The sequence below is a fragment of the Megalobrama amblycephala genome, linkage group LG11, assembly GCF_018812025.1.
Source record: "Megalobrama amblycephala isolate DHTTF-2021 linkage group LG11, ASM1881202v1, whole genome shotgun sequence".
Taxonomy (NCBI): domain Eukaryota; kingdom Metazoa; phylum Chordata; class Actinopteri; order Cypriniformes; family Xenocyprididae; genus Megalobrama; species Megalobrama amblycephala.
In genome coordinates, this window is record NC_063054.1 from 10,454,532 (window position 1) to 10,526,620 (window position 72,089).

Below are 72,089 nucleotides of genomic sequence, written 5' to 3' on the forward strand. Positions count from 1 at the left end.
CGTCTGAGATAGCAGAGAGTATCCAGTCAAGCAAATGAGGTTTCTTCTTACTTCTAACAAAAAAAACAGTCTCTGCTTCTAATAAACCAGACGACTATTACTACTACTTCTTCTCCATGTGTATTCAATGTAGTGATGATGCAAGCTGCCTCTAAAAACACCAACGAAGAACAACAACAGCGCTCTGTAGAGCAGTTTGTCTGTTTAGGGCTACTGTAGAAACATGGCGGCGCAAAATGGCGACTTAACATGTAAGGGGACCCGCCGTGTATGTAGATAGAAATGGCTCATTCTAAGGTAAAAAAACCCCCCATAATGGTTCATTATGTAAGGTCTTTATACACCACTGAAAACATAGTTATGTTTATTAAATTGCATTTCTGTCAATAGATCCTCCTAAATATTACACACTGCACCTTTAATGCCTGTGGTGAACTTGAAGAGACTTCATGTTTTGTTCTACAACAAATTCCACTTGGTCACTGTTTTTTTTTTTTTTTCTAAAACATGAAGATATTGCTGTCAAACATCTACAAAGCAGATAAACTTAAATCTTTATGGTATTAAAGGGTTAGTTCACCCAAAAATGAAAATTCTGTCATTTATTACTCACCCTCATGCCGTTCCGCACCCGTAAGACCTTCATTCATCTTCGGAATGCAAATTAAGATATTTTTGTTGAAATCCGATGGCTCATTGAGGCCTTCATAGGGAGCAATGACATTTCCTCTCTCAAGATCCATAAAGGTACTAAAAACATATTTAAATCAGTTCATGTGAGTACAGTGGTTCAATATTAATATTATAAAGCGACAAGAATATTTTTGGTGCGCCAAAAACAAAACAAAACAATGAATTATATAGTGATGGCCGTTTTCAAAACACAACTTCAGGAAGCTTTGGAGCATAATGAATCAGTGCGTCGAATCAGCGGTTCGGAGCGCCAAAGTCACGTGATTTCAGCAGTTTGACGATTTGACACGCGATCCAAATCATGAGTCGATACGCTGATTCATAACGTTCCGAATCTTCCTGAAGCAGTGTTTTGAAATCGGCCATCACTAAATAAGTCGTTATTTTGGTTTTTCTGGCCAAAAATATTCTTGCCGTTTTATAATATTAATATTTGTTAATATTTGTTAATATTAATATAACTGATTTAAATATGTTTTTAGTACATTAATGGATCTTGAGAGAGGAAATGTCATTGCTCCCTATGCAGGCCTCACAGAGCCATCGGATTTCAACAAAAATATCTTAATTTGTGTTCCGAAGATCAATGAAGGTCTTATGGGTGTAAGACGGCACGAGGGTGAGTAATAAATGACATTATTTTCATTTTTGGGTGAACTAACCCTTTAAATTCATTTTAGCAGCTTTTCTATTAAGTGAAACAAATGAAGTGTCCTTTAGTTTTTTTTTTTTTTTTTTTTTTTTTTAAATAACCCATTAAAATAATGTTCCCAGCACCTTAAAGTAGCCACAGACATTATTTTACTCATAAATTAGAAACTATCATGGTGAAATTGCCAAAACCACCTTTCTGTTCATTACCTTGGAAAGCATTCGGTATAAATATAAAAATAAAAATATAAAGAGAGGTCAGGTCAGACATGTGCCAATAACTGTATCACAAGTCGCCTCATTTCTCAACTGCTGAATGATAATGAACACATCGCGCTGAGACAATGGTGTGACGGTGATTCTTTCTTGTGATTGGCTGAAGAGACGAACGAAACCACTGACGTCATCTGATTTGACACTCCACTGACCAATCAGCGCAAGCTGGGGGAGGTGCCAAGGCCACCTGGTCAAGTTCCCAAACACCATGCAAAAAAATATAGATGTCAAATCGTGCGCGTGCAAGTGGTGATACTGATCGCATAACGAGTACAAGAAGTCGAAAGAAATGTCAGTTTATTAGACCGCGTGAATCCGTGTTTTTATGTTCGTCCGTTGTAAATACAAATAAAAAGCATTTGCCAAAACAAAGACAAGCAACAAGCTCTATGCGTTTTTAAATTCCTTTGAAATTAGGCGACTCGTGATTTAAGAATGGATCCGTTGTTATATTTGGGTGGGTTAGTAGTTTTGTTTTTGTTATGGATTAAAGTGAAGGGCTTGGAGTACGTGATAATACACCAGAGATGGATCTTCGTTTGCCTCTTTCTCCTCCCCTTATCCGTCATCTTTGATGTGTACTACTACCTGCGCGCGTGGATCATTTTCAAGATGTGCTCAGCGCCAAAGCAGCACGACCAGCGCGTCAGAGACATCCAGAGACAGGTAACATGCTTGATCTTAGTATGAGCGTGGGGTTTTTATACTGTACTTTCATATCCAATGTAATATGTACTGCACTAAAGCAAACTAGGATCTGATTGCATATTTCCGTCAAATATTTATTCAGTACATCAGTGAGGCTGATAATGCATTCTGCATACAAATTAAAAATGCATGCAATACTACTAATGAATATCGATGAAAACATTATTAAAGGGATAGTTCACCCAAAAATAAAACTTCAGTCATGATTTACTCACTCTCAAGTTGTTCCAAACCTGTATGAATTTCTTTCTTCTGCTGAACACAAAAGAAGATATTTTGAAGGATGTCTGTAAGCATGTTGATGGACCCCATTCACTTCCATAGTATTTTTTTTCCCTACTATGGAAGTCAGTGGTGTCGTCAACTGTTTGGTTACTCATATTCTTCAAAATATCTTCTTTTGTGTTCAGCAGAAGAAAGAAATTCATACAGGTTTGGAACAACTTGAGGGTGAGTAAATCATGACTGAAGTTTTATTTTTGGGTGAACTGTCCCTTTAAGGGAGTCAGAGAATTCTGAAAAAATCGTTTAAAAAACGAAGGTACAATAAAAAGTAGCAAGTATGGTCTCTACAGGACACTAGGGGCGTGGTGAAAAGTTATTGACACGCCCCTTACTATTTGACATAATGATAACAGCATTGGTGCACCTGTCATGGTAACTAAAAGGAAAACAATTTAAAATTGTTTGTGGTAATTGAAATGAAGCTATTATTATTATAGGAAAAACTTAAATGAAAATTAGAACTGAAATAAATAAGTTGAAGTACTAAAGTTACTGTAACTGAAAAAAAAAATTAATGCTAAATAGAAATATTAAAACAACAAAAAAAAAAAATGCCTAGCACATAACAAAATTACAGACACTAAAACTTAAACTAAAATTAAAAAGAGAACTGAAAATATGAAACTGAACTAAAAATGAAAGCTAATTCAAATTATTAATAAATACTATAATATTATATAAATAATACTTAAATAACACTGAGGTGCACAAATATGAATATGTCAAACTGATTAAAAAATAGAATAATTACACTTTTGGTCTCTACTGAATCAAAACGAACTTAAAATTACTTGAAACATACTGTTTGTGGAAGTATGTGAAAGATATACAAAATATTGCTACTGTTTTATTGTGGTTAATACTGAATCAATGTAAAAAATGATTAAGAATGCATAAACTTGATGAGACTTTGATGCAATTTAATTTGAATAAAATGCGACAATTTCAATTTTCCAGGTGCGAGAATGGAAAAAAGATGGAAAAAATAAGAAATATATGTGCACGGGTCGTCCAGGATGGCTGACTGTGTCCCTCAGGGTGGGAAAATACAAGAAGACGCACAAGAACATCATGATTAACATGATGGACATCCTGGAGGTGGACACAAAACGGCAGGTGGATGTTGCCAAATATGCTTTTTTAACAGCAAAATTGTTTAGTTATCTTCTCCTCATTTAAAGTTTGGAAAGACAAGGCTTTCAGTGGACAGTAAAAATGTATGTAGATAAAATAATTAGCTGCATCATATGTTATTTTAAAAGTTAATACAATGTAAAGAGAGGAAATTTACAATTGTTACAAGCAACAAATCAAGCATTTACTTTACCAATTTTCCAGGTGGTACGTGTGGAACCTTTAGCTAACATGGGTCAGGTGACCGCTCTGCTCAACTCTATTGGCTGGACACTGCCTGTGTTGCCTGAACTTGATGACCTGACAGTTGGTAGGTTATGAGAGAGAAAACTATAAATAAACAAATGTTTAAAGTGCCCCTATTATACTTTTTCGGATATTATACATTTCATGCAGTGTGTAATATCGCTGTTTGTGAATGTAAAAGGTCTGCAAAGTTTCAAAGATCAAAGTGCGCGATTCGAACCGATTCTGAACTGCCTGAAATGAGTCGTCAGTAATTCCATTCTTACTTCCTGTACAAACCTATGTAGGTTTGTAAACAGGGTTTGACATTAACACCCGCCAAACGCAGGTATATTTCAGCAGTGGCGTGTAATGCAGTCACTCCTACTAGCCACTTTGGCGGGTTGAATTTTACATATATTATATATATTTTTAATTGTCTTTTTAAAAAGGCATCTGAAATAATAAACTAAGTGGAATGTAGTGTTGTCAAAAATATAGATTTTTCGATACATATCAATACTGAAATATCTGAAACTCTTCCAATACTCATTTTCCTCAGAATAGATACATGATACCAGCTGCTCTTTCTCTCTCTCTCATTTCACTCACTCGTTTCATGTGCTCCAGATGAATATTGTTGGTGTTACAGGGCTTTAATTTCGCCGTTGGATTGCCCGTATTGCGCATAATTTTACTCATTCCCACAGATTTTGTGCTCACACTCAAAGTGTGCACACATAAAGCCGCCTCTCAGTACTAAACTTAGTTATTTTTCGCTGTTTATTGCACTTAAACAGTCAAATACACACAAAAAAATGCCGGTCTTGGTGAGTATTCACGTAAACACAGTCAGTATGTTTTAAGTGAACATGAACAGTTGAGAAAGAAAACGCATGTGTATCAGTATAATGGATCGTGCATCAGGTGTTAAAGTTACAGCAGCCTAATATACCTGCTGCTGAATTATGAGATAATATTAAAGGGGACCTATAATGCCCCTTTTACAAGATGTAATATAAGTCTCTGGTGTCTCCAGAATGTGTCTGTGAAGTTTCAGCTCAAAATACCCCACAGATCATTTATTATAGCTTGTCAAATTTGCCCCTATTTGGGTGTGAGCAAAAACACGCCATTTTTGTGTGTGTCCCTTTAAATGCAAATGAGCTGCTGCTCCCGGCCCCCTTTCCAGAAGAGTGTGGTGCTTTATCAGCTCGCGCTTTGGTTGCTCAACAACAGCAAAGCTGAAGAATCTCACGCAGCCAAAATGCTGATTGTCAGTAACGGTGTTCAGCCAACTGTAGTTGTAGCTGAAACCTGGAAGAGTTTGGTTTGTGTTGTCGACACGTCAAGAAGATACTGTTTTCAGCGCTGTGAAAGCAAATCCACTTTGCATGCACTTCCAAAGGAAAATTACGGCATTGTTACTGTTTGTATCACTGTGCTGAGGAAGCCTCCTGAGCTGAATTTCAGTCATTTTAGTAAATTTGCAGGAAAAAGTATGTGAACCCTTGCACATACAACGAATATGTGCATAAATTCAAGAACAAATGCACATAAAGGGTTTACATACATTTCTCATCATCTGTGTGTTACGCCTAGGTATGCTTGTTTTTTTAAAAGACTCAGATTACAGCAAACTCTCATTTATGTGGCATCTAGATGCATTTGGACATTTTCTATTCAGCACACAGTAACACTTCTCTCCATTTAGATGAAGATTGTAAATCATCTCTGACCTGAATAATCTCTCCCTCTCTTTGCTCCACAAGGGATTTGTTTAATGTCTCTGAGCACTTGCAGATATTCGCTTTCTTTAAATGGAGCATAACTTTCTCTCCTGATCAATATTATATGCCATGTGTGGTGCATCAGAGGCCGCTCCTAATTAGGTTATGGATGAGCATAGTCCCTGTTTCAATGAGGTAGATTAGATTAGGGCGGATACGGGTCCTATTGCTGAAAGTGTTTATAGATCCCAGAAAAGAGCGCTCATCGGTGGAGAAATGTTTTATACTGACTCTCCTTCAAATTCATTTGTAATTCTGTTGAGACACAGTGCTTAGTAATAAGACATGGGAAAGGTGTGTTGTGTTTGTAAAGTGTTGGACGATAGGAGGCCACATGTATTGATTCCTGTATCTTTGAAACGGTAAGCACCATATCAAAGCAATAGTTTTATGCAATACCATTTCTAAAAGCAGTTTAGAGCTGTGCATCTGTAATCAAAGGTCAGTTATTTGGACTTTTGATCCTTCCTTTTTAGCTCCCAGTTGGCACTTTTCCCAAATAGGGTATAATTTGATGTCCTGTTACTTTAAAAAAGCTTAGAAGCACAAATGTTTGGGCATTTTGAATCTCAATCCATTTCATGTGACACTGAAGACTGGAGTAATGGCTGCTGAAATTTCAGCTTTGCCATGAATAAAGTACATTTTAAAATAAAAATTACATTTTTTAATAATATTTTATAATATTACTGTATTTTTTTTATCAAATAAACATAAATGTTGAGCATAAGAGACTTATTTCAAAAGCAATAAAAAATCCTACCAACCCCAAAACTTTTGAACAGTAGTGTATGTACTAGTGTATGTAGTGTCCATTTTTTTTTAACCTTTATTTAACCATGAAATAAAACTCTTGAGATTTAAAATGTGCTAAATCATGCTAGCAATGTGCTAAGTTGTGTTGGCAACATGTTAAATCATGTTAACAACATGCTAGCAATGTGTTAAATCAAACTAGCAGCAATGTTAAATAATGCTAGCAACATGTTAAATCACGCTAGCAGTGTGTTAAATCAAACTAGCAGCAATGTTAAAACATGCTAGCAACATGAAAATTGTGCAAGCAACATGTAAAATCATGCTAGCAACATAATTTATGCTAACAACATGCTAAATCAAGCTAACGACATTAAATCATGCATTCAACATTCTAGCAACATGTTAAATCATGCTAGCACTGCGTTAGGAAAATGCTAAATCAAGCTAGCACTGTGTTAGCAACATGTTAAATCATGCATTCAACCAAAGACTATAGAATAACACAAGACGCGTCACTCATATTGTTTTGAATGGGAGAAAGTGCAACGCGCAATATGGCGGAATAAGTCCCGCCTTCTAAATGAGGGCAAATCACCGACTGGTAAAGTCATTGCGTCACTGCAGTGGCCGTTAGAAGCTCCGGTTCCTATAGAAACAGTCAGACGCGCACCTCCAAAATGAGGCACAAGAGACGCGCATTTAGGTCTGCGCATGCGCATTAGCTTTATCCAGCCTAAAAAATACATTTTTTTTGGTCATGATTCGAGCGTTTAGAAACAAAATTTATGAGACAGTTGTTGTCAGATTTCATTGGTGATTACAAATATGAAATTTAATCGAAAGCTTGGCAAACAGCTTTGGAGAATTTGATGTTTCCCCATTCAAAGAGATAGGAGCTGCACTTGCATGCCCGAGAGGTGTTTCAAAGATGGCCGCCGAGTGAAATGACTTCAACATGCTAGCAATGTGCTAAATCATGCTATCTACATGTTAAATCATGCAAGCAATGTTCTAATTGTTAAACCATGTTAGCAACATTTTAGCCATGTGCTAAATAATGCTAACATGTTAAATCACGTTTGCAACATGCTAATATGCACACTATCTATCTATCTATCTATCTATCTATCTATCTATCTATCTATCTATCTATCTATCTATCTATCTATCTATCCATCTGTCTGTTTTTCTAAGAGACTATTTCCTTCAAAATATTCAAAATTTAAACTTTAAATCTACTTTAAAATTCAAACTTCTTCAAACTTAAAACCTTCAAACTTCAAGCTTTTAATTCTTTTCAAACTTTTTCAAGCCAACTTCAAAGTTTGTCATCAAACTTTACTCATCTAGTTTATCTTGTCATTTTATCATTTCATGATCTACGGTATCAAAAGCTTTAGATAAATCGATAAAAAGAGCAACACTATGTTTCTTATTATAATGAAACCATTAGATAATTGAGTACTTTTAAAATCGCTTTTGTTAAACTATATTATTCTAAAATAATATATATTATCAATGTATTTTTTAGGCTATTTATTGTGTCATCCCCATCAATTGTCTCATGCTTCGTTCAGGTGGGCTGGTAATGGGAACAGGCATTGAATCTTCATCTCACATCTACGGCCTGTTCCAGCACATCTGTGTGGCCTTTGAGCTGGTGTTGGCTGATGGTAGTCTGGTCCGCTGCACTGAAGTGAGTCCATTCTTACAGACTATGTAAATACATACAATCACACACACACAGTGGCATATTAAAAATCTTTATTAAATCAAAATTCTTGTGCGCAGAAAGAAAACTCTGACCTGTTCTATGCGGTTCCTTGGTCCTGCGGTACTCTGGGGTTCCTGGTTGCGGCGGAGATCCGGATAATTCCAGCTCGAAAATGGGTGAAGCTTCGTTACGAACCTGTATGTGGTTTGGATGCTATTTGCAAGAGATTTGCAGAGGAATCGGCCAATAAGGAGAACCAATTTGTGGAAGGACTGCAGTACTCTCGGGACGAGGCCGTGATTATGACGGGAACCATGACAGATCATGCAGAGCCTGACAAGGTGATAATGAATATTCTGTAATACAAGTAATCTGATTGGTTTTTCTATGGCTTACTTATGGAAGCTTGTTTCTGCCATGAATAAAAAAATAAAAAAAAGATAATTGCGATTTCTGCAAAAAAAAGTCTGAATTGCAAGTGATAAACTCACAATTCTGAGGAAAAAAAGTCAGAATGGCATGTTAAACTCGCAATTGTGAGAAAAAAGTGAGAATTGCATGTTAAACAATATTTAAAAAAAATGTCTGAATTCTGTTAAGCTTGCAATTGTGAGAAAAAAAGTCAGTGTTTAACTCAAATCTGAGGGAAAAAAAGTCAGAATTGAGTTTTAAACTTGTAATTCTGAGAAAAAAGTCAGAATGCAGTGTTAAACACACAATTGTGATAAGTTCAGATTGGGTGTTAAATTTGCAATTGTGATAAAAAGAAAAAGTCAGAATTGAGTTTTTTTTTAGCAAAATTTGGAGAAAAAGTCAGAATTGAGTGTTACACTTGCTATTCTGAGAAAAAAAGCCAGAATTCCTTGTTAAACTCGCATTTCCGAGGAAAAAAGTCACAGTTGTGAGATATAAACTCTCAGTTGCGGGAAAAAATTTAAAATTCTGAGGAAAGTCCAAAATACGTAAAACTCGCAATTCTGAGAAAAAAAGTTAGAATTGAGTGTTAAATTCACAATATTGAGAAAAAGAGTCCAAATTCCACATTAAACTCGAAAGTCTGAGAAAAAAAAGTCAGAATTGAGTATTAAACTCGCAATATTGAGGGAAAAAAGTCTGAATCTCACAATTCTGAGAAAAAAGATAGAATTGAGTGTTAAAAAAAAAGTTAGAATTTTGTTAAATTCACAAATCTGAGGGAAAAAAGTCAGTATTGAGTTTTAAACTTGTAATTCTGAGAAAGTCAAAATTTAGTGTTAAACTAACAATTCTGAGAAAAAAATGTCAAAATTGAGTTTTTTAAAGGGGGGGGTATCACACACAGTTTCTGCCAATCTCATGTTAATCTTGAGTACATATAGAGTAGTATAGCATCCTTCATCTCCAAAAAGTCTTTAGTTTAATCATATTTATAAAAGATACATACGCTGTACCAAGTATTTCTGAAAACAGCCGAGCACCTGGAGGCGTGTCCTGTGAGCGGAGCTAGAGTGACTCGCAGCTTTTGTGTAGAGATCTTCTACAAGCTATCAATGGTCAGCTAAACAACTGTATTTAAACACACAATACACCATCGCATTATCCCTGGATAACTTTAGAATCACTATAATGAATGATGAATAATGAATTTATTAATTCACTACGTTCGTATTGTTTACATTATATGCACTTAGGCACCTATTGCCAACAAAACAGACATCTGAAGCAGTTTTACTCACCACCTGCGGTTCTGACCGGAATCATTATCGCTGTGACCGCTCCATCTTTCAGTTTCAAACGATCTGTAAATCTAGTGTAGAACTGGGCCTTGTTTATGAAACCATAAGCGCCGATCCTGAGGGCTCGAGCAGCCATGGAAAAACACAAGATATTCTCCATTCATATTAACCAATAAAAAATTGATTGAAACTATCAGTTTCTGTGGTTATTTTAATAACAAATATCGAGAGCGCATCAATGTAATGCGTGAGCACAAATCTCTCAGATCCACTGAACACTGGGTTCTTTGGGAAACAAGGTTATCTTTCCCTCACAACCAAAAACACACTTCTTTGGTGACTTTGTTGATTTTGTGAAGTCCTGTGACCTGTGCAGCGCTGCCGACGACTTCCGTAAACCCGAACGCGCGTTGATGGGCGTGCTCTTGCTCTCTCGCTCAGGTCCACGTGTGCGTGCGCGCCCTTCCGGGAGAAATGCCCATACAAGGAATTCTGACCATGTTGACATCACTCAGGCCGATACTCGAAAAAAAAAAGTCAGAATCCTGTGAGGATTTGGAAGAGAATTTTTGGCACAGAAATACTCCGTCATTCGTCCAACTCATGTTTTGAAACTTTGGCCATGTTTAGCATGAGAATCCAACTCTTTAACAGTGTAAATAAGTCAGAATACATGAAATAGCATTACACCCCCCCTTTTAAGGTGCCCTAGAATTAAAAAAGTGAATTTTATCTTGGTATTGGTAAATAACAAGAGTTCAGTACATGGAAATGACATACAGTGAGTCTCAAACTCCATTGTTTCCTCCTTCTTATATAAATCTCATTTGTTTAAAAGACCTCTGAAGAACAGGCGAATCTCAACATAACACCGACTGTTATGTAACAGTCAGGATCATTAATATGTACGCCCCCAATATTTGCATATGCCAGCCCATGTTCAAGGCATTAGACAAGGGCAGCCAGTATTAACATCTGGATCTGTGCACAGCTGAATCATCAGACTAGGTAAGCAAGCAAGGACAATAGCGAAAAATGGCAGATGGAGCAATAATAACTGACATGATTCATGATAACATATTTTTAGTGATATTTGTAAATTGTCTTTCTAAATGTTTCGTTAGCATGTTGCTAATGTACTGTTAAATGTGGTTAAAGTTACCATCGTTTCTTACTGTATTCACGGAGACAAGAGCCGTCGCTATTTTCATTATTAAACACTTGCGGTCTATATAATTCATAAACACAACTTCATTCTTTATAAATCTCTCCAACAGTGTAGCATTAGCCGTTAGCCACGGAGCAAACTATCAAACTCATTCAGAATCAAATGTAAACATCCAAATAAATACTATACTCACATAATCTGATGTATGCATGCAGTATGCATGACGAACACTTTGTAAAGATCCATTTTGAGGGTTATATTAGCTGTGCGAGAAAAAGTCCAAATTGCATGTTAAACTTGCAATTGCAAGAAAAAGTCCAAATTTCTTGTTTAACGCGGAATTCTGGTAAAAAAAAAAAAAATGTCATAATTGAGTGTTAAACACAATATTGAGAAAAGTTTGAACTCAGTGTTAAATTTGGAATTCTAAGGAAAAAAATTCAGAATTGAGTGTTGAACTCGAAATTCTGAGGAAAAAAGTCAAAATTGAGTGTTAAACAATTCTGATTAAAAAAAAGTTAGAATAGTGTTAAACTCACAATTTAGAGGAACAAAAAGTCAGAATTGCCTGTTAAACATTATTCTGGGGGGATGGGGGCTATTCACAATTACCTTTTTAATTTTTTTTATTCTGTGGCAGAAATTAGCTTCCATACCCACTTGCCTGTTCTCTACATATTGGCAACTTTCTCAATGTGTTTATTATGAAAACTTAAACACCATTGTATTGTCATACAGATTTTTTTTCTCTCTGTCTTTCCCTTTGTCTGATCAGACTAACTGTATAGGTTACTATTACAAGCCGTGGTTCTTTAGGCATGTGGAGGGTTTCCTGAAGCAGAACTGTGTTGCAGTGGAGTACATTCCTCTCCGGCACTACTACCACAGACACACCCGCAGCATCTTCTGGGAATTACAAGTAAATCACTCCGGAAAACTGCACTCACCAACAAACTTACCCAATTATATGCTGCTTTTCGTATTTGTTTTTTAAGAAATAATAAGAATAACAGAGCTCGGTTATTAAATCATTTAAACTCAGACAAGTAAGTAAATAGCTAAATAAATAAGTACAGTGCCCACATGCATTACAGTCACTTTTCTAAGCCATTTTTGCACTTGCTGTCACAGTGATTTTGGCTGTGTGAAGTCACACAGGTGTCCTAGAACAGTATATATCTTTATATCTATCTGTACATATGTTATAATTCATCTACATTGTGTCTCAACGAGTATCCCATTATACAATCATTTTTTTGTATTCTGGTCCAGTTTAACACAAGGAGTTAAGTATACGAGTATGGTTCTCCACAGTTATGCCAACATTGTGTGTTTTGTGCTATATTATGATTGGATCACTAGGGATTATATCTTCCAGGAACTGTCATCATCTTGCTTTGCATTTGGGATATTAATAATATTAGACTCTTATTGAGACAATTTTTAACTTTCAGTGTGGCTTTTTTGGTTTGTGGTGTACTGTAGTACACTTAAAGTGTATCAAGAGTTTGAAACACTTAGTCAGTCACGTACTTCCTCCCCTATGGGTTGCATTAGCATTTGCATTTTTCACTTGTCCCATAAGGCATAGTTAAAGAGACAACTATTATCCTTCTCTTCTATCTTTATCAAGCCACGTCTCTCGCTCTCTCTCTGTTAACCCTTCTGTCTCACTCTCAAACGTACTCACACACAGTTGTGATGCATTATATCCACTAAAGCCTTCCATTAGCTACAGGAAGCTTGTGTTGTCTGTTGATTGGCAGCACTAGTCTGACATTACTCAATAAATTATGCAGCTAAAGTGGAGATGGACAAGGTCAGGAATGTGCTTTGATTTTCAACTTTTGTGATCATAAAGAATGGTGTACATATACACTAGGGGTGTAACGGTACACAAAAATGACGGTTCGGTACGTACCTCTGTATTGAAGTCACGGTTCAGTACAGGTTTGGTACAGCAGAGGGAGAAAACTAAACATAAAATTGCTTCTTGTTCTTCTTTTTTTTTTATTAAACAGTGTTTTTTTTTTTTTTGTCATCTCAGCTAATGCCATAAACTATATACAGGAAGCCCTTTCTTGCACAAGGTTACAATTAAGATCAGAGCCCAAACTATTAAATTCAGCTGCTATTTATTTTTATATATAATAATCAACACTATATAATGGATATATAAGCTAATATAGTGCATATATTTAGTGAAATGCTCCCTCTAGTGATCTAACATGCTGTGGACACTGAATGACTTGCCTTAAGTAAATGTAATGCTACGTGAGATATTATTCTCAAGCTGTTTTATCGATGTCTTTCCGCGGTTGAGAGATTACAAGTAAACATATCTATATATAGATCGTCTGTTCTTCTTCTTCTGTGCTTTTTCCTGTTGTAGTAGTTAGCAAACAGTGTTGCATTGCTGTGTGCGCCCCCTTCTGGATTGGAGTGTGGATCGCCTGTTGTCTGACTGTATGCACCGAATCGTGACGTCCGTACCGTGACGGTTCGGGACCAGTACATGTACCATTACACCCCTAATATACACATATACCTAATCCTGATAACAGCACTTCCTGTAATAATCCTGTAAACATATTGATCGGTCATCCCATTTCCTTTTTGTTATCGTCTTACTCTATATCTTGTTCCCCTTTTCTTTTTCCATCTATCATCCATATAAACTTTTGTTTGCTTTTCCATCTCATTTCCATCCATCGTTCCTTGTTGTCTGTTTTTTAGGACATCATTCCATTTGGGAATAATCCATTGTTCAGGTATGTGTTTGGCTGGATGGTTCCTCCTAAGATTTCCCTGCTGAAGCTGACGCAGGGAGAGACCATCCGCAAGCTGTACGAGCAGCACCATGTGGTGCAGGACATGCTGGTCCCCATGAAGCACATCAAGACCTCCATCCTACGCTTCCACGAGGACATACATGTGAGAAACCCGAACATGCACACACATATACTCAAATATGGTGATAACTGTTAGCTCATATTCTATATTATATAAATCTGTACTGTTCTGTGCTATTTTATTATTATTTCAAAACATGCTAAAGTTTCAATACAGAATTCTTTATTTATTGAAAAAAAGCAGGCATCAAAATATAATTTATTTATATGAAGGTCTGTTCCAGTAATGCTCACCACAGACTTTATTTTACTCAAAAATCGAAAGTAGCTATTCTGAAAGCACATTAGAAGTTCTCAAGGGAACCCATGACTCAAAAAGTGAATTCTCTTCTATACTACAAACTGAACAGCTCTATAGCAGCCAAATCAGAACAATGTCATCAATGTAAAAAGAGCCAATATTACACACACTCACAAACATTTATATTACATTTGAACATTTCTGTTTTCCATTTTAATATACTTCAAAATGTAATTTATTCCTGTGATGGCAAAGCTGAATTTTCAGCACCATTACTCCAGTCTTTAGTGTCACATGATCCTTCAGTGTTCAGTTATTATTTGGTATTGCTTGTGCTCAATTATTAACCCTCAGGGGTCTGAGGATTTTTGGGGCCTGGAGAAGTTTTGACATGCCCTGACATTTGTGCTTTTTTCAGTTGTTCATAAACATATTAATGGAAAAAGTGTCATTACACTGTATTCAGCACAAACTAGGCTACAATAATATGTGAGGAACATGTATGTACATGTTTGTGTTTTTGAAGGAATAACGTTTATGCGTGGTTATTGAAAAAACAAAAAACTTAAGTCACTGAAATAAAGCCAAAAAATATATATTAAATCTTTGTTCACAAGACTTCTGGGTATTTGAGGTTGTAGACTAGAGTTTTTGCTTCAAAATGAGGTAAAAATTATGCTGCCTGCTTGTTCATATAAAACAATAGAGAGATTTAAATTTTCTAAAACATCTTTGGTCAAGAAACACAGTATGCGTGGAGGCGTGAATAATCATGTATAATGGGTGATTCTCACCTGAGAAGACAAAAGAATCACATAATAATGACCTGAAATGACTTGCATATTAATAATGGCGCTTATCATTATTAATGTTGAAAACTACGGAAGAGGATTAGGGCCAAGCAATAATAAAAAAATAAAATCATCTCGAGATTAAAGTTGTTAAATTACGAGAAAAATCTCGTTAAATTTCGAGAAAAAAGTCTAAATAAAATGTTAAGAATAAACTCGTTAAATTACGAGAAAAAACTCGTTAAATTTCAAGAAAAAAGTCGAGATAAAATGTTAAACTCATTAAATTACAAGAAAAAACTCGTTAAATTTCAAGAAAAAAGTCGATAAAATGTTAAACTCATTAAATTACGAGAAAAATCTCGTTAAATTTCAAGAAAAAAGTCGAGATAAAATGTTAAACTCATTAAATTACAAAAAAAAACTCGTTAAATTTCGAGAAATAGTCGAGATAAAATGTTGAGAATAAAGACATTAAATTACGAGAAAAAAGTCGTTAGATTATGAAAACAAATTCGTTAAATTACAAGAAAAAAAGTTGTTAAATTATGAGAACAAATTATTTTTTCTCGTAATTTAACGAGTTTATTCTCAACATTTTATCTCGACTTTTTTCTCGAAATTTAACGACTTTTTTCTCAATTTAACGAATTTGTTCTGGTAATTTAATGACTTTTTTCTCGTAATTTAATGACTTTATTCTCAACATTTTATCTCGACCTTCTTCTCGAAATTTAACGATTTTTTTCTCGTAATTTAACGAGTTTATTCTCAACATTTTATCTCGACTTTTTTCTCGAAATTTAACGAAATTTTTCTCATAATTTAGCGAATTTGTTCTCGTAATTTAACGACTTTTTTCTCGTAATTTAATTACTTTATTCTCAACATTTTATCTTGACTTTTTTCTCGAAATTTAACGATTTTTTTCTCGAAATTTAACAACTTTAATCTTGAGATGGTTTTATTTTTTATTATTGCTTGGCCCTAATCCTCTTCCATAGAAAACTGATGAATATGTTTGTGAAAACTTTTTTCAGGATGAATAGAAAGTTAGAACAGCATTCATTTGAAAAAAATCTTTTGTAATATTATAAATCTCTTTACTGTCAATTGAATCAATTTAATGAATAAAAATGTTGAATAAAAATATTAATATTTATTTATTTATTTATTTTTAAAAGATCGATCTTACCCCAAAATTTTACTTGGTAGTGTATCACAGTTTCCACAAAAATATTAAGCAGCACAACTGGTTTCAACATTAATAATAATTAGAAATGTTTCTTAAGCAGCAAATCAGCATATTAGAATGATTTCTGAAGGATCATGTGACACTGAAGACTGGAGTAATGATGCTGAAAATTCAGCTTTGATCACAGGAATAAATTACATTTTAAAATATATTCAAATAGAAAACAGTTATTTTAAATTATAATAATATTTCACAATATTACTGTTTTTTTTACAGTAATTTTGAACAAATAAATGCAACCATGGTGAGAATAAGAGACTTTCTTGATTGACCCCACATTTTGAAGTATAGTGTGTGTGTATCTGTATATATAAATTTGCTCATGGGTGTGTGTGTGTTGTAGGTGTATCCTCTGTGGCTATGTCCCTTTGTGCTGCCCAACCAGCCGGGAATGGTGCACCCTAAAGGAGATGAAGATGAACTGTATGTTGATATCGGAGCATATGGGGAGCCCAAAGTCAAACACTTTGAAGCCAGATCATCCACACGCCAGCTGGAGAAGTTTGTTAGAGACGTTCATGGGTCAGTTATCACTTTTCCCCTTTCCATTAACTGGTAAAGACTGGCCTAAATTTCAACAACCAAGCTTTGAAATGCAGTAAAATTGTCTTTGACAATAGTCGTTATTGTCATAGGGTATTATATAACACAATACTTCCATATCTAGATTCCAGATGCTGTATGCTGACGTATACATGGAACGACAGGAATTCTGGGAGATGTTCGATGGAACATTGTATCATAAACTCAGAGAGCAACTCGACTGTAAAGATGCATTTCCTGAAGTATTTGACAAAATCTGCAAGTCTGCAAGACACTGAATCCAGTCGAACCTGAAAGGTGTGATCAACCAAACAACCCTTTTGCTGAAGAACATGAGCAAATCGGGCCAGATACACTTAAAGCGCAAATACTCTTCTTTCTTGAAGGAACACCAGCTATGTTTCAAGTTCAACCCCCTTGTCCTATGTCTATATTTGAGACAAAAAATAAAGGGCCTTATTATAACACAATTAGATTAATTTAAACAATATACAGTGCTTAACAGGTCAGTAGTTTATGGACATTCAACTGTGAATAAATAAAACTATTTTAGAATATTTTGTCTAATGATCTGTTAAGCATCATATAACACAATTTTACTATAAAAGAGTTACAATTGAAGCTACTTTCCACCATGTAATATGTAATAAAAAATAAATATAAAAAAAACATTTTCTCATAATTCTTTTTTCTTGCAATTGTGAGTTTATATCTCACAATTCTGAGAAAAATGTAGATCTATATATATATATATATATATATATATATATATATATATATATATATATATATATATATATATATATATATATATATAATATATGAATGTATGTATGTATGTATATAGGCCTAGATAATATCTAAAATTATATCTTTAATATTTAGACAAAATCGCAATTGCTACTAGGAAAAAAAAGTCACAATTACATCTTTTATTTTTTAATTTGTGGTGGACAAAAGCATATTCTCTATTTTCCTATATTGTGAATGTTTCCTACCTCACACTAGATGTCTTAACATTATCTAACATAATGATAATGGTGTGTTGAAAGGGATATAACATTAAAGCACTTAATATAAGCCTGGCACAATTTGTGAATGTGTTTAGCATTTGTTTTCTACCCATAATGTAACACTTATTATTATGAAACATATATTTGTACTAATTATGAAATGACTTTTGTCATTAGTACAGTTATTTTCAGTTACAAACATAAAAAATCAAAAACATTTTTTTTAAATCAAAAAATCATATTTGTGGCCTTCTGAACTTGTTTTTGCTCTTTTATACTGTGTTCACAATATTCTGTATTTGTATTTTCAGTGTGCTGATACTGTGGATGTCACATACTTAGCAGACTCAACACACCCATTAAAATGAATAATTTAAACCATCTACAGTCTGTCGATATCAGTGAATTTGGCTTTGATCATCATAAAAATGTTCAGTCTCTAATAATGGACCTTCTACTGATTTTTTTTTTCTTTTTTTTTCTGGTTTTGATGGCAGTGCTTAATGTATATGGGCTGCCTTGGAGTGGATGTATGGCTGAGGAATATATTATTTGCCATAGAAAACAATCATCCGTCTGGTCCAAATTAACATTAACTGCTCCCGGTCTCTCACATTATGATAATACAGCAGTCACCTCAATGTCATATTAATTGACACCTTTGCTTCAAGAGAACATTTTGCTCTTTTTGGCAACATTATTAATATCCCCCAAAATTAAAGCATCTTACAAATCTTCACTTATATCTATAATCAGTCATTAAAATGTACATAAATGATGGAAAACATTTAAGGATACAAGATATTTCCCTCTTTCTTTCTTTATATACAGTATATAAGTTAAAGAACTAGTTTTTGTGAACATTTGCTTTACAGAATATTGTGAATCCATCGATCGCTGGCCATGTCTCCCTCTAGTGACTGAATTATACCTTGAAGTCTTTTCTTTCATGGTCCCACATGCCTATGAAACTGTAAGGTCTTCAATGAAGCAACATATAATTTAGGAACATATTATCCCGAATTAAGCCGAATTATCCCGGTTTTCTGAGAGAAAAAACAAAGATTAAATTATATCTATGATATAATATATAATGATATAATACACTGCTGCCCCCAAAAAGTACTTGGACACTTAAGCTACAAATTAAAAATGTGTAAATGTCTTCATAACAAAATTTATTTTATATATATTTATTAGATTATGTAATATTATATGTAATAATAATATATAATATTAGCCCTTAAACAGGCAATGTGTGCCACAAGATATATGATGACGTAATACTTTATTGTGAGACTGTCAGTCTGAAATTTTTCTCACATTATATTACGTTTACAACAATCAATATCCAGTAAACATCAAAATACTCTTGATCCACACAATACAATTTACAATCACAAAAATTTCACACATTATGCATGTCTTTCCCTCACAGCCTCGCTTTCATTCCCTTTAAAAATTAAAGATGGCGCTGCTGTGAATAAGGTCTATGGCCATTTTCCACCAAAGCTGACAAAGATTCTCCATATCTCTGAGTTTGAAAATTCAGATTTGATCTCAGGAATAAATTATATTTTTTAAATTTATTAAAATAGAAAACAATTATTTTAAATTTTAATAATATTTCAAAATATGACTGTTTTTACTGTATTTTTTGATTAAATAAATGCAGCCCTTGTGAGAATAGAGACTTCTTTCAAAAACATTAAAAAATTGTAATGTTTCCAAACTTTTGACAGGTACTGTATATATACAGTAAGCTTGTTGGGATTCAGTTATTGTAGCATCTACATCATAAAGGTCTGGCTCAAGGTTTCTTTTCTGTTATACATACATTCACAAATCCACTCACAAATGTTCATGAAGTCTCTGGTGTTTTTAGGAATCAGATTTTGTTCTCCTTCAGTTGCACATGGTAATTGCCCTGAACAAAGGCAGTGAAGAAAGCGCCCATGAGAGTCACACTGTCCTTTTCTCGTTCGCACCCATTAAATACAGACCAATAACATGTTGAGCGCTAATTAATCCACCAGTTTGAACATGCCCTGTGAGGTGACTGAGAGAGTGAATTCTCTGATTATTTACAGTCAGAACAGCTATAATTAAGGTCTTTATCTGGTCCTTTGTTGCAGTACGTTTTGCTGAAGTTGTGTCTCAAAGTTAAAGAGTTAGTTCACCCAAAAGTCTGTCTTTAATTACTCACCCTCGAGTCATTCCACACCCGTAAGACGTTTCGTTCATCTACGGAACACAAATTAAGATCTTTTTGATTCTCATCTTTTTTTTTATTTTGATCTTTTTGAAGATCTTTTTGATGTCTGATAGGTTTTTGTCTCTCCTTTGACATCCAACGCAACTACCACTCCAAGGTCCAGAAATGTAGTAAAGACATCATTAAAGTATAATTGACCACTTTACTTACAAAAATATTGACCTGCGACACGTTCACAAAAGCATCACGACGCACGTGTGTTGTGTTCAGACTCACGCGTCAACAACACGTGTGAGTGTTTACAAGAGCATTGCGACGCACACGTTGTATTCAGACTCGCGCGTCAACTTAACGCACATCCGTGAGTGTTCACGAGAGCATCACGACGCACGCGCGTTGTGTTCAGACTCGCGCGTCAACTCAACGCACGTGTGAGTGTTTACAAGAGCATCGCGGGGGCACACGTGTTCAGACTCACGAGTCAACTCAACACACATGCGTGAGTGTTCACGAGAGCTTCACGACGCACGCGTGTTGTGTTCAGACTCGCGCGTCAACTCAATGCACTTGCACGAGTGTTCACGAGAGCATCATGACGCACGCGTGTTGTGTTCAGACTCACACGTCAACAACGCACATGTGTGAGTGTTCACGAGAGCATCGCGACGCACACGTGTTCAGACTCGCGTCAACTCAATGCACGCACAGGAGTGTTCACGATAGCTTCACGACGCACGCGTGTTGTGTTCAGACTCGCGCGTCAACTCAACGCACATGCGCGAGTGTTCACGAGAGCATCGCGGCACACGTTCAGACTCGCGCATCAACTCAATGCACATGCGCGAGTGTTCATGAGAGCATCACAACACTCCCATGTTGTGTTCAGACTCGCACGTCAACGCACATGCATGTGTGTTCACGAGAGCATCATGATGCACGCGTATTGTGTTCAGACTCGTGCGACAAAACGCACATGCGCGAGTGTTCACGAGAGCATCGCGACGCACGTGTTCAGACTCGCGCGTCAACTCAATGCACGCACAGGAGTGTTCACGAGAGCTTCACGACGCACGCGTGTTGTGTTCAGACTCGCGCGTCAACTCAATGCACTTGCGCGAGTGTTCACGAGAGCATCATGACGCAAGCGTGTTGTGTTCAGACTCGTGCGTCAAAACGCACATGCACGAGTGTTCACGAGAGCATCGCGACGCACACGTGTTCAGACTCGCGTCAACTCAATGCACGCACAGGAGTGTTCACGAGAGCTTCACGACGCACGCGTGTTGTGTTCAGACTCGCGCGTCAACTCAACGCACATGCGCGAGTGTTCACGAGAGCATCGCGGCACACGTTCAGACTCGCGCGTCAACTCAATGCACTTGCGCGAGTGTTCACGAGAGCATCATGACGCAAGCGTGTTGTGTTCAGACTCGTGCGTCAAAACGCACATGCGCGAGTGTTCACGAGAGCATCGCGACGCACACGTGTTCAGACTCGCGTCAACTCAATGCACGCACAGGAGTGTTCACGAGAGCTTCACGACACACGCGTGTTGTGTTCAGACTCGCGCGTCAACTCAACGCACATGCGCGAGTGTTCACGAGAGCATCGCGGCACACGTTCAGACTCGCGCATCAACTCAATGCACGCACAGGAGTGTTCACGAGAGCATCATGACGCACACGTGTTGTGTTCAGACTTGCGCGTCAACTCAACGCACATGCGCGAGTGTTCACGAGAGCATCATGACGCACACGTGTTGTGTTCAGACTCGTGCGTCAAAACGCACATGCGCGAGTGTTCACGAGAGCATCATGACGCACACGTGTTGTGTTCAGACTCGTGCGTCAAAACGCACATGCGCGAGTGTTCACGAGAGCATCATGACGCACACGTGTTGTGTTCAGACTCGTGCGTCAAAACGCACATGCGCGAGTGTTCACGAGAGCATCATGACGCACACGTGTTGTGTTCAGACTTGCGCGTCAACTCAACGCACATGCGCGAGTGTTCACGAGAGCATCATGACGCACACGTGTTGTGTTCAGACTCGTGCGTCAAAACGCACATGCGCGAGTGTTCACGAGAGCATCACGACGCACACGTGTTGTGTTCAGACTCGTGCGTCAAAACGCACATGCGCGAGTGTTCACGAGAGCATCACGACGCACACGTGTTGTGTTCAGACTCGTGGGTCAAAACGCACATGCTCGAGTGTTCACGAGAGCATCACGACGCACACGTGTTGTGTTCAGACTCGCGCGTCAACTCAACGCACATGCGCGAGTGTTCACGAGAGCATCATGATGCACACGTGTTGTGTTCAGACTCGTGGGTCAAAACGCACATGCACGAGTGTTCACGAGAGCATCATGACGCACACGTGTTGTGTTCAGACTCGTGCGTCAAAACGCACATGCGCGAGTGTTCACGAGAGCATCATGACGCACACGTGTTGTGTTCAGACTCGTGCGTCAAAACGCACATGCGCGAGTGTTCACGAGAGCATCATGACGCACACGTGTTGTGTTCAGACTCGTGCGTCAAAACGCACATGTGCGAGTGTTCACGAGAGCATCACAACGCACACGTGTTGTGTTCAGACTCGTGGGTCAAAACGCACATGCGCGAGTGTTCACGAGAGCATCATGACGCACACGTGTTGTGTTCAGACTCGTGGGTCAAAACGCACATGCGCGAGTGTTCACGAGAGCATCATGACGCACACGTGTTGTGTTCAGACTCGCGCGTCAACTCAACGCACATGCGCGAGTGTTCACGAGAGCATCGCGACGCACACGTGTTCAGACTCGCGTCAACTCAATGCACGCACAGGAGTGTTCACGAGAGCTTCACGACACACGCGTGTTGTGTTCAGACTCGCGCGTCAACTCAACGCACATGCGCGAGTGTTCACGAGAGCATCGCGGCACACGTTCAGACTCGCGCATCAACTCAATGCACGCACAGGAGTGTTCACGAGAGCATCATGACGCACACGTGTTGTGTTCAGACTTGCGCGTCAACTCAACGCACATGCGCGAGTGTTCACGAGAGCATCATGACGCACACGTGTTGTGTTCAGACTCGTGCGTCAAAACGCACATGCGCGAGTGTTCACGAGAGCATCATGACGCACACGTGTTGTGTTCAGACTCGTGCGTCAAAACGCACATGCGCGAGTGTTCACGAGAGCATCATGACGCACACGTGTTGTGTTCAGACTCGTGCGTCAAAACGCACATGCGCGAGTGTTCACGAGAGCATCATGACGCACACGTGTTGTGTTCAGACTCGTGCGTCAAAACGCACATGCGCGAGTGTTCACGAGAGCATCACGACGCACACGTGTTGTGTTCAGACTCGTGCGTCAAAACGCACATGCGCGAGTGTTCACGAGAGCATCACGACGCACACGTGTTGTGTTCAGACTCGTGGGTCAAAACGCACATGCTCGAGTGTTCACGAGAGCATCACGACGCACACGTGTTGTGTTCAGACTCGCGCGTCAACTCAACGCACATGCGCGAGTGTTCACGAGAGCATCATGATGCACACGTGTTGTGTTCAGACTCGTGGGTCAAAACGCACATGTGCGAGTGTTCACGAGAGCATCATGACGCACACGTGTTGTGTTCAGACTCGTGGGTCAAAACGCACATGCTCGAGTGTTCACGAGAGCATCACGACGCACACGTGTTGTGTTCAGACTCGCGCGTCAACTCAACGCACATGCGCGAGTGTTCACGAGAGCATCATGATGCACACGTGTTGTGTTCAGACTCGTGGGTCAAAACGCACATGCACGAGTGTTCACGAGAGCATCATGACGCACACGTGTTGTGTTCAGACTCGTGCGTCAAAACGCACATGCGCGAGTGTTCACGAGAGCATCATGACGCACACGTGTTGTGTTCAGACTCGTGCGTCAAAATGCACATGCACGAGTGTTCACGAGAGCATCATGACGCACACGTGTTGTGTTCAGACTCGTGCGTCAAAACGCACATGTGCGAGTGTTCACGAGAGCATCACAACGCACACGTGTTGTGTTCAGACTCGTGGGTCAAAACGCACATGCGCGAGTGTTCACGAGAGCATCATGACGCACACGTGTTGTGTTCAGACTCGCGCGTCAACTCAACGCACATGCGCGAGTGTTCACGAGAGCATCATGACGCACACGTGTTGTGTTCAGACTCGCGCCAACTCAACACACATGCACGAGTGTTCACGAGAGCATCATGATGCACGCGTGTTGTGTTCACGCGAGAGCTGGCATTGTTGCGTGAACACACTTTGGATAATATTATTTTGTAAATAAAGTGGTAAGTTATGTTTTTTTGCACAAACAAAGCACTCACGTCGCTTCATAAAATTGAGTTTAAGCCACTGGAGTCACATGGATTACTTTAATGATGTCTTTTTCCTACCTTTGTGTAGGTATAATCGGTTTAAGAAGTTTTTTATACCTATTTCAATTAAAATGTTAAATGATGAATGAATGTATCTACTATCTTATCTACTATATGAACTATCTTTTCTTATATACAGTAGTCAACATTTGAAGTGGATCAAAACTTTTCATCAAAGTTGTCCTAAAACCTTCTTCTTAGGAAACTTAGTTCTTAGGATAAATTTGATTAACTTTTTTGATCCACTTCAAATGTTGACTACTATATTTATTTATTCAATGATTTTAATGATTTTGTCAATGTAAACACCTTGAGTCCAACCCAAATTTCCCCTTTGGGGACAATAAAGTGTATTTAATTTAATTTCATTTAATTTCTTTCTGGACCTTGCAGTGGAAGTTGCGTTGGATGTCTATGGAGAGACAGAAACCCAAGGTGCATCCCAATTCACGTACTTGTGCGCTATTCTATGACGTTTGTAAGTATAATAGTGCAAGTAGTGTGTTCACACTGAAAATTCCAAAATGAAAAAGTACACTTTAAATACCCGGATGATGCACTAAATTAACAGAAAAAATTAAGTGTGGAATATTGGACACTTCATGCAGTCAACTGTCGCAGCTTTAACTACGTAGTGGAGGGGAAGGGGCTGTCAGACTCCAATGTTAAATGACAAAATACCTTATACAATTCACGCACTACATGGATGAGTACACAGTGCATAAGTACGCAACTCCAGACTTCATCAAAAAGATCTTAATTTGTGTTTTTAAGATAAACAAAGGTCTTATGGATGTGGAACGACACAAGGGTGAGTAATAAATGACAGAATTTTCATTTTTGGGTGTGTGTGTGTGTTTGTGTACTTAACCATTTTTTAGGACAAATGTGTAGGCTACCCAGAAGTGAGCTAAATCTGACAAAACCTATTTTAAATAAAATTTAAGTGTATTATTATTGCAAACGTGTTTGTTATAGGCTAACAAGCTGTATATAAAAACAACAGAAGTCTATGGAATGACCCCATATAGATAGCTAAAAGCATGTGTGTAAATTCCACCCGTACAAAACCACGCCCAACAATAACGAGAACATTCACAAACCACGCCCATCAAACAACTCCAACCGCGTACACATAAACGCATAAACCCCGCCCACCGGTCTGACTGCCAGTCCGAGAGTTACTACAGCTGCAGACCGGTTCCTCCTTCATCGTATATTTATGGTGTTCTACCCACCGTGACGCGCAACCAGCCACCAACGATTTACATAGTCACGGCTGATCGTCCGGTAAGTAGATCGACATCATGGTGACAGCATGTAGCTGTAATGATATCCAGCCTTTCATATCCCTACAGGTGTAGGTTTCACATGACGCATCAGAAGTGACGCGCGAGCTTGTCTGTCTTGTACTGTGAGTTGGTGTCAGTTCAAACATCAAGGATTTTCCTCAGTTGGAAAGAGTCGCGGTGCTTAATAGGAAGCTTTTGAGGTGTTTGGACACCATGGCTGTGTCTCAACAACTAGTGAGCCACCTACATAGATAATACGCGCGGGCACTAAAGGCGCAGACAGAACCGAAAACGCAGTCTAGGTAGGCAGCTCAGTAGGTTTTGAGACACAGCCTACATTCTGGACATGGCGTTACTCTGCACAATAAAAGCACAACTAGTGCAGTGCAGTCACACACACGATTCTTAAAGGGACAGTTCACCCCAAAATCAAGATTTGTCAATGATTTACCCTCATGTCCTGTATGACTTTCTTCTGTGGAACATGTTTGGCAGGTTGACAGCCTCAGTCACCATATTTTTCTATGCAATGAAAGTGAAAGGCATTATCATTCTACAACATGTTGAGGGTGAACAATCCCTTTAATTTGTTTTACCTTTTGCAGTCAGTGTGCCTGATATGATTTATATTAGACTGCAGATCTTATTTTAAGAAGGTTTGTTCCATTATGGTATGCCTTGTTACTCATGTGGGTGAAAGGTGAATGCCTCCACCTCTATTGTTTATAACGCAGAGTGTGCTCTGTGGTGTGCATCACATCAAGTACATGACATAAGACTTGTATAAGACTAACTAACTCTTACATAAACCTGAGAATGATTTTTGTGTCACACCTTTAAACAGCACAGTGGCAGTGAGTGAGGGAGGTGAAAGACAATAGTGTGCCCGTGACAATGTCTGCAGACAGAGAGCCTCCCGTCACTGCTAAACTCCTTCACCTCATGTTTCTCTCCACCTTCTGGGGAATGCAGATATGGGTCACCTTTATATCGGGTAGGTGTGGACGCTGTTTTGTTTTTTGGCAGCGATTGCAAATGATGGATTAATGGAATGATTGTAGTGTGCGTCAAATCTTAAAAGTATATATTTTAAATAATTTACTTGTAGATAATATAATAAGTCATTTAGGTTTACTTAAATACATTACACTTTCTTAACATGCTTAAGTACAAAAAAATAAATGCACTTTGTAATAATGTCAAATTAAAAGTTTCAATTTAAAGTTTAGTTTTTAGTTTTAGTGCTTTAAAGAAGTACACTTATGTTGACTAACATACTAAAGCACATATGAAGCACTTCATTGTCATCTTAAAGGGTTAGTTCACCCAAAAATAATGTCATTTATTACTCACCCTCATCGTTCTACACCCGTAAGACCTTCGTTCATCTTCTGAACACAAATTAAGATATTTTTGATGAAATACGATGGCTCAGTGCTGCTCCATAGACAGCAATGACATTCAAACTATCAAGGTCCATTGATGTACTAAAAACATATTTAAATCAGTTCATGTGAGTTCAGTGGTTCAATCTTAATATTATAAAGCGATGAGAATACTTTTTGTGCGCCAAAAACAAACCAAAATAACGACTTTTCAACAATATCTATATGGGTCGATTTCAAAACACTTTACGAATCGAATCAGTGAATCGGAGCACCAAAGTCACGTGATTTCAGCAGTTTAGCCGTTTGATAGGAGATCCGAATCACTAATTCGAAACAAAAGATTTGTAAAGCTCAGAAGCTTCATGAAGCAGTGTTTTGAAATCGGCCATCACTATATAAGTCGTTATTTTGTTTTTTTGGCGCACCAAAAATATTCTCGTCGCTTTATAATATTAATATTGAACCACTGTACTCACATGAACTGTTTCATATATGTTTATATTACCTTTATGGACCTTGAGAGTTTCAATGGCTTTGCTCTCAACAGAAGCCTCACTGAGCCATCGGATTTCATCAACAATATCTTAATTTGTGTTCAGAAGATGAACGAAGGTCTTACGGGTGTGCAATGACATGAGGGTGAGTAATAAATGACATTATTTTCATTTTTGGGTGAACTAACCCTTTAACTGTAATTCAATATTACGTTTCAAGTTAAAATATTTTAAATTTACTAAATAGCAACCTCATAATTACAAATGTGTAACTATATTTCAAAGACAGCAGAAGTTAGTTAATTATGAAGTTACACAAAGATGTACTTAAGTCCTACTTAAGTGGGTCGAAAAGCACTCTTAAGTTCAGCTAATTGCATTTTAATATAAATTTAAACTAATAAACATTTTTATTTAGTTGTAAATAATGCAGTCAAGTGTCTGAAAACATTACATTCAGTTCACACTTAAGTATATCATTTCTGTAATAAGTACTCTTTTTAAAAGTATGCTAAGTGTACTTCTTTTTCACAAGGGTAGATTTATACATTAATACATTTATAAAAATTTAAACAAGGTTTATAATATGCACAGTACTTAAGGTTTACTTGATTTTTGTTTTGCTCAGGCTTTGTGATGGACAACCATCTAAACCGACACACGTTTGGCTTCATCCAGAGCCGGCTCTTCCCGTTTTACCTGCATATCGGCTCAGCCTGTGCTTTCTTCAATCTCACCATCTTCGCCATGTACCATCCCAGCAACATGCTGGATGACAGAGAGGCCTTCCAGGTATTCAGAACAAAATGTGAAAACGTGTTACTTAAAGGGATAGTTCGCCCAAAAATAAAACTTCTGCCATGATTTACTCACCCTCATGTTGTTCCAAACCTGCATGAATTTCTTTCTTCTGCTGAGCACAAAAGAAGATATTTTGAAGGATGTCTGTAAGCAAACAGTTGATGAACCCCATTCACTTCCATTGTATTTTTTTTCCCCTACTATGGAAGTCAATGGTGCCGTCAACTGTTTGGTGACCCTTCAACCCGATCTAACCAGTCATAACACAGAATCCGCCGTTTTGTCCGACAAAGCAGTCAGGAGTTAGAAGATTAACCTCGGTGGAGTTAAACTTGAAAAATGGTGTTTACTGACGTCTTTCTGCGTTTGAAACAACATTCCTTCTCATGTTCATTCATGTTTATTTGATGCTATAAATGAACTAGTAGGAAGAGATGATCGGTTCACGAGCCGCTTGAGCTGAGGCGCTACAGTGATCTGTCACGACACATTAAAGAGCCACAAAACGGTTTTTATTGTATGAATTTCTTAACAAACTACATAATTTGAAAGCTGGGACTTTGTTTAATATCATAAGTAACCTGCTCTGTCTTGTCTGTCGACGTGTTGTCAGTGTCCTCTTTGCTCCGCGATGTATTTTTCACTCTGTGTGGCGTGACAGCACCACGGCTTGTCGGCGAAGGATCAAATGCAATTGCGAGTTTTTATCTCTCAATTCTGACTTTACAACTCAAACTTCTGACTTTACATCATGCGATTCTGAGGAAAAAAGTCACAAGTGTGAGATGTAAACTTGCAATTGTGAGGAAAAAAAAGTCAAATGTCGCAATTACTTTTTTATTTTATTTTTTTAGTTCATGGCGGAAACAAGCTTCCATACAAAGGAGGGAGCAGGTGTAAATTTCTTTCGTACAAACTAACATTTTGAAAATGTAAACATATTCATGAATCCGAAAATGTACGTCAGAACGGCTTTACGAATGATTTGCACACAAATTCGTTCTGCTCGTGTTTCATGTTTCATGTTCCCAATACTTTTATGATACTTTTGTTTTTGAATCTCCGGTCCCCATTCATTATAATTGCATGGAAAAGAGCGGCCAGCACATTCTTCAAAATGTTTTTTTTTTTTTCTTAAATGGGGAAAAAAGGAAGTCATGCAGGTTTGGAATGACATGAGGGTGAATAAATAATGATTTTTGTGTGCCAGACACCCTCTTGATTCCACCGGCTTTCTGTTTTCTCCCCAGATCTTCATTTATTTTGTGTGTGTGACTGTGGCAGCAGTAAATGCCCAGTGGTTTGGTCAGATGACCTCGGAAATCATGGCGGACATGCACCTGATTGAGCAGGCCTGCGGATTGGGTCAGGACATCGGACTCTCATCCAATCGGGAAGCTTACGCCAAGCTCTGCGAGACGGACCCCAAGTATAAAAAGCTGAGTGGTCGGCTGTGGCTGTACCACCTGCTGTCCTCCCTCTGTAACCTCTGCTGTATCGTATGTAACGGATACAGCCTATATTACCTGGCAGAAAACCTCACCACACTCTGATGACCTTCCTGTAACATAGTGGAGCTCTACTCCCATAATGCAATTCAAAACCTTCGGTTAGTGTCTGTGTGACTCCGGCAGCAACGACCTGCTCTCAGGTACTGGATTACTTCCTGACAAATCTGGTCATTCTTGTAATGGATTGTCTTTTTTAATCTTCGTTGTGCTAATTTTAGTGTAGATATTTTTGTTTTTTGTAAAAGTTATAGATAATGATATTTAAATTAAAATATGTTACACTGCATGCTTGAGGAATGGGGGAAAAAAATGGGAAGTGGAATTCAAAAACATTTTTTTTTTTTTTCATTCTAGAAGTTATGGCACATATTTTCTGTTTTCTGAACAAAAGCAACCTCACTCTATCACAAAACAAATTAATTTATCAAATTATTTGATTTCTCTGTTTCAACAGCCTGGACTGCTAATTATGCTCCCACCTGAATGTTGAAATAGATCGTAAATAAAATGCACCTAGCACCAGTTGTACCACAGAATGTGGTCATGCACATTATATAAGAACTTCAAAGGCATAATATGTAAGATTTTTGGATTAAAATTTTGGCTTCCAAAAACCACTAGAACAGTGTTGTATATTTTGAGTTATCCTAAATGTTTCCAAAAATGTTTAAATCCAGAGAAATAAGCAATTTTGACCAGGACACGGACCTTGTCCGTGCGTCGCCTATCAATGATATCATACCTGCATTACCCTCAGTTTCCGGTTTTATTTTGTAGAAACCATGGAAACACCAATTTAATATATTATGTTTTATGAGACAGGTGAGCAACTGTTTGGACACATTCATCGACAGAAAACGAATCATGTTATATAGCTCAACACGGTTAGACTTACTCATTTTCTTGATTTACCGCGAGTACCGTGTTTTACCATGACTAATATCGATCTAGCTTACTGTAGTGTGCAACAAGCAGCTGCCAAGTGAACGCAGAGTAGCTTTATAACAACTTTCAAAACTCAAATGTATCTAATATGATAAACAGCGCTGCGTTACCCCACATACGCTTGACCGGAAGAAGCGGAAGTGGCGACTGTGGCATAATAAAAGCTCCACTGCTCTTTAGACGTGTGTTTTTAATACATAAGCTCATCCATGAATATGATTTCTGCCTGCGCTCCGTCAGATTCTTTTCCATTGGCTGTAGACATGAATAAGCGACCTCTAGTGGCAAAAAATTACATATTGTGCCTTTAATGACTCTCAGCTGCCTCACAAACAAATATTTTTATTTTGTATACAGTGTTAATATCTATTTCAATCTAATTATCAGTGCACCGACTACAGCTGTGACAATCTGCTCAGAACTAATATAGTCATGTTTAGATGTAAAATATATGCTACTTTTCAAAAGTTTGGGGGTCAGTAAGTTTTTGTTTTTTGTTTTTTTTTTGTTTTTTAAGCAATTCATACTTTTATTCAGCAAGGATGCAATTGATCAAAAGTGACAGTAAACAAAAAAATTATATTTCAAATAAATTGCTGCTCTTTTGAACATTTTACATTCATCAAAAAATCATGCGGTTCCACAAAAATATTAAGCAGCACAACTGTTTTCAACATTGATAATAGTAATAAATATTTCTTGAGCAGCAAATCAGTATCACGTGATCTTTCAGAAATCATTCTAACATGTGGAAGACTGGAGTAAAGATGCTGAAAATTCAGCTTTACCATCACAGGAATAAATTACATTTTAAAATATATTAAAATAGAAAACAGCCATTTAAAATTGTAATAATATTTCACAATATTACAGTTTTTCTGTATTTTTGATCATATAAATGCAGCACAGGTGAGCAGAAGAGACTTCTTTTATATGCATTTAAAAATCTTACCAACCTTTTTCACTGTATATTTATGTCAGCTTGGTTTATGAAGTATGTTCAGCATTTTAAAACGAGGCGTTGTTTTATTGTATATTTGCTGTTAAGAGACATTTACCGATGTAGATGCTCTCTATCTGAAACCATCAAATTGACCTTTGTCATGACAGGTTCAACAGAAACCAGTTTATCTCCTGTTTGACTGCTTTCGCACACTGTGCCTTTTGCCTTTTGCGGGTGTTAAGCAACAGCAAATTGGACTACCTTGGGTGTACATGACACATCGTGTGCTTCAGAGTCTTTTATTTTTTGTGCCTCACTAATGTGTTAGTCATATAAAATTGTGTGTATTCAGATAATAAGCACTATTGTTATGATAGCTACACCTAGCTTCTGTGTTCAGTTGCTTTACACTTCTGCTGTCTGTCCATCATATTTGTGCATCAGTTACTGTACAGTGCCTTGCATTGCGATATCTTCCATGTTTCAATACTGTATGACAGTGTCCAAGATGCTGGAGAGGCTTTGTCCCTGTAATTAGGGATTTACTGTGCTATCAATGCAAATGAACTGGCAGCTATAACAGCCCCAGTGAGCCTGTTCGTGATTATATTTAGTGTTAAATATCAAATAGTATAATATGGTCAAAGGAATGAAATACAGAAGAGCTTTGTGCTTATATTGTGTCATTGACGTTCCATGGAATTTTAGCTGAAGTTTCATTATTTCCTGGGTATTAGATGAAGTAGTAGATGAAGAAAATTGTGCATTACCAGTTCCCCAGCTAACATTCTCAGAATATTAGCTAATGTTGTGTCAAGGTTCTCTCAAAATTATGAACAAACATTCTTCCACTAACATTAACAAAACATTCTTTTAGTGATCTTGAATTTAATAATGTTCTGAAAATGTTAGCACAAAAACATTATTTATCATAGAACGTTTTTACCTGAAACGTTTAGTTTGTTTAAATGTTACTACTTGTTTTTTTTTATGTTTGCAAATGATCAAATGGAATGTTCGCATAACCAATAAAAAACATTTTAAAACATTTAAAAAACTGGATGTTATGAACATTCAGAAATAACGTTTTTTATAATTTCATGTGAATGTCAGCATGTTAGCAAAACATTCTTAAAACATATTTTTGTTTGCTGGGTCTGTCTGAATAAAAGGTAATTGCAATTTATATTGCATCCCTTTATGTAAAGCTGAAGTGTGTCTTTTTGGCATTAAACAGCACAGTGGAACAACCTTCTGTTCGTTCCATTTGTGATTTGTGCAGAAATTACACGTCATCTTCAAGAATGAAGACTTATGCCTGAATCTGTGATGAATGTAAAGCTGTTGCAGTTATATTGTGTAATGTATGGAAATGGGTTTAATGTTTCTTTGTTTTTTTTCAAATAAATTCATGAAATTGTATGCTTTTTGTTCTTAACAGGCCCACACTGTGAATATAAAATGTCAAGGAGACCTTGTACTTAGTTATATATTTTACTGGTATCTAAATGCAAATATATTTTACAAACAAATACAAAAGAACTAAAACAAGAACATGTTAAACATTTTGTAAATATAGGATATTTGTCACTTAACCAATAGTTCTGGTCCCAGATGCTGGTTGTTCTCATGTGACTGAAACTGATATTTATCGCCATATATATGACCATGAGTGGGTCAAAGTAATGCAGATGAATACAAAAACACATTAACAGAGATATCAAAAAAACAAAACAAAAAAAAGTTGATATTGAATTTGACCTATACCAGGTCCCAGAAATGTTTTTAGCACCCCCAACAAAGTCTAACATTTGTGTACATTTACAACCTGATCTCATGAGAAAATGTAACTATTTTATGAAGGCGATTTTGTATGAATTTGTACGATGTGATTCGTATGGAAACAAATTTAAAGTCGGCAATGAACAGAAGTTGCAATAGTCTTTTCTTCCATATTGTGATGTACAGTACTGTGCAAAAGTCTTAGGCCACCATTACATGTTGATAAAAAAAAAAAAAAAAAAAAAAAACACTTCTATAGGCTAAAGTGACAAGTATTTAGTGACCTCCCCTTACACTTGAGCAATAGCAGGAACTGGATCTCTTAAACCTAAATGGAATGGAAAAGGACTGAAAGGCCAATAAAACTTTCAAATTATGATGAAAAGTTTCTTTGAGAAACTGGAATAATCCAGGAGGTCACACTAAATATCGATTTTTGCTTAAAGAAGACGTTTTGTTTTTACATTTTGTGTACATATTTCATGTTTGTATCTTAATAAAGGTAATTAAAACATTGCCAAAACAACAATGTTGGTGGTGGCCTAAGACTTTTGCACAGTAGGCTACTGTATATCTGAATGAAACAACTTTTCGAATTAAAAAAAAAAAAGAAAAAGTAGGACGGGACTTAATTTTGTCCATGGGGAATTGATTAGATGGTTGTGGTTTGCTATTGGTCAATGACAGGTTGTCCCGCCCTTGTGCAGGTAAACACATCATCAGAGAAGAGATGTCACTGCAAGAGGGAGGAGGAGTTATTTTGATTAAAGACTGTGAGACACATAAATTATATACAGTATATATATATATATAATGTGCATTGATAAATTATTTATAATAAATCTGCAATATTCCATTACAAAATAAAAATTAGCTTATTTTGATTTCATGGTGACTTTAAAAATGTACAAATGAGATCTTTTTACGAATTAGCCACTAATTTGCCAAAACGCAAATTAGTTATGAAATGCCATGACAGCAAGCTGGTCATTTATATGCCATTCTCGATCCATCCCTGCATATAGCGTGGGTATATGGAGATGGATTTCACAATACAAGCAAACTTTATTTTTTTAAAGGTGCCGTAGAACATCTTTTTAAAAGATGTAATATAAGTCTAAGGTGTCCCCTGAACGTGTCTGTGAAGTTTCAGCTCAAAATACCCCATAGATTTTTTTTTTTATTCTTTTTTTTTAACTGCCTATATTGGGGCATCATTAAATATGCGCCGATTCAGGCTGCGGCCCCTTTAAATTCTCGTGCTCTCCGCCCCCGGAGCTTGCGCTTGCCTTAAACGGCATAAACAAAGTTCACACAGCTAATATAACCCTCAAAATGGATCTTTACAAAGTGTTCGTCATGCAGCATGTCTAATTGCGTAAGTATGGTATTTATTTGGATGTTTACATTTGATTCTGAATGAGTTTGATGGTGCTCTGTGGCTAAAGCTAACATTACACACTGTTGGAGAGATTTATAAAGAATGAAGTTGCGTTTATGTATTATACAGACTGCAAGTGTTTAATAATGAAAATAGCGACGGCTCTCTTGTCTCCGTGAATACAGTAATAAACGATGGTAACTTTAACCACATTTAACAGTACATTAGCAACATGCTAATGAAACATTTAAAAAGACAATTTATAAATATCACTAAAAATATCATGTTATCATGGATCATGTCAGTTATTATTGCTCCATCTGCCATTTTTCGCTATTGTTCTTGCTTGCTTACCTAGTCTGATGATTCAGCTGTGCACAGATCCAGATATTAATACTGGCTGCCCTTGTGTAATGCATTGAACATGGGCTGGCATATGCAAATATTGGGGGCGTACATATTAATGATCCCGACTGTTACGTAACAGTCGGTGTTATGTTGAGATTCGCCTGTTCTTCGGAGGTGTTTTAAACAAATGAGATTTATATATGAAGGAGGAAACAATGGTGTTTGAGACTCACTGTATGTCATTTCCATGTACTGAACTCTTGTTATTTAACTATGCCAATGTAAATTCAATTTTTGATTCTAGGGCACCTTTAAGCTTATAATAATATGTATTAATAATATATAAGTTGTGGCCTAATGGTTAGAGAGTCAGACTGGTAACCTGAAGGTTGCGGGTTTGATTCTCAATACTGGCAGGAAAACACCTAACCCCCAATCACTCCCCGGGCGCCACAGCAAACATGGCTGCCCACTCCTCCGGGGGTGTGTGTGTGTGTTCACTACTCACTACTTCTAATGTGTGTGCACTAACTGAATGTGTTAAATGCAGAGGACAAATTCTGAGTATAAAACATTTCACTAACTAAAACTGCTCAGGCACTGAACAACTAATTTTGTGCCACTAAAGCGGATAACAGAGTCTCAGACTGCACCCAGTGTTAATCCTGAAGCCAGGATAGAGCGGCTGATCAAACACAGTCCGAATTCTGTGGATGAGATTCATCGAGTCTGTGATGCTGTAAAATGCCAAAATCCCGGCCGAGAAATCGACATAAACACCAGTCCTGTGAGCCCACTGCATTTTGGGAATCTTAGTTTCCCTTCCACCGTGCCAGAATGAGTAGGTATCCTCAGAGAACACCAGACTCCAGGACTGTGCATTGTGTCCAAACGCACACTGGGTGCTCTTTCCTTTCCTGCTGATGTCCTCATAGGACACGGCGATGTGCACAGGACCCTTCCCGCTCCAATCGACCTCGAAGTAACAACGGCCGGACACGCTCTCTCTGCACAGGACCTGGTAATAGCTGTCAAACCTCTCTGGGTGGTCAGGAACGGACAGAGATGTTTTGATGAACGTCACCTCTCCACTCTCTGAGCAAACGCTGAGGTTTCTGTGAGCCGTGTTCAGGTCTAGAGTCAGGGGACCCGAATCTGAAATCCAGAGACTTGACAGTTACTTTGTTGTCGATTGTACTGATTTCTGTTGCGTGTGTGTGGGTGTGTCGGTTACTTACATTCCAAAAACTGCTCCCTGACTTTGGGTTCAGGGGTGGGAATAAACTTGAGGTTTGTCACTAACAAGACAAAATATAATCAGTGCATGCATTTTTAACATTCATACTTCTTGCACTTCAACTTATTTCAACTTCCTTTAATATTTAAGGTGTTTGGAATACTTGCATGTATTTACTGAATCCAGTATGAACTGGATACTGACAATTATTCTATAGTAATTGCAAGAGAAACACACTTTATAAACATTTCAAACAATACAATATTGTCATCACATGACCTCATCACATTTAGAATTCAGTTGTCAACTCATAAATAATGAAGTTATTCTTCTTTTTAATTTTAAAATCAATCATTTTTAATTTACTTTGTAAATAAATAAATAAACAAAAGCATCCAGTTATCATCTGGTAAATAAGGCGTTATTCTTATTTTAATGTTAAATTCATTGGTTTTTATTTCAATTGTAAAAAAAAAAAAAAAAAAAATTAAACAAATAGACAGATGAATAAATAAAAACAAAATTAATTATTTTATGTTAGTTTTTTTAAACAATAAATTGCTATTTAGTAAAATAAATAAAAAAATAATAATCAAAATGTAAATTAGACTTTTGCCAGTATTATCAAATAATGAATAAAATCAGATTTTTATTTGCTTACTCTCTCTCCTCCCCCATCATGAGTGGACACACCCCCTACTACTGATTGGCTCACTCTCTCTCCTCCCCCATCATGAGTGGACACACCCCCTACTACTGATTGGCTCACTCTCTCTTCTCCCCCATCATGAGTGGACACACCCCCTTACTGCTGATCACTCTCTCTCCTCCCCATCATGAGTGGACACACCCCCTATTACTGATTGGCTCACTCTCTCTTCTCCCCCATCATGAGTGGACACACCCCCTTACTGCTGATCACTCTCTCTCCTCCCCATCATGAGTGGACACACCCCCTATTACTGATTGGCTCACTCTCTCTTCTCCCCCATCATGAGTGGACACACCCCCTTACTGCTGATCACTCTCTCTCCTCCCCATCATGAGTAGACATGCCCCCTACTGCTGATCGGATCACTCTCTCTCCTCCCCATCATGAGTGGACACACCCCCTACTGCTGATCGGCTCACTCTCTCTCTTCCCCCATCATGAGTGGACACGCCCCCTACTACTGATTGGCTCACTTTCTCTTCTCCCCCATCATGAGTGGACACACCCCCTACTACTGATTGGCTCACTTTCTCTTCTCCCCCATCATGAGTGGACACACCCCCTTACTGCTGATCACTCTCCCTCCTCCCCATCATGAGTGGACACACCCCCTATTACTGATTGGCTCACTCTCTCTTCTCCCCCATCATGAGTGGACACACCCCCTACTACTGATTGGCTCACTCTCTCTCCTCCCCCATCATGAGTGGACACACCCCCTACTGCTGATCACTCTCTCTTTTCCCCCATAATGAGTGGACACACCCCCTACTACTGATTGGCTCACTCTCTCTCTCCCCCATCATGAGTGGACACACCCCCTTACTGCTGATCACTCTCCCTCCTCCCCATCATGAGTGGACACACCCCCTACTACTGATTGGCTCACTCTCTCTCTCCCCCATCATGAGTGGACACACCCCCTACTACTGATTGGCTCACTCTCTCTCCTCCCCCATCATGAGTGGACACACCCCTACTACTGATTGGCTCACTCTCTCTTCTCCCCCATCATGAGTAGACACACCCCCTACTGCTGATCACTCTCTCTTTTCCCCCATAATGAGTGGACACACCCCCTACTACTGATTGGCTCACTCTCTCTTCTCCCCCATCATGAGTGGACACACCCCCACTGACCCTCTCTCCTCCCCATCATGAGTGGACACACCCCCTACTACTGATTGGCTCACTCTCTCTCCTCCCCCATCATGAGTGGACACACCCCCTACTACTGATTGGCTCACTCTCTCTTCTCCCCCATCATGAGTGGACACACCCCCTTACTGCTGATCACTCTCTCTCCTCCCCATCATGAGTGGACACACCCCCTATTACTGATTGGCTCACTCTCTCTTCTCCCCCATCATGAGTGGACACGCCCCCTACTGCTGATTGGCTCACTCTCACTCTCTGTGCTGAGTGGACAAACCCCCTACTGCTGATTGGCTCACTCTCTCTCCTCCCCCATCATGAGTGGAGACGCCCCCTACTGCTGATTGGCTATAAGTGTGTTGTGCTGCTTGGGCAGATCCACTTTCAACATCACTTCTCAGAAATCGTGTACTCCACCTTTAAATGTAGTATATCATTCAAGTATTCTACGCACACTGTATACTGCAGGAACAGTAAGAATAGTATGCTATTCCAAACATATTCATTTGACGACTCACCTTTTTTTGATAATTTCTCCAATTTTTTCTGGCCTAGATCTTTAATGTCTTCACTCAGAACTGTGAGTTTTCTTGACACCATCTCGAAACAGAAGTCTGGATTGACTAGAACTGCAGGAGAGGTCACCAACTCTGGCAGACTGCACAGTGTTTCATAACTCTGAGGGTAATAATTAAAAAAATAAAAGCTTAGACCAAAATCACAGATGACAAGTACTTAGCTGCCCCAAAAGCACTGATGTTACCTTGAGGAACTGAGTTTTATCATCAAGGCGTGCAATCGTGTCATATTCAGCATCTCTCCTCTTGAACTCTGCGATCTCCTGCTCTAGTTTCTCCATAAATCCATGCGCCTCGTCTAATTCCTTCTGCTCCTTCGCTTTGATCATCTCTGTCACCTCGAAACACAGAGCTTCAATCAACTGAATCAGTTCACTGAAGATCTTCTCCGTATCCTCCACCGCTGCCTGAGCAGAGCTCTGTTTGACAACATACAGAAGCAGAGAAGTGATGAGTCCAAGACTGTAAAACCTTTCTGCCCATAATGGGTCTCTTACTTATAAGTTCATAACCCACACCATCCCGCTTCTCACGTCTCCTGGCAGTAATGGACTCACCCTGAGGGAAAGTACAGCATGACTCAGATCCTGTAGCTCCGTTTCGCGCTCCTTTATGACCTGCTGGCATCTCCTCTGTGATTGTTTAAGCTCTTGCTGCAGACCAGAGATGATACACACATAAATAAACATTCATATACTCTCTTAGAAAAAGAGGTTCAGTTGGGTTTCAGCTCAACCCCACAGATCATTTATTATAGCATTTTTGAGTGCAAGGAAAAACATGCTGTTTTCATGCATGTATCTTTAAATGCAAATGAGCTGCTGTTCCCCGCCCCGTTTTCTAGAAGAGGGTGGAGCCTGTATAATTCATGCCTCGGATACTCTGCCAAAAACTAAAACATCTGTGTGGTTTTGATCATCATCTCTATCACGGTCACGCTCTCGTGACATTGCAATTCTTTGTCATCATGAAAGTTTATTATTTGCATGTGTTTTAAAGCCATATCAGTTAAATCTGATATATAGTTTTCTGAGCGCACACATCTGAATCACGCACACACTGCCTGTCAGACGGCAAGTCCTGTGAGTATTAAACTGAATTCTCTATCATGTCTTATTGCACTTAAACTGTCTAATACAAACAAGGTTATGTCATTAACAAACAAAGTTCACATAAACAGTCGGTTATGTCTGTAAATGTAAACAGCAGGGAAAGAAATCGTATGTGTATATTAGATCTGTGTATATTAGATCTCACTGCTCTTGACTGAATAACTTTAGTAGCTTTAATAAGAATACATTTCTTTCTTGAATGCTGCTGTTAAATGCTCTGGCGAGGAGATAAACATGGCGGACTGTGTACAGCTCACTGAGGGCAGGTCTATGCTAATAGGGCAGATTCTGTCACCAGTTGTGGGTGGGGCTTCATACATAAGAGTAGGGGGAAATCTGGAACCGCTCACTGGAGAGACTGTTTATGATTTATGGGGATTATAAAAAAAAGGAGTGGGTGGATTTTTACCATTTTAGGCTGGTTGTTTACACACTGTGGACACATCTGTGTTCAAACACCTTATAAAAGTCAGTTTTGTATAATAGTAATATTTTCATGTTTAGGCTTAATGTTTTTTTTTTCTTCTAGTGATAAAGTATGTTTACGAGCTGTTTAATGAATAAAATTACATTAAAATAATAATAAATATAAATCCATAAAATGATCTCAAGATGGGATCCCCTAAAAGGTTACATATATAAAGCGCCTGACAGAACCCTTTAAGGTTCTATATATACAGTAACTTACTGTTGGATCACACCTCTTCTGTGATGAACATGTTTTTAATTTCTGATTAACATTCATTTTGATTTAAAGCATTACATCAAAAAAAAAAAGACAAATAAAAAGAAAAAAGACTAAATAAAAGGATGAAACTCTTGAATTGTTATTATAATTAGGAAAAAAATAAGCATTGAAGCAGTTTTGTTAAAATAATATAAATATTTGAAAATCTTTCAAAGGCATGTGGTACAACCAATATGCAGAAAAGAACATAAAACAGTCATATAGATAGTGTATATATATATATATATATATATATATATATATATATATATATATATATATATATATATATATATATGTGTGTGATTTCTGAAGGATGATGTGACACTGAAGACTGGAGTAATAGCTGCTGAAAATTCAGCTTTGCATCACAGGAATAAATTATATTTATTAAAAAATGAAAAATATATTCAAATAGAAACAGTTTAATCATTTAAAACTTATTTTTAGAAAATGTTTACTTGAAATGTATACTTGTGTTATCTTTCTTTAAGCTAAATACTGTGTTTTTGAGGCTCAATTTATATAAACTATACTGATCTTTATCAGTTTACTACTGACTTATTCATGAAAGTTAAAAGAAAAGTTAATCTTATTAGGATAAGTTATTAAAAAGTTTTAGCATCACATTTAAAGTCAGATGAGAAGTCAGACACACCTCACAGAACATGACGAGGTCCTGCTTTTCTTTTGCAATGTCTTCCTCATCATTCTTAACTCCAGGTATGGCGTGGGACCGGATTCCAGTACGTCTCAGTTTCTCAACAACTTCAGCAAACAGTGTGTTTTTGTTGAGTGCAGGTCTCGGAGAGAAAGTTTGCCTACACTCTGGACAGCTGCACAATTTCCTCTGGTTCTTCTGCTCCCAGAAGCTCTTAATGCACTCCATACAGTAGTTGTGTCCACAGGGAATGGTTACGGGGTCTCGCAGAAGATCCATACAGATGGGACAGCTGAACTGCTCCTGGTTGACAAAAATACCAGCGTCTTCTTCTGCCATATCTTACAGTAAAAGTAAAAGACACAGACTGTACAGCAGCTCTGTGGGAAGAGTATGGCGTTTGCTTAAATGTGCCTCCCACTAGTGACTGTATGAAGTTGTAATGGGAGGAGTTCATTGTGTAATGTGTCACTGTGGTCATGTTTCAGAGGAGTCACAGGCTTTATTCACTCATTAGGTCATTGTTGTTGTTGTTTTGAAAATAGTATTTTAATATTTACTTCGTAAAACACTGATTCACAGCTTCAAGTATAGCAAAGCTTCTGGAAAGATCCAGGGATCATGGTGGTTGTTCCAGTGCGTGTCTGTTCATGTCCACTGATGAATGAGTGTGTAATGACTGTGTTTCACAAGATGCTTTCTGGATTGTGTTTGCACTAGGCCTATTTATTCCAAATAAAGGGGGTGTGGATATTTGATAAGTAATGTGTGTCCATCCATTCATTCATCCTATACTTTTTAACCCGCTTTAAAGGATTAGTTCACTTTCAAATTAAATTTTCCTGATAATTTACTAACCCCCCTGTCATCCAAGATGTTTGTCTTTCTTTCTTCAGTCAAAAAGAAATTAAGGTTTTTGATGAAAACATTTCAGGATTTTTCTCCATATAGTGGACTTCAATGCAGCCCAAACGGTTGAAGGTCAAAATTAACAATAAATGCTCAACTTGAACTAGCTCTCTTCTTCTTCTTCTCTATTTGAATTCCAGCAGTGTAGACACTGCTAAGTGCATTACTGCCCTCCACAGGTTAAAGTTTGAACTAATTGTTATACACTTGCACTAGCATATTGCATATGACAGTTTAGTTCAAACTAGTTCAAAAATGTATTGTTAAAACTTATATATACATATATATATATATATATATATATATATATATATATATATATTTTTTTTTTTTTTTTTTTTTTTTTTTTTTTAGAAAATGAGCGATGGTTTCTCTAGATAAGACCCTTTTTTCTCGCCTGGGATCGCTGTAAACTGTAATTTTGACCTTCAACCGTTTGGGCTGCATTGAAGTCCACTATATGGAGAAAAATCCTGAAATGTTTATATCAAAAACCTTAATTTCTTTTCGACTGAAGAAAGAAAGACATGAACATCTTGAATGACATGGGGGTGAGTAAATTATCAGGAAATTTTAATTTGAAAGTGAACTATTACTTTAAGGGTTGGAAAAATGTTCAAATAATTTTGAATGCCAAGAAAATTTGTAGCAATTTGTGAAATTATACGGAATAAAGAATTATACGGAAGAATAAAGAAATTATACGGAATAAAGAATTATACGGAAGAATAAAGAAATTATACGGAATAAAGAATTGGCAATTGATAACAGATAGGTACGGTGGGGATTATACATCTCTTATAACCAAAAATTAAATATTAAATTCACTTTAACATACCGGGCTATCGATGAAATCAGCGTTTTTATTATATTTCAAGCTTCTTTATGACTGACAAAAATATCTACTCCACACTAGAGGCCGCTCTCATCATAACACACTGTCGTCACTACCGGCGAATAGAATGAAATGGGCGGGGTTTAGTGGCCCAAACGTTTTCTCTTATTGGTCAAATGCAATGTGTATAAATAACTATTTTCATATTTTAAATCTCCACTTTTGAAATACCAATTTATTGGCTATTAGTTTCTCAGTGTGATCATTCAGGTGCAAATTATTGAAGCAGCGCACAGACACGCGGTAACAGTTACTTTTCTCCGCGATGGACAGGATGGACCAATCACAGTCGAATGTGTTTACTGGAATGGCGTTTCTAAAATAATTTTATAGAACTTACTGTGGCTGATTTTTCTGTTTTTTTTTTGTCAGATAACAATCATTGATGTGAGCTTGTTTAAACTTTTATACTTAATAGTGTACATGTATCGTTAATAACTATAAAAAATGTTCACGGGTTTGAATGTGACTCAATAGGGGATTGTGCTTTTTGAGCCACCAAACCCCTCAGAGGTGCTTAGTAACATTTGCCTTCGTGTGGCTCACCCTTCATAACAGAAACTGAGTGGATGAAACAAGTACAGATTTCATCTTCTGCTCCACTTCTACACAGTCTGTGTGACGGAACATACGCAGGTAACGGTCAAGCTTTTCCTTTCTTTCTGTTCGACGAGAGCTTTGTGTTCAAATCATCTGCTGCTTTGTTATTGTTGATGTTTGACCTATCAAGTGCTTGTCAAACTACAGATGAGTTCTTATACTTAAACTATTTTAGTATTCACCTTGCGAAGTTGGCACCTCTGCAGAGCTGTGGTCAATTTTATAATGTCCTTCAAGGTCCACATATGTTTATTAAAGATTTAATTATTGCACTACCCCAGTTCTGTTCTCTGTTCATTTTTCTGTAATAGTGCCATTTATTGAAGACCATTTTCGCTACATAGAACAAAAAAATCATGCTTTGGCAAATCTTTTATGACAAAAAAAGTCATAATTTTGACAATTTATGTCATTTATGAGATAAGTTGAAATTATGACTCATAATTATGACATACTAATTCATAAAGTATGTCAAAATTTTGAATTAGTATATCATAAGTATGATGATTTATGTAATTATTATGACGAAGCATGATTTTATTTCTTATGCAACTGAACAGGTTGTAAATAAAGAACATCATTCATAACAGACAAAGCTACAATATGTAAGATTTTTGCAGTAAAATATCCAAAAACCACTATATATATTTAGTTCACTTGAGTACTTATTTACTTGAGAACTTACTTACTTGAGATTATCCCAAATGTTTGCATCTAATTGTAAATCGTGAGAAAATTGCAATTTTAACCAAGGCTCCGGGACGTGACTTAGGTAAAGTTGGTTTTATATTCGCACATTACATTGGACATTCAGTGGACATTCACAAGTAAATATGCCATTAAAACAATACTTGCCCATTTTGATCGACTGTGAAAAATTTTGTAAGTTGACAATCGTTGGTTGTCAATATCATGTCGCTGCTTAAAATTCGCAAACATTAGTTTATTGCACATTTATTGGAAAGTCTGAATTTATCAGAAGTCCGAATGTGCGAATATAAAACCAACTTTACCGAAGTCGGGACGTGCGAGGAGTCGCCTGTCAATTGCGTCATACCCGTGTTACCCTCGGTTTCCGGTTTTAATTTGTATAAATCGATATATCTTACTGCAGTGTGCAACAGTGTCTCAAAGCAGCCGCTGAGCGAACGCACAGAGTAACGTTATAACATAATTTTCAACACAATCAAATGTATCAAATATGATAAACAGAGCTGTGTTACCTCATACTCATGACCGGAAAAGAGGAAGCGGCGCCGGCGACTGTGTCATAATAAAAGTCCCGCTGCTCGTGAGGCGTGTGTTGCGCAATCGCTCCAGCTCCTCGTTCAGCTCCCACAACACTCGGTCCTGCTCTGCTTCACACTACAGTAACGTTAAAGGTGCTAAAGAGGATGTTTTGTTTTATACATTTTTGCATTATTACTTGAAACTGTCTTTACTAACTGATAAAAGACTATTTATTAGGTGCACTGAAAGTAATAATATTAATATACATCATCTGTGCACGAGGTAGGGCCTTAAAAACATCATCGCGTAAACGATTGGCCCTCTGGCTTGTCAATCACTGCCGTGACGTTCCTTGTGAGAGACGTGCACGGCTGCGCTCTCCAGTAACTTTCCACACTCCACAGGCGCCGCATGCAATGTTTTTGTCAGGAGACAAGAATAACAACTGCAGATTATGAGTTACCTGCGGTGAGTCCGACATAATGAATCCAAAAAACACGACACAGCGAATGCCGGTGGTAAACACTCGTTTTCCAATACTCGTGCACGAGTTTTGGGAGGCGTTCCTTTGAAATGAGCTGTGAAGGAGGGCGCTGTTCTGACGCATGCGCTTATTTCAAAAACTCAGTAACAGTCTTTGGATTCTCAGTCGACGAAAAAATCCTCTCTATCACCTTTAATAATCGCATCCATTAACATGATTTCTTCCCGAGTCCTATCCCAATTGTTTTCCACCGGCTGTGAGGTGAAGACCACATGTCCCAAGATTCCACGCTCAAACTTGTCTTCATCAAGCTACTCCTTTGTTTTGAATAGGCCTCTAGCGACCTCTAGCGGACAGAATTTTTTACATATTGCACCTTTAAGTTAATTTTTTAATATTATCAAAATTTCAAAAGTTGTTTTAAAAAAAATTTTTGGGTTTATATAATCAAAATCATATTAATAGTTACAGAGGTTTGTTGTTGTTTCACATCAAAAATAATAAAAACCATAAAAATAGAATGATGGAAAGTAAAATTCACTATAAAAGAAAACAAACTTATGATTTCTATTGTTTTCTTTATTATTGTTTATAACAAATATAACAAGAGAATATGCATTTTGTATTTTATTTATTGTAATAAAGGTGCTGCACAACAGAGGGTTATATATTTATATCAGTCATAATTTCTTTAAACCAAATCTTTTATTTTGGGCTGTACATAGGGCCATAATAAAATTTTTTCAATTTGTGAGAGTAAGAATGGGAGAAGGATATCATTCCAGAATTTCACAACTTGTAAAACTAGTTTTAAAACATGCCTCATTTCTAGTAAAGCTACATTTACTTACAGAAAGAGGAAGTGCTTTAATCTCATTCTCTGATTCTGTGTATGTCTACTGGTGAGTACATTGTATTTTGGGTTATTTTATAGGTATATTTTTTGATTTTCTAGCTGTGCAGCGAGACATTTAACCCTCGATGATTGTGCGGCATTTGGCTTGTAGGGGTTTGACCTCTCACCTGTGTGCAGCAGGCAGACTGAACTGGAACTCTCCAGAGATGGCCAGACCAAGCTCAAGTAGGACACTAGCACTTTTAAATGGATATTTCTGAAAAGATTTTTGGGGATGTTGTGTTAATGCCTGTCAACTAAATGATTTACAATTTGTGTTTATTTGCAGATTTAACAAAATTTCGTAAGGAGTTTGCTAAAGCAAAGCACATTGCTATCATTACGGGGGCTGGAGTGAGTGCAGAGAGTGGCGTACCAACCTTTAGAGGACAGGGGGGCTACTGGAGGAAATGGCAAGCACAGGTAACACACCATAAATATATGGATTTAGATTAATGGAACACACACACACACACACACACACGTTGTGTTTTCATGATTTATGGGGACTTTACATAGACATAATGATTGATCACAACCCTCACAGAAATCTTTCTGCATTTTTACATTTTCAAAAAACACCACTTAGTCTGATTTAAAAGCTGTTTTCCTCATGGGGACCAAAAAATGTCTCCACAAGAACAAGGATTTTGGATGTTGCCATCTTTGTGACATTATGTCCCCACAACAAATGGTATAACTGAACCACACACACAATATTTTCAGTGTATAGCTGTAGACAATATACAAAAGAAGGTAACGTAGTTCCTGTAACAGCAAGCTGTTTTAGCATCCTACTTAAAATGTATGACTTGCACTGACTTATACCAAGGTTTTTCAAAAGTTTTGATGCTAAGCACCCCCAAATATGCTGAGGGACACCTTGTGAGGGACACTATTGATATTATAAAGGCAGCTATATAAATATTTACAATATTTATATTTTACATGTAAAAAAAAAAAACAGTTTATACTGTGTGAAGAAAATATTAAATGTAATAATATTTAGATAATTAAATTTAAAAAAAATAAAAAAATTAAATAATAATCATCATACTAAAACAAATTGTTAAAATGTTATCTGAAAAATATATTTTTAATATATATATATATATATATATATATATTAAAAAATAAAATAATTTTATTTTAGAAAAATATTTAGAATAGATCAAATTATCAGAAAGCAGAATAAAAAAAATAAGTTTAGTGAATGTAAAAAAAAAATATATATCAAACATATTTCATTAATCTACACACATAAACTTTGAAGGCCCTAAAAAGACATTTTTTACAAAAACAAAACAAAAAAATAAACGACAACAAAAAAAATCTGTATATGTACTTGAAGTTCGAGTAACAGCGTGAGTACGAGTAACTAAGCTCTATTTCACAACATAAATAAGCTTAAATGCACTTCTCAATGAAGTCTTCCTTTGCTGTGTAAAAGGCCTGATTGAATCTGTGAATCATTGAAGACGTTGAAAAGTAGTGGAAAAGGTGCAGTAGTAGGGTACCTGTTTTATATTAAACCGTATGACTTTTCTTTTATTTATGTTTCACAATTATATACAAATGGCCCTGTAAAACATAGTTTACATGTTGCATTGTAAATAATGACTGTAAACTTTCAACATCTGTTTGACAGATCTGACCAAATCTGTCAGGCTTCCTATAACAGAGCACATAAACAGTAACATACTGTAGTCACAACATATGCACACAAGTAAACATTAATAATAATGAAACGGTAACATACTGTAGTCACAGCAAATGCACACACACACACACATATATATTATATATATTGATTTGGGATGTGTAACTGTTTTTTGGTATTCTTTTAAAAGGACCATCTCTTGGTTTCTCCACTTCTTTTTGTCTTTCAGGATTTGGCAACCCCTGAAGCTTTCTCTCGAGATCCTTCTTTAGTATGGGAATTTTACCATTACAGGCGTGAGGTGGGTCACACATTGCTGACCAAATAACTACCAATATCATAATTGCATTTTTTCCTTTCAGTGATCTATTCCTCGCCCCCTTTGTTGTGTGTTCTCGGGGGCGGGGTTTATGTAAATTAAAAGCTCATTGTAGTCCCTGAAGCTCGGAAGAAGAAGCTCGTTGTAGTCCCTACCAGCTGTTTGTTGTAGTCCTTAAACATCGAATTCTTTAAAAGAAAATATCTCCCTTTGCATTGAACTTTGAGCGTCGTAACTTTGCAGATGTTGTTTATGCTCAAACAGCAACATTACACACTAACTAAACTTAAAAAAGTGAAATCATAGTCAACCACCCCTTTAAATAAAAGTTAGTGTTTGGTTGCATGCTAATAACATATTATTTGCAGGTAATGCGCAGTAAGATGCCAAACCCAGCACATCTGGCTATAGCGGAGTGTGAGTCCCGTCTCAGCCAGCAGGGGCGCTCTGTTGTGATCATCACTCAGAACATCGATGAACTGCACCATCGTGCTGGTTCCAAACACGTCTATGAGATCCACGGTGAGACAACGCCAACTCAAACCAGGACTGGATCTTGTCACTGTTATAGTACATTTATTACTAGCTAAAATCTGGAAAACAGAACTGAAAATGATTGGTCATCTATTTGGTGGGTGGGGCTCTTGTCCTATCTTTCCAAACAATCAATCCTTCTAATTGAGCGTCTTCTCTTCAACTGATCTATCTCTCTCTCTCTAGGAAGTCTATTTAAAACTCGCTGCATGAGCTGTGGAGAAGTCACAGCCAACCATAAGAGTCCAATCTGCCCTGCTCTGGAGGGGAAAGGGTAAAAGCTCATGCAAACACATCATTATTTCATCAAATAATTAAATCACAAGAGACTGCACTTTCCTTATATGGTCCTTATTCATAAGCTTTTCCACCGAAATTACCCAAAAAATTTGTCCCAGGAACTTTTTCCCCCTAGACCTGTTGCTGTCTGCATTTTCATCGTGGTCTAAAGTACCTTGAAGATTAGTCTAGTGACGTAGGACTGCGCACGACTTTCCATTTCCCGCTGGATTTCATCCTCCACGTATAAGCTCAATAAAGCCTGAACCTCGTCGTCAGTCCATCGGTCGTATTTTTTAAACTCCATTGTCGATTCGAATAGCAAACAACTCTTACTGAACGCAACAGACTTTTAAAATGGTGGTTGAAATAAAATGCTGTGTGGAGTCATTCAATCAAAATGCTGCGTGAACTCAACCAATCAGCATGTTCAGCATCCAAGTCCCTCCACCAAAAGTAATCTCGTGAGCAGGTACTCTCTGAGGTGGACATTTTTACCTGGAACTTCATTTAGACCCTGGTTTATGTGGTCGAAACACACCGAGTACCACCCCAAAGTCCTTAGTTACTGGGAAAAGTTCCTGCAGTGGAAACGCGGCTATTAAATCTGGAGGCAAAACATGCATAGAACTGAATTACAGACCTGTCATCTCAAAAGAAGAAAATCAAAAATGTGATCAAAAGGCAAGTTTTGGGCACTTGTGATCTATATACAGCACCTGCTGCAGTATCACTAAAAACAGCTTAACATTAAAGGTGCCATCGAACGTTTTTTTACAAGATGTAATATAAGTCTAAGATGTCCCCTGAATGTGTCTGTGAAGTTTCAGCTCAAAATACCCCATAGATTTTTTTAAATTAATTTTTTTAACTGCCTATTTTGGGGCATCATTAACTATGCACCGATTCAGGGGCTACTGGCCCTTTAAATCTCGTTCTCCCTGCCCATCGAGCTCGCGACTCTATAATACAGTGCATTTACAAAGTTCACACAGCTAATATAACCCTCAAATGGATCTTTACAAGATATTCGTCATGTATGCTGCATGCATGCTTCGGGTCATGTGAGTATAGTATTTATTTGGGTGTTTATATTTGATTCTGAACGAGTTTGATAGTACTTCGTGGCTAAAGCTAACATTACACACTGTTGGAGAGATTTATAAAGAATGAAGTTGTGTTTATGAATTATACAGACTGCAAGTGTTTAATAATGAAAATAGCGACGGCTCTTGTCTCTGTGAATACAGTAAGAAACGATGGTAACTTTAACCAACAGTAGCCTACATTAGCAACATGCTAACGAAACATTTAGAAAGACAATTTACAAATATCACTAAAAATATCATGTTATCATGGATCATGTCAGTTATTATTGCTCCATCTGCCATTTTTCGCTGTTGTTCTTGCTTGCTTACCTAGTCTGTTGATTCGGCTGTGCACAGATCCAGACGTTAATACTGTCTGCCCTTGTCTAATGCCTTTCATAATGTTGGGAACATGGGCTGGCATAGGCAAATATTGGGGGCGTACACCCCGACTGTTACGTAACAGTGGGTATTATGTTGAGATTCGTCTGTTCTTCGGAGGTCTTTTAAACAAATGAGATTTATATAAGAAGGAGGAAACAATGGAGTTTGAAACACAATGTATGTCTTTCCCATGTACTGAACTCTTGTTATTTAACTATGCCAAGGTAAATTCAATTTTTAATTCAAGGGCACCTTTAAACTAAAACAGTGATATTAAAAGATCAAACTCAATTTAAAACTTATTGAATATGCATACTATATACAGGTGAGCAGATGAGCCCAGAATATGAATGCAACATGCTAAATGATTGTGTTTTCTTTATAATGGTTTTCTTTCGAAAAACGCTTAATGAGTAACCGCTTGTTGTGTTTATATTCTGGGATCATCTGCTTGCCTGTACATAGTATGCATCATCCATAAAGTGTATATTGAATTTGGTCTTTTAATATCACTGTCTTACTACATTAGTACTTACTAGCACAAACCTTGTAAAACTGGTGGGCAATGGAGGAAAGCCTTGTTTTGCCCTCATATTTCGTTCCTATAAGTGAAAAATATGAATTGTCTTTCTTTTTTTCAATCCTCAGAGAGCCTGACCCCAAAGCCAAGGATGCCCGAATACCAGTAGAGCATCTGCCCAGGTTTGTGAGAGTGTTTGTTGTTAAATGCAGATCAGTAAAACATGATCATAGGTCAGAAATTGCGGCATCTAGTGAAATGCAGCTGTTTTGGGTAGATATTTAATAAACGCAGTTGCGTGGAAGTCTGCAAAACCTTTTGCATGGGTTTGTTCAGATTTTTCTTCAGAATCTGAATCCGTTTTGCAATTTTTTATTTATTTATTTTTTTTAGCTTGCAAGGAACTGAAAATTACACTACCGTTTAGTTTGGGGTTTTGAAAGATATTAATACTTTTATCCAGCAATGACAAATTAAACTGAACAAAATGACGGTAAAGACATTTACATTGGTTACAAATAAATGCTGTTCTTTTGAACTTTCTTTTTTTGATTAATCAAAAAATCCTGAAAAACTGTATAATGGCTTGCACAAAAACATTAAGCACATGGATAATAATAAGAAATTTTTCTTGATCTCCAAATCTGCATATTCATGCTGAAAATTCAGCTTTGCCATCACAGGAGTAAATTTTACAATATATTCAAATAAAAAGCAGCTATTTTAAGTTGTAATATTTCACAATATTACCATTTTTATGTATTTCTGATCAAATAAATGAAGCCTTGGTGAGCATAAGAATCTTTCAAAAACATGAAGAAAATGTAGTGTAATTGCATTATTACCTCTCAGTCTGCTTTCACTATCAAGGAAACTATTAGGAAAAATCACTATTAGGAAAAATCGCCCACTCCTGCCTACAAATCAGGAATGATGTCCTGAGCCACAACAAATCTAATCAGATGCTGCTGGAATGCAGAGCTCTAGTTTGCTTTACTATAAACATACTGTAAGGCTGTTTAATGTAGAGAGGGAGGGAGGGTAGCCATGTTTTGGTGCAAGAAACCTCGACGAATATTATAGCTGGACTTAAGGGAGAAATGAAAAAAAGATCTAAAGATCGCTATAGAAATAATTTAATCAAGATTTTGAGAATAGTAACACTTTTTCTCCAGCAGTGGGCAGCAGATATCCATGTGTCTAATGTTAATTTTGTACTTTGTGTTTGTAGGTGTGAAAGGAGGGGCTGTAACGGATTGTTGAGGCCTCATGTGGTTTGGTTCGGAGAGACTTTAGATTCAGATATTCTCACTGCTGTGGAGCAGGAGCTGGAAAAGTGTGATCTCTGCTTAGTGGTGAGTGATCACACATAAATGCATAAAATTGCATAATCTACTTATTACAGAACCTACCTAGTGAGCTGCATACATAGAAAGCATTTTTGGGCATCAAGACTGTGCCAGAAGTTAAGCTGCAACATTATTCTGCCTTCTATAATACCTTATTTTGAAGAACTCCAAAATTAGCATCACATCACATGTATTTTTAAAGTATCGAGTTGTTTGCTTAGCAACAGACTAACATCAGACTCCACTGGAGTCAATTAGCAGAGATCAGTTCTAGTCAGAAATTACGTTAAGTAAAGTTTCATGAGCCTTCGATATGCAAAAATAGCTTAAAGGGTTAGTTCACCCAAAAATGAAAATTCTGTCATTTATTACTCACCCTCATGCCGTTTCACACCCGTAGAACCTTCATTAATCTTCGGAACACAAATTAAGATATTTTAGTTGAAATCCGATAGCTCCGTGAGGCCTCCATAGGGAGCAATGACACTTCCTCTCTCAAGATCCATAAAGGTACTAAAAACATATTTAAATCGGTTCATGTGAGTACAGTGGTTCAATATTAATATTATAAAGCGACAAGAATATTTTTGGTGCGCCAAAAAACAAAACTTATTTAGTGATTTCAAAGCCAATTTCAAAACACTGCTTCAGGAAGATTCGGAGCATAATGAATCAGTGTATCGAATCATGATTCAGATCGTGTGTCAAACTGCCAACGGCTGAAATCACGTGACTTTGGCACTCCGAACAGCAGATTCGATACACTGATTCATTTGTGCTCTGATGCTTCCTGAAGATCCTTTATGGATCTTGAGAGAGGAAGTGTCATTGCTCCCTATGCAGGCCTCACTGAGCCATCAGATTTCAACTAAAATATCTTAATTTGTGTTCCGAAGATGAATGAAGGTTTTACGGGTGTGGAACTGCATGAGGGTGAGTAATAAATGACAGAATTTTCATTTTTGGGTGAACTAACCCTTTAATTTCAGAATGGACAACACTTCCAGTGAGTCATATGTTGATTCAGTTAAATGATTAGTTCACTTTCAAATAAAATTTTCCTGATAATTTACTCACCCCCACGTCATCCAAGATGTTCGTGTCTTTCTTTCTTCAGTCGAAAAGAAATTAAGGGTTTTGATGAAAACATTCCAGGATTATTCTCCTTATAGTGGACTTCAATGGCCTCCAAATGGTTGAAGGTCAAAATTACAGTTTCAGTGCAGCTTCAAACGATACCAGACAAGGAATAAGGGTATTAACTAGCAAAACGGAAAAATGGAACTGGCGCTGCGTTCGTAGGACATACAGCGTAAGCTTTTTGAAGAATACAAAAGTGTGGTTTTGGCGGAAGCACTTGGAAGGCGATCCCTTATTCCTCGTCTGGTGTCGTTTAAAGCCCTTTGAAGCTGCAATGAAACTGTAATTTTGACCTTCAACCGTTTGGAGTCCAGTGAATTCCACTATAAGGAGAATAATCCTGGAATGTTTTCATCAAAAACCTACATTTCTTTTCGACTGAAGAAAGAAAGACATGAACATCTTGGATGACATGAGGGTGAGTAAATTATCAGGAAAATTTAATTTGATAGTGAACTAACCCTTTAACTTAATTCAGTGAAGGATTCATTAGACCAGTGGTCACCAACCTTTTTAAGCCCAAGATCCCTGACCTCGACCCTTTTGAAAGACAAGATCTACTTGATAGAATAAGACAGCCCAGATTGTATTTAGTATTTTTTTTCATGGTCAATGTAGATTCTTATTTATTTATTATTTTTACAAGCAAATTGGCCGATTCTGATACTGGTTACAGATATTTATTATTAATATTATTATAATAAACAAAAATACATAGCCACTTCAAATTAGAGGGAACCACTGCTTTTTAATCACAATCCAAACAAACAAAGAATTAGATTTAATTTCAAGATTTAAACCAAAAACAGAATGGTCTTACTATATCTTTGAAATTATAAATGCTACACACAAAAAAAGCATGAAACAAAAACAGCAGGCTGAATGAGACGCAGATTCACTCTCTGACAGCAGGTGGCGCTTATGGAGCAGCAGTGATACAGCGTTTCCTTGGTTACCGCTGTAAACAAAGCTGAAATGTGCTAATAATTAGCTACTTTATAAGGAAGAGGATTAGGGCCAAGCAATAATAAAAAAATAAAACCATCTCGAGATTAAAATTGTTAAATTTCGAGAAAAAAGTCGAGATAAAATGTTGAGAATAAACTCATTAAATTACGAGAAAAAACTCGTTAAATTTCAAGAAAAAAGTCGAGATAAAATGTTGAGAATAAAGTCATCCTTTTTCTCGAAATTTAACGAGTTTTTTCTCCTAATTTAACAAGTTTATTCTCAACATTTTATTTCGACTTTTTTCTCGAAATTTAACAACTTTAATCTCGAGATGGTTTTATTTTTTTATTATTGCTTGGCCCTAATCCTCTTCCGTAACTTTACTCAGAGGTAAGAGGAAAATAAAATGCCATTGCCATCGAAATCTTCCTGAAGACTGATCTCCTTTTCGAGATGAATTCATAATCCCTCACCCCCAATTCAATATTTATATTTTCTTCCTATATTTCGAGCATCGTGTACAGTGAGCTGCTCTGCCTGCTACAGAATTTTCTCCTCTTCGCGTCCGTCTTCAGCGTCTCTGGCCTCTTGTTAACGGCCGTTTACAGACTCAGACATAATGTGGGCTATTTACCTTCAACTTTCTGTCCCAGTAGCTCCCGAAAATAACATAAAAATAAATACAAAAATACAGTACAAAGACTGGAGAAATGTAATGTATTTTTGTACTCCTATTTCCGCGATCGACGGGTTGGCGACCACTGCATTAGACTGATTCATACTGCTCAAATGAGTCATTTGTTTATGAATCGGAATTTGATGGCGTTTGTGAGTTTGTTTTTGCGTGCAGTCTTTTTATCTCCTTGCATTCTATAATGCAAGTTCTGCGAATCAAGACAAATTCACAAATCGAGTACATTTTAATTTCGGTTAAAACGTGTTTGTTTTTAACTTTCATTGCAGGAAACACTGGCATAACCTGAATAGAAATGATACTCAAAAATGTATTCTGGTTAACATATCTCTATTGCTTTATCGTTTTAACCAGTATATCACCAGCCACTGTGGCTAGTGGTTTTCCAAAGTTACTAGCCACTCAGCATTTTCACTGGCCACAGTTTTGACATTGATACCATGGGGAAACACTGCCATATAGATATTTTTAATATTATCTCATAATTTGGCAGCAGGTTTATTAGGCTGCTGTCACTTTAAGACTGTTACACATGCGTTTTCTTCCTCAACTGTTTACATTCACTTAAAACATAACAGACTGTGTTTACATGAATACCCAAGACCGGAATAAAATTATGCACAATACGCACAATCCCACACCGAAATTCAAGCCCTGTAAGGCCAACAATATTCATCCGGATCAAATGAAATTAGTGTATTGTGTGTCTATTCTGCAGAAAATGTGCATTGGAAGCATTATTTTTGACAACACTGCATTGCACATAGTTTATTATTTCAGATGCCTTTTTATATATTACATAACTCAACCGGTCTAGTAGGAGTGACTGTGTTACACGCCACTCTGAAATCCACCCGCATTTATCAGGTTGGCTGGGGTTAATGTCAAGCCCTGTCCATGCTGTGATAGTTAGAATGCTGCCTAAGAAGGAAGCTGCCAATTTAGGCTTCAGCTCACTAGGTTTTAGAACAGAGCATAAGTGTCATCCTAAACATTTATTACACAATCTCATCAATTCCAAACACAGCTGTGTATTTTGACACCTTTACATAAAGAATTTGTCACCTCCAACTGTATTCCACGTGCGTCACATTGTTTTCCTGTCTCTAGGTGGGCACCTCCTCCGTAGTTTACCCAGCGGCCATGTTCGCTCCTCAGGTGGCGGGTAGAGGAGTGCCTGTAGCTGAATTCAACATGGAGTGCACACCTGCTACTGAGCGCTTTAAGTAAGACATACAAATACACAAACTATCTCTTTACATGAGTCATAGAGGTGCCTCTCAGTCAGCCCATTTAAGAGGAAAACTCATAGCTGCTCTAGCGCACACAAGCCTCCGCGTGTGCACGGACTTTGACGTCTTTTGCTGTCGCATTTGAGCAAACACTGAACCATAAAACAAATTGAACACCTGTGTGTGGTTTATTTGAGATGTGTTTCTCATCAACAGATATCACTTTGAGGGTCCTTGTGGCACCACACTGCCTCCCGCCCTGGAACGGCACGAGAGCGAGGCCATTTAAGGAGAAAGGCATGACATATCTGTTCATGCCCACTGCATTTGGCACTTTAGCTGAGAGCACATGAACAGGCGCAGGGATTGGTTCATGCCTTCATGTGATTGGTTTTCCTATGACCTCTGTGTTGTGCTCATCTCTGAAGATTTACAGCAAAATTTGGCTGAAATTAAATTTTAAATAATGTCCTTGCTTGGCCTGTGGCAGCATTTTCATGAAAGTTGTATTTTTGGCAAAGGTTCTTAGTAGATTTCTTCCAGTTGATTAACTTCTGGATAGATCGTTTATGGTGTTCCCACAGTCATGGAAAACCTGGAAAAAACAGATAATTTGATAATTGTAATTGCCAGGAAAAGTCATGGAAATTGATAGTCTTGAAAACTTATGGAAAGTTCTATCATAAGTAAATCCGCTGTGTCATGATCCGCTGTAAAATATTTAATTATCTAGAAATAACTGGTTGGAAAAATCATGGAAATTCATTGCTCAAATGTTGTGGGAACCCTGAAAGTAGGACTAGAGACTAGTGAAATGCATTTATTTTAAATGAAATGACCATAAAATAAAGTGTTCAAGGGCACATGAGCCTGATGATTGATTATGACTGATTTTGATTTAAATTCTTTGGTTTAAGTTGGGTCTAATTGCGATTTATTTATTTATTTAGCCTCCCAGATTAAAAAAAAAATGTGATTGTGATACAGAATGTGATTAAAAATCACATTTAGCCTGGTTTACAGGCTAAATTTGGTCAATTAAATGTAAGATTATATATCAATATGTCTATAATATTATAATAATATTAATATTTTTATTATGCTTTTTTATCTCCTTGCATTCTATAATGCAAGTTCTGCGAATCAAAACGAATTCATAAATCGAGTACATTTTGATTTCTGTTGAAACATGTTTGTTTTTAACTTCCATTGCAGGAAACACTGGCATAACCTGAATAGAAATGATACTCAAAAATGTATTCTGGTTAACATATCTCTATTGGTTTATCGTTTTAACCAGTATATCGCCCCCTTCCAGGGCTTATAATAAAATAAATTATAATATTTTAATTATGATTATTATTACATTTATTATTGAATTCTAAATTATTCATGTATAAGAATTAAATAAATTATAATAATTCTAAATTATTAAATGAAAAATAGTATTTAAGAAAAATAATATATTAATAATTTTACTTTACAGTACAAATATACAAAAACTTACAATACTAACATTTATTTTGTTGGAAAACTGCAGGAAGTGCAGCACAGATATTGAATTAAATTGGAATATTTGCTATTTGATAATCGCATTAAACTATAATTTAGATTAATAAGCTATAATTTTGATTAATTGTGCAGCTCTAGTTTTGGATTTTTATATGAAATTTGGCTGCAAAATTTAATTTAAAATAGTTTTTTTTTTTTTTTTTTGTCAAAGTCAATAGGCGAGTTTGAGTGAGAGTGTGTGTGTGTGTGTGTGTGTGTGTGTGTGTGTGTGTGTGTGTCTGTTTGAGCACATGCACCCTGTGGCATCAGGTCACCTTGATTCTGTCTAGTCCAATGCCAGATTTCATGATTTCCAGCTGGAAATCTCTCTCCCTCTCTTTCATTGTACAACCAAGCAGCAGAAAAAACACATTTTGTTTTTCACCTCCTGGTCCAACTGGGGTGTTCTGCTTACCTGTGTATACACATTCACCCTTGCATGTTAACACAGGACCGTGGAATAATGCAGAGTGAGTCGCTTGACTTATCTGACTTACAAATGTGCAACAGAATGGATGTTTGTGTTTAAGAAATTGAATGCGTCTTCACAGACTGACACTGTTACTGAAATGCCTTTTTGGTATTTATATGTGTGAGATGGGGGGGGGGGGGTAGGTCTGTGTTTGTAAATGATAAATGAGTGTGTAGTTTTGAGGTGTGTAACCGATCGCTGTTGGTGTGTGTGCATTTGGTCTCCTGGAGAGACTGTGGCTCATTAGTTTCTGAGGCGATGAGAGAGGTCTGCTCCAAAAATAACACACACCATTTCCTGTCCATTAAACCACAATTTCACACCAATCTGAGCTTAACGACGTACGCGCGCGCATGCACAATAAATATCTCCCCTGACATACGCTTAGCCTCTAAAATCCTCTGAGACCCACAACATCAATCCTACACACACGTACACGCACGGTCCCATTAAATATCGATTTCACACCAATCTGAGCGTCTCCCCAGTCTGGGCTTGTCAGAGGACAGGGATGGAGTGATTCAGGGGAGGGAGCAGGAGGATAGGGATAGAGTGATGGAGAGAAGGACGATGCAAGTGGGAGAGATGTATAGAGTGATATGGATCTTGTTGTATTTCTGCATGATAATTTCCCCTTTTTTCATATTTTGCCTATTTTTTTTGGTTTAATTCCTGGATAACTTATTAGAAAATCTACGCAGTTCCCACATCATTGAAAACCTGGAAATGATAGGAAATTAAAAATGATCATCTGTAGGCCTGGAAAGTCATTATTTAAAAGTCATTCAAATGAGTAAATCCTTGGAAAGCCTATTGAAATTTCTATTGTGAATATTAATTTTATTAATATTAATATTATTATCTTTGCAAAATATTTAATCAGCTAGAAATTGTGAGTTAGAATTGTTGTGTGTGAGAGAAGTCTTTGTAACATGGTTTTAAAATTGGCAAGAAATCAAAATTAACCATTTATTTTCTTAATACATTTTAATGATGTGGTTGCGATCGATTCATCAATGCATTGACCTCGTAATCTTTAATGCCATTACTTATTGTAATATGACAGACTTCTCTGTTTTGCAAGGATGCGCTGTGATGCAGTCAGAACTGTCTCCATTCCGATATGCAATGCTCACAATCCAATCAATAACCAATCAATAAAATCAAGTCCCACCCTACATCTTTTTTCTTGTTCTATAATCAGTTTCACTCAGACATGCATCACAGTATGGAAGTAAAGTTGGCTGCAGTTTCCATTTCATGCCAACTTCAGAAATCCTTGCAAAGTAATCATAAGCGGCTGAAAAAAATCATTGGTACAATAGTGTGGGAACTGAATCTAGGTCTGAAGAGCTGTGAAGTTTACTGATTTTTAGAGAGATGTGGACTGATTTAAAAAACAAAAACAAAAAAACACTGCAGTGGATGCAATATTAGGCCTCAGAAAGGTGTTTTATTTAAAATAAAATAACCATAAAATAATATAGCTGCAAGCAGCAATTATCAGGGTTCAAGTGCTTTAAGGCCTTTAACACATTCGTAAAAAGGTATTATGTTTTATTTAGCAAGCATGTAACCACATAGACCATAGATTGAAAAGACCATTCACAGCCAATACATGCAGTTAACTAAGAAATATAGAGTTTTAAGCTTTTTAACAGTTATCGAGGTTGAGCCCAAAAACCTAGGATTAGTTCGCAAAAGTAGGTTTTTTAAATAATCTCCAATATTTAACGAACGGTTCAATTGACAGCAGTGGTCCTAGAGGCTAATATGCTCAGAATAAAGGAGTTCTACCATGTGGTATGAATGTCAGGCATGTGCAAAAAAAGGGGGAAAAAAAACGTGTGATATACAAGCCTTTATTGGCCGTTAGTCAAACAGCCCCATTGACTTTTGTTCCAATTGGCCTCCATTAACCTTGTCTGACAGCCAGTTGTGTTTTTTGAGATACGCGAATGTTCTCATAGACAATTGCACCACCTTGGACGAAGACACTGCATGCCCGTTTTCAAGTCAATGAGACTGACTGTTGCGTAGCTATAGCCGTTTTTGTGTTGTTGATTTTATTTTATTTTATAGTGCCACCAAGTGTCCAGTTGCCATGTCCTTTTTCACACAACCACAGAACAAGCCAATATATAGGTGTATCAAGTTTGGTGAAATTATCTCATTCCATTCAAGAGGGATAGCCGTTTTAGTAAAAGTGTCCACGCCCACCTCGAATGTTTTGGCATCCCGTCGCGGACGTAATTTGAAATTTTGACTTTTTTTGAAAATTATTGACAATCAGACTCCAGAGAATCTTTCTGCGCTGGTTTGGTTCAGATCGGGCGAAAAACCTAGGACTAGTTCACAAAAGTATGTTTTTCGAAAAATCCAAAATACCAAGGTGACGACTAAATGTGTGTTTTGTTTGTCCAAGGATTACAGTGATATGAGACACTTGAGCCTGCGATGAACGGTTCAGGAGTCATGAGCCATTACGTACTTTTGATTGTTGTAGCACCACCATCAGGCCGATTGGGGCAAGTCTTGGTGATTGTGCAGATGGGGTGGGTACTACCATCCATCAAAGTTTCAAGTATCTATGGCTTACGGTTTGGTCTGCCCCATCACTTTCAGGGGAGAATGCTGATCCTTGGAAATAGTAACAATTACAATAGGGTTTCAGAGCTACATGCTTGAATCCCTAATTATTAAAATAAAGTGACTGTGGTGAATATATGTGATTGAAGGTTGGTGAGTGCAGAGAAGGGTGTAGTCCAGGTAAGGACAAGGTCCGGCAGTCACATGTACTCCTGGTCTGCCGACTTCTTGATCTCAATTTCCCTGGTGCCTGACAGGTCCTAGAAGGGAATGTTAGGGGATTCTTACTGGACACTTTATTTTTCCTATTTAATGTTTAATGTTCCTTTTATTTAAATTAAATGGCTCTCTGAGCCACAAGGGCATCATTTAGGAAGAATGAATCAAATTGAATCTTTATTTATTATTGCACAACAAGGAGAAGTGGAATTTATTTCCATTACTGTCACATTCTGTGGCCATAAATCAGTGCAAGTTATTACAGGGCCAGTCCCTCTGGAGCAACTTGGGTTAAAGTGTCTTGTTCAAGGACACAATTGTGATGACTCATGGGTCTCTTCTAATAGGAATCAAACCAGGAACCTTCCAGTTCCAGTCCAGGCTTGAGCTTTCAGGTTTAGCTAAAGGAATGTGAGACTCAGATGACAAATGTCCTTATGAGTATCCTTAACATCTGTCTTGGACTGCTGTCCCCTCAGGCTTCAGCGCTGTCACCACCATCCCTGTGCCCTTCCAGTTACCCATTACCAAGGAGGTCTAATAAACCTGGAGAAAGCGATCCATTAGTATTCATCTCAGTTCCAGAAACAATTACTTTAGCCAATCATGTTATTAGTCACCAGGCATTTATAGCTCAGGATAGGAGGTAGGTTCAGAAAATGTGTTTGAGCTAAGTTGGAGGTTGGGAGCAGTGGGATTGTTGTTGGGAATGCAAACAAATAACTTTCTCCAGGTGTTACAGACCTTCCTGCGTGCCGCAAATGGGAAAACCGGCCAAATACTGACCCCTTCTTATTGCCCGCCCTCAAGTGGTTCTTTTTGTGGTGCCCACAAATTTAAATTGGTTGATCTTTTAGTTGTTAGTGACCTTGGTGTTGCCTAAGACAGTGGAGTTAGTAGAGGGTCGAGGAGTAGACCTCCTCTGTGTATTCTTTTCCAGTTTATTTTTAATGACCAGTTAGTGTCCATTAGCCTAAAATGGCCTTAAAAAATGTTGGCAGTGAAGTGTGTACCCTGATTTAAACTAATGTGATAGGGCCTCTTCAATGGTGGATGAGAAGAGTACAGTAAGCAAGAACAGTTTCCACATTTCCAGAAAATTATGGTGTCTCCTTGGCACTTGTGCAATCCACTTATTTACACTGAAATAGATTTGCAGATATTTGAAGAAGTGGCAGCTGTTTCAATAAAACAGAGTCTACAACCAAGGGTCTAGAAATTGTCTTATTGAAGCTTCTAGTCCTCTCCATTAGAGTCAATTCTTGAAGTCATTGCAAGCTTTAAGTTGTCCTTTGAGGGGGTGGGAGTGTGTCAACTTCATCAATCTTCTTGGGGTGAACCACCTACTGTTCTCACCATGCCTGAACACAGCTAAATATAAAAGAGTTTAAAGTATAAAATTCTGCCCTCAATTTCAGCCTGACAGAATGCAATATTGTTCAAACCAGGATAGAAATTATTAATACTTTCTCAGATTTCAAAGTAGAGATGCCAGTTGATCAATGTGTTCATAAAGTCCATGTATTCAATCTATTAATGAACTTTTAAGAAAGACAACCTATGCTTCAAGAAAATTCACTGTAAGGAGTAACAGAATGGGCATAAATGGAACTGATTTGGAATAGCTGGAATTCTAAGCACTGACTGCTGTACTGTAATGGAGCGTTTTTTTGGTTTGGCTTTCACCAAGGGCAGTCTGGTGCATGTGGCTTCTGTATAATAGCAGGCGGGACTCTCAACACTTTACTGTGGCTCTCAGCTAGGGGTTGGTGAAATATGCAGTTTTTTGTCAGCCTGTAAATCAAACAAATTTCCCACAAAAATCCATCAGAATGGCATCACTGAGATGCCATTCTGATGGATTTTTGTACTAAGGTTCTTTTTTTCTAACATCAAAGTTAAGAGCAATAAATGGAGTGGTGGGATAGTACAAATAATAATAATTAATACAAAGTACAAAATATAAATATAGAGAAATATTGAAAATGTATAGACATGGTAATCAAAGTATTCTTTTGAATATTGAAATTCACTATGCTACACTAAAGGTAACCCTAGGAGTCACTATATCAATGAACATGGAACTCAGTTGGTGTCGATACACAGACACGAAGGGCATGGAATTTTATCGTCATTAAATTATTTATTGGGGTTTAATTTTGTCATTATACCCCTTGGGCTATGAGTTAAATGGCCACAATAATTTTATTTCTATTTCACTATTTAGATATTTTTGAGCACCTAAAGGCTGATTTATATTTCTGCATCAGACCTATGCCGTAGCCTCTACACTGCTACGTGTTGGTTTTCATTTATACTTCTGCGCCATTGACGTGCAATTACACATGCAGACTGCTAGTAGGCAGTGTCCACGGGCATGTTGATGGTGTACCCAGTGTTGGGGAAGCCACTCTGAAACTGTAGATTGACAAGCTACAACCTACTCATAAGTTAAATTAGTTAAATTACATTCCCTTCTGAAAAAGTAGCTAGCTACACTACAGGTTACTATCAAAAAGTAGCTAGCAACATTGAAACTTCTTTTTACAATGACATTGGTACAAAAACAGTGGTGGTCAGAATTATTGGCACCCTTAGTAAATATGATCAAAGATGACTGTAAAAATAAATCTGCATTGTTTATCCTTTTGATCTTTAATTCATAAAATTAGCAAAAATCTAACCTTTCATTGAAGGAAAAGAATTGAAAGTGGGGGGAAAATCACATTATGAAATAAATGTTTTTCTCCAAAACATGTTGGCCACAATTATTGGCACCCTTTTATTCAATACTTTTTGCAACTTCCTTTTGCCAAGATAACAGCTCTGAGTCTTTACCTATAATGCCTGATGAGTTTGGAGAACACCTGACAAGAGATCAGAGACCATTCCTTCATACAGAATCTCTCCAGATTCTTCTTCTCTTCAGTTCACTCCACTCATTTTCTTTAGGGTTCAGGTCAGGGGACTGGGACGGCCATGGTAGTAGCTTCATTTTGTGCTCAGTGACACATTTTTGTGTTGGTTTTGATTTTTGTTTTGGATCATTGTCCTGATGGAAGATCCAACCACGGCCCATTATTGGATTTCTAGCAGAAGCAGTCAAGTTTTGATTTTTATCTGTAAGTATTTGATAGAATCCATGATAGCATGTATCTGAACAAGATGTCCAGGACCTCCAGCAGAAAAATAGGCCCACAACATTAAAGATCCAGCAGGATATTTAACCGTGGGCATGGGGTACTTTTTATCCATGTGTGCACCAAACCCATCTGGTGGGTTTGCTGCCAAAAAGCGCTTTTTTTAGTTTCATCTGACCATAGAAGCCGGTCCCGTTTGAAGCTCCAGTCGTGTCTGACAACTGAATATGCTGTAGATTGATTCTGGATGAGAGCAGAGGATTTTTCTTGAAAACCTCGCAAACAACTTGTGAGGATGTAGGTGCTGTTTGATAATTTTTTTTTTAGGCTTTCTGATACTCAAGATTCAACTAATCTCTGCAATTCTCCAGCTGTGATCCTTGGAGAGTCTTTGGCCACTCAAACTCTCCTCCACACCGCACATTAGGACGATTTAGATACATGTCCTCTTTCAGTCAGATTTGTAACATCTTTAGTTGATTGGAACTTCTTAATTATTGCCCTGATGGTGGAAATGTTTATGATCACCCTGGTGTGCTAAAAAATGTAAATATGAATGGAAATATACTTCAGAGATATTTTACTCATAACAAATTCTAAGGGTGCCAACAGTTATGGCCAACGTGTTTTGGAGAAAAACATTTATTTCATAATGTGATTTTCCCCCCACTTTTAATTCTTTTCCTTCAATGAAAGGTTAGATTTTTGCTAATTTGATGAATTAAAGATCAAAAGGATAAACAATGCAGATTTATTTTTACAGTCATCTTTGATCATATTTACCAAGGGTGCCAATAATTCTGACCACCACTGTAACTAGATAATTGTTAAAGCTGCTGTCCGTGATTTTTGGCCCTCTAGCGGTTAATAAACAGAACTGCACGCGTCTTGCGGATGAACATTGTAGCCGGAGCTACTTTTCTCTGTGTATGCCTATGGCGAGTCACGCAGTTACTGTGATACTCTGCGGCGAGTCCTACCAGTCTGGTCTGAAATAGTCTGAATATAAACACTTATAATAAGTGTACCATAATGATTCAGGATAAGACAAAAACACGGTTTGGAAAATGGATTCATGTTGCATATTCTCATTATATAATTTTTGTAAATTTTTAACACAAAAAAACTTGCAGACTGCAGCTTTAATGTTATAAGTAAAATATTTGGGGTTTAAAACAAAATGCAATGAAATTATGATTTCAAAGAGTAGGGTAAATTCAGGGTGATTTGGATACTTTTCCCCAGTCATTTCAATGGCAAAATCTGTCCCAATCGTTAGATTTTATAAACTATCCGATACATACAATACTCAAATATAGCCTATATCTCAGACTGGCTGTAGAAATGCAGGTTAAACTCACAGCACATGCAGTGATGGAGCGCCTAGCATTGAACTGAACAGAACCTCTCTGAGACGCCAATCAAGAGCTGCTCGCATGAACACAGTGCGCTTTGCTTGGAATTGGCAGTAATGAACGAATTTAGTTTGTGATCTAGTAAGAAGATGAAGCTGCGCTGCTTCACTGCATTACAGGCTCATGACTCGTCAGAACACAAAACAGAATGTGGTTGTGCTGCACCGCTACTTGCTGGAAAAAGTAGTTCGCTATTGGAAAAGCTACACTGTTTTAAAAGTAACTGAGCTACAGATAAGCTAGTAGTGTCGCTACTTGTAGCTAGCTACTTCACAACACTGGGTGTAACCCACAGTATCAAGACAAAAGCTGAAGAAGCAGCAGCTTGTTGTGGATGTAGAGACTTTATTTGAAACTACAAAAAAGACCCGAGGGAGTGGTTCTAGCTGACCAATAACAGTGCTTGTGGTCCCCGTAGAATTGATCCGTTGTTACATTTTTATAGAGGTGCACGTCAGGCTACGCCATAGGCTACGTGTGCTACACACACCCTACGGCGTAGGATCTACGCAGAAGTATAAATCAGCCTTAACCCGACCACTACCTCTAAACCTAACTATTTGTCATTATAAAACAACATAAAACACAGTATATAACTAGGCAGATACAACTGTGGTCACAATTTATTCAAAACAATTTCTAAATTCCAAGTCTTCAGACACCAAACGTGACCCGTGCTGGCAAAATGAGTCGGAATGCGCTCGAGCTAATTACGAGCTACAGGTAAAACAAGTCAAAAATGTAGATTTTGGTCGAATTTGAGGTTTTCACAAAAATCATTAAACCCTCGTCTAGCGATCCAAATGCTTCAACTAGCAATTAAACATCTAAAAGTATCTTTATTTGCATGTTTTCTGAGAGGAGTAATGCAGTTTTTTTTCTGCTCGCTTCACCACTCGTGCTTCCCCTCAGCACAAGTTTGGTATCATTTTTATAGCGCAACATTCCAACTTTGTAAATATTTATAACAAATTTTTCATGGTATGAGTCTGGACCATTGAAATGTGATTTTCAAACTCATGTTGATGTAAATAAATCGATCTGACTCGCGCTGACTGACAGATCCGAAGCGTGCGCACAAAGACGCCTCAGACAGTGTGCAATCCTGATATACACGTATACACAGAATTACAGTTTCTTTGTGTTACTGACTCTATCGACTTCAAACAGGTGTAGCTCAGTCATTTGTTCTCTGATTCCAACTAATCATACATCATTTTGAAGGTTTTTAGCAGAGATTGTGAAAATAATAACTCATTTTTGAAAATCTGCTCATTGCGACTCATTTTGCCAGCACGGGTCACAAATCATTGCTTTTTGTGAGGAACAGACCCAAAAGTGATCACCGTAAAAAATTGCTGCCTAAAGAAGTGTTACGTCAGCTTTGATTGGCAAGTCACCTTTATTTATATAGTGCAAAGCACTATATAAAAAAGCAGCTTTACATTGAAAACTTGTGAAATATATATACTTGTGAATATATATATATTACAAAGAGTTTCTCATGACCACTTTGTTCTTAACATAGAGACAGAAAATACTTAAATGTGACCAAGGAAGTAAGTCATTGGCCATTAGCATTAAAAGAACTAAGGCAATGACAATCCATAGTCCTTTAACAAGCCATAATAAAACAATCTTAAGAGAGAAGTAAGGTAACGGTTGAAGAAATGAATAGAGCATGTGAAATTCTGTCACGGCTCTGGTGGGAAAGGGCAGGTGGTGAGTGGGAGAGAGTGTGGGGCTGAGATAAAACATTGCCGACATGAAGAAGAGTCACAGCAAGGGGGGGGGGGGGGGGGGGCAGCTTCTAGTAAACACAAGGTCAAGATGTTTGACAGCTTTGTGCGTAGCAGAGAATTGATAGACAGAGAAAAGCAAGATGATGTTGGTGAAAACTGGATGATTGAGCAGTTTGTTTGCATTTTAGAACTGACAAGTTGAAGGGAGGGTTGTACTGAGTAGTTGACGCTACATAAGCAAGTAGGGCATGACTATTTTTGCACCATTTTTGATCACAGCATCTGTGTGAATGTGAATGAGAGCCTGCATATTGCATCCTCTTGTTCTCTACTTAGACAATGAGACTGATCTTACTACTTCTGACATGGTTATATAAAATGAGTAATCTGTTCAGTCAGACAGTCAAATCGCATATCAAGCTGATGGCATAAGCTAATATGCGCAAAGGGTTTGAAAAAAATGGTTATTTTTAGCTTAAAATGATCAAAATGTGTCCTGATCTTAGACTGGGGGAGCAAAAAAATGCAACAGCTCATTCAGGCTTAGCAAACTGACTAGAGAAACCCAACCCACTGGCAACACTTCCAATGAGCCATGGACAGAGTGTCGCCCTTATTTAAATTTACAGTTATGTTCCTTATAGAGCTGATTTGCAAGTAAATACATGTCAAATGTGTACAAATAGAGCAAGCTAAGATTGCAATAATGACTAGACCTATTCGGACGGGATTAGTTTTACATGGAGAGGTGGGCTAAAGTAATTATTACCAGAGGTTCTCAGTGATTTTAGTCCCGTCTGAATGTGCCATCTCAGTAAGCATTACCAAAGTCCCTTTCAAGGAAAGTCTGTTCACTCGGCAGCCATATTTGCAGCTATTTCGGGCATCCAAGACCAAGTCCTCTCTAGTTGAATGGGGGAATCCTGAAATCTCAAAAACGGCTTGGCGAACTCACAATTAAATAACATATTTCAAATCAGCAACAAAATCTGACATGAACTGTCCCATAAATGTTGTTTCTTGTGCTCAAATAGCGTTAAAAAAGCTCATTTTTCAGGCTAGACAATTATTGCACCTTTATATCTAACAATTTTTAATCTTACAATGTGACTTTATGTATCACAATATCTCGCAACTGCAACTTTATAAATGATTACAATTGAGACTTAATTTCTCTGAATATTTCTCTTAATTGCAACTATTTTTCATAATTGTGAATTTATCGAATGCACTTACTGTATAGATCTTGCAATTGCGACATATATCACAATATGACTATTTTGCAATTTTATTTTTGGTAGAACACAAACAGTAGAACATGTTTTTCAACCTCATTTTGAATCTCCAAGCTCTGTAACTTTATAAATTATGCTTTAGATTTTCTCCTCTCTTTAATGCTTTAGCTCAGAGGTTACAGGTCAAGTGGTCAAGGACACTCTAAAGGTCACCTTGATTCTGCTTTTATGTCTCAGCTTATGTCTCTGAGCTTCAAGTGGAAGCACACATACAAAATTATTGATCCCACTTTTGAGCAGGGCCTGTGACCCAAATGACCCTCATTTCTTATTGAATCCAGGTGGCGTGCACTGCAAATGCCCCTTGTTTGTACGTCAGAGCTAACACACTGCTCTATTCACAAATTTGTATTACACATACACAGAATCACACACATGGGCTTGGGTTTGTGTGTGTCTCACAGGGCCCTTTGTGCAGATTAAGAGATTTATAAATAGAGAAAAACGCTTTGCTTAGAGACTCAAATCTCGGAGCCGTGCGCGGATTACTGCATCCCTGTGGGATTTTGAACCAAAACCAAAGCTGACACACACACACACACAAACATTTACACGAACCTTCGAGCTCTGCACAGACAGAGGCATTCCATATCCACACTTTATTCTGACATTCCAGACCCAAAACCAATTCCACATATTCCGAGTGCAGATGGCCTCTCCCTTGCTGACTGCCTTAATCTCTCTCTCTCTATCTCACTTCCTCTGATCGTTCTAATCAGTCACTCCCAACCACTGTCCTCCTTGCTCACCCGCTTTCTATGTGTTTTTAGCATCTTTCCAGCAATCATAGCTTCCTGCTCTCCCTTTCTTCCCCTCCCCCGACCTTTCTCCTCTAGACTGTCTCATCCTTTCTTTTGCCTGGATGAGACTGGTGCTGTTGGTTGGCCAAACCGAGGGACCATCATTCCGGCTAGCAGCTAACATTTAGCTAATTATGCTAATACCCCTTCATCAGTTCCGAGAGCCCTGCAGGGAGCTCAACACCGCAGGGAATGCCACAATGCCACTGTAAATACTGCTTAATAACTCTGAGGAAAAGAAAATATAGGACGTATTTATTAGTGGTCCTTGCTAAGGACAAAATGTTGCTGTTTAACAAGTCTGTCATCGTTTCCCCTTGAATTTAAAACAGTCATCACACATATCTAGGCATCAGAATATCATAAAGACTTAGATGTAGCCTAGCAACTCCCTAGTGAGTGCCCAGAACACACTAGCAACCACTCAGAGCACCCTAGCAACTGTCTATCAGTGGCCTAGAAATTGCACAGAACACTCTGGCAAAGCCTTAGTGGTGTCCTAATATCGCCAGCACCATAGAAACACCCTAGCAACCACCCAGAACAAATGAGCAAACCTAGATGCCCTAATAACCACAAAACCCTAGCAACTGCATAGCAACACCCTAGCAACCACCCAAACACTATCAAACATCTAATAAATGCCCTAATAGCCACTAACACAATAGAAACGCCCTAGCAACCACTCAAAACACACTACCAAACCCTTACGCTGCATTCACACAGGGCATCGGCGTTAACGCTTCTCATTTACTTTGAATGGGTGATGTCACGCGTTGCTGAACTGAATTATGGGTTCCGTCGCATCGCTATACTCACGTTGTTCGCAGCAGAAGTTGAGGATTTCTCAACTTTTCAAGCACCAATGCAGGCGTCAGCCAATCAGATCACAGACGCTAGCCAACTGCATTCATGCAACACTGGAAAGTAATGTGATTGAAAGTAATGTTGTATTGTAACGGTCGCGTCAGTTCAAACTTCAGACTCCCTTCGTCAAGCGTTGACGCCGACGCCCCGTGTTAATGCAGCATTAGTGATGCCCCAACAATCACCAACACCCTAGCAATGCCATAGCAACCACTCAGAAATGTTAGCAACCACTAGCAATGCCCTAACAACCACTAAAGGCCCATTCATACCAAGAACGATATCTGTAAAGATAACTATAACGATAACTATATTTGCGTCCACACCAACGAACGGTAACGGTCTGTTTATTCTAAGCTTGTGTGCTGTGGTTTACAACATGTTGCTGAACAACATGTTTTTGCTGTTCTTGTTGCATTTACATGGCTTTAACCAGTAGATGTCCACAGCATGCTATGGTTCAAATGAATAGCTAGCTAGTCTAATCTAACAGTGTATTTAGCTGACAAAGTCAATATAGTAGAATAAAAACAATATCTAGTCTTTTTCACTGCAACTTCAAAGGATGAAAAAACAATGTTGTCTTAACTAGAGCTATGTTACACTGTTTGCTAGCCTGGCATAATGATTTCATCTCCGTTAATAATTGTTTTCCATATATCCATTGACATATCCTTTAAAAGGGGGTTTGACTTGTCAAACAGTGGTGGCTTTTTCTAGACATTCTCTGCAATTTTGTCTGACATTTTAAATGTACGAGCCCTTAAATCCAATGTATTCTGATTGGTTGTCAGTGTTTTATCGTTCAACAGCTGGAAAAAATCCTTCTGTTTTTTTTAGAACTATATCTTTATTGTCCTTGGTGTAAACAGGCCCTCACACACTAGCAATGCCCTAATAATCGCATAGAAACCACCTATTAATGGCCTAACAACCACCTGAACACTCTAGCAAACCCCTAGCAATCCCATAATAATCACCAACACCCTAGCAACCACCTAACAACCACCACATAGCAAACTGCCCCGGCCATATCTTGTCTCCAGAATATCAGCATATGTGCTTTTTTTACAGAGCTGTATCCACCTTTTTCCTGAATGCGAAAGTCTCACCTGACTCATAGTGGAATTATCCTTTACATTTCCGGGCTCCGGTGTTTCCAGTCAAATGACCGTATTTTCCGAGCTGATTATGTTTAAAAAAGCACATGGCTCCATAGTGCCATCAATTTACAGTGTTGCAATGACCGTCTTTTATCAGTGCCTC

General features: G+C 37.6%; 4 protein-coding genes across 8 annotated transcripts; 3 read left to right on the top strand and 1 right to left on the bottom strand.

Moving 5' to 3' along the window:
- The first annotated feature begins 1,773 nt into the window (after nucleotides 1–1,773).
- Nucleotides 1,774–17,502, top strand: dhcr24 (24-dehydrocholesterol reductase). Its single transcript, XM_048208623.1, has 9 exons — nucleotides 1,774–2,286; nucleotides 3,571–3,729; nucleotides 3,952–4,057; nucleotides 8,099–8,217; nucleotides 8,313–8,576; nucleotides 11,894–12,037; nucleotides 13,855–14,052; nucleotides 16,661–16,839; nucleotides 16,985–17,502. The coding sequence occupies exons 1-9, from the start codon at nucleotides 2,056–2,058 to the stop codon at nucleotides 17,136–17,138; spliced, it is 1,554 nt and encodes a 517-aa protein (XP_048064580.1). The 5' UTR covers nucleotides 1,774–2,055; the 3' UTR covers nucleotides 17,139–17,502.
- Nucleotides 17,503–25,635: 8,133 nt separating this feature from the next.
- si:ch211-121a2.4 (transmembrane protein 205) lies at nucleotides 25,636–30,661 on the top strand. 2 transcript variants are annotated; one of them, XM_048208624.1, is made up of 4 exons: nucleotides 25,636–25,793; nucleotides 26,640–26,789; nucleotides 28,306–28,469; nucleotides 29,729–30,661. In XM_048208624.1, exons 2-4 carry the CDS (start codon nucleotides 26,690–26,692, stop codon nucleotides 30,029–30,031), a joined length of 567 nt encoding a protein of 188 aa, XP_048064581.1. In that variant the 5' UTR covers nucleotides 25,636–25,793; nucleotides 26,640–26,689; the 3' UTR covers nucleotides 30,032–30,661. The 2 variants fall into 2 exon arrangements, with proteins under 2 accessions (XP_048064581.1, XP_048064582.1); XM_048208625.1 differs by lacking the exon at nucleotides 25,636–25,793 and adding an exon at nucleotides 25,826–25,917.
- A 5,055-nt stretch (nucleotides 30,662–35,716) lies between these two features.
- ftr85 (finTRIM family, member 85) lies at nucleotides 35,717–42,031 on the bottom strand. The gene is made up of 6 exons (XM_048208642.1): nucleotides 41,568–42,031; nucleotides 39,628–39,723; nucleotides 39,256–39,489; nucleotides 39,011–39,170; nucleotides 36,627–36,686; nucleotides 35,717–36,543 (listed from the first exon to the last, which is right to left on the bottom strand). The coding sequence occupies exons 1-6, from the start codon at nucleotides 41,907–41,909 to the stop codon at nucleotides 36,011–36,013; spliced, it is 1,425 nt and encodes a 474-aa protein (XP_048064599.1). The 5' UTR covers nucleotides 41,910–42,031; the 3' UTR covers nucleotides 35,717–36,010.
- A 1,453-nt stretch (nucleotides 42,032–43,484) lies between these two features.
- On the top strand, nucleotides 43,485–57,615 carry sirt5 (sirtuin 5). Of its 4 annotated transcripts, none has more exons than XM_048208650.1 (10): nucleotides 43,485–44,010; nucleotides 46,696–46,769; nucleotides 46,873–47,006; nucleotides 48,473–48,544; nucleotides 48,931–49,084; nucleotides 49,283–49,370; nucleotides 51,496–51,549; nucleotides 52,599–52,722; nucleotides 56,612–56,727; nucleotides 56,950–57,615. In XM_048208650.1, exons 2-10 carry the CDS (start codon nucleotides 46,751–46,753, stop codon nucleotides 57,020–57,022), a joined length of 834 nt encoding a protein of 277 aa, XP_048064607.1. In that variant the 5' UTR covers nucleotides 43,485–44,010; nucleotides 46,696–46,750; the 3' UTR covers nucleotides 57,023–57,615. The 4 variants fall into 4 exon arrangements, with proteins under 4 accessions (XP_048064607.1, XP_048064605.1, XP_048064606.1 ...); XM_048208648.1 differs by having other exon boundaries at nucleotides 43,487–44,010; nucleotides 46,644–46,769; XM_048208649.1 differs by lacking the exon at nucleotides 43,485–44,010 and adding an exon at nucleotides 45,315–45,356 and having other exon boundaries at nucleotides 46,644–46,769.
- The last annotated feature ends 14,474 nt before the right edge of the window (nucleotides 57,616–72,089 follow it).

Excerpts from the sequence above, each read along its gene's own strand:
- sirt5 (XM_048208647.1), top strand. The coding sequence starts at position 46,451 with ATGGGAGAAGGATATCATTCCAGAATTTCACAACTTGTAAAACTAGTT. Across the intron at positions 46,591-46,695 it reads GATTCTGTGTATGTCTACTG|GGGTTTGACCTCTCACCTGT; the intron begins GTGAGTACATTG and ends TTTGGCTTGTAG. Across the intron at positions 51,550-52,598 it reads CCAGTAGAGCATCTGCCCAG|GTGTGAAAGGAGGGGCTGTA; the intron begins GTTTGTGAGAGT and ends TTGTGTTTGTAG.
- si:ch211-121a2.4 (XM_048208624.1), top strand. The coding sequence starts at position 26,690 with ATGTCTGCAGACAGAGAGCCTCCCGTCACTGCTAAACTCCTTCACCTC. Across the intron at positions 26,790-28,305 it reads ATGGGTCACCTTTATATCGG|GCTTTGTGATGGACAACCAT; the intron begins GTAGGTGTGGAC and ends TGTTTTGCTCAG. Across the intron at positions 28,470-29,728 it reads ATGACAGAGAGGCCTTCCAG|ATCTTCATTTATTTTGTGTG; the intron begins GTATTCAGAACA and ends TTTTCTCCCCAG.
- dhcr24 (XM_048208623.1), top strand. The coding sequence starts at position 2,056 with ATGGATCCGTTGTTATATTTGGGTGGGTTAGTAGTTTTGTTTTTGTTA. Across the intron at positions 8,577-11,893 it reads ATCATGCAGAGCCTGACAAG|ACTAACTGTATAGGTTACTA; the intron begins GTGATAATGAAT and ends TTGTCTGATCAG. Across the intron at positions 16,840-16,984 it reads TTTGTTAGAGACGTTCATGG|ATTCCAGATGCTGTATGCTG; the intron begins GTCAGTTATCAC and ends TTCCATATCTAG.
- ftr85 (XM_048208642.1), bottom strand. The coding sequence starts at position 41,909 with ATGGCAGAAGAAGACGCTGGTATTTTTGTCAACCAGGAGCAGTTCAGC. Across the intron at positions 39,171-39,255 it reads ATAAAACTCAGTTCCTCAAG|AGTTATGAAACACTGTGCAG; the intron begins GTAACATCAGTG and ends TATTACCCTCAG. Across the intron at positions 36,544-36,626 it reads CAGGGAGCAGTTTTTGGAAT|ATTCGGGTCCCCTGACTCTA; the intron begins GTAAGTAACCGA and ends TCTGGATTTCAG.